We start from the raw sequence: 70,654 nt of genomic DNA, 5'->3' as shown, positions 1-70,654 counted from the left end.
TAAAAAAATTTATAGATAATAAATATTTAATCATGGTTAAACAGTACTGGTAGCAAATGACTTTTGTGCTTATGATAAAATATATTATAATAAATACTCTCTATCAATAAATTACAATAAGCCAATCCGTTGGTAGATATAAATAACCAAATTATAATTAAAATTTTAATATGGAAATAAGTTATTGACAGCTATGAATAAAAAATAAATAAAATAGTTGCATGAATCAATAAAGTTGTCGACAACTAAGCCAACAGTAGTTATAACGAGTTAAATAACATTTTATTTTTTTAAAAAGTTAGACAATTACTAAAAGCTTCGAAGAGATTTTTTCAATGGCTTAAAACCACTATATAATATAGATGGAATAAGTCATCAATAATACAGTGGTTAAATGCCATTGTATTACCGACAAAATTAATGAGTTAAACTCACTATGTTATTGGTGATTTTTTCTGACGTCATCGGTAATTATTTGCAAACAAAGGAATTAACAAGAAGTTTGAGTTTGTCAATAATTTTGAATTACAATTTATTTTTCAATTACCGTGAGATTTAAGCCATTGATAATGGGTATTTTTCTTGTAGCATAGTTTATTTTATGGGTATAAGTAAGTACGGGTAAACTATAAATTCAAACTTATCCAAATCAACTCAATGAGTTCAAATCAGATTTTTTAGTATTTGGGTTAGACCCAATTCAACTCGATTAAAATATGATATTGTATGAGTCAGATAATAAATTTTATATTTTCAACCTGTTACTTAATCTGACTCAATCATATAATAATAATAATAATAATAATAATAATAATAATAATAATAATAATAGTAATAATAATAATAATAATAGTAATAATAATAGTAATAATAATAGTAATAATAATAATAATAATAATAATAATAATAGTAATAATAATAATAATAATAGTAATAATAATAATAATAATAGTAATAATAATAATAATAATAATAATAATAACAATAATAATCATAATAATAATAATAATAGTAATAATAATAATAATAATAATAATAATAATCATAATAATAATAATAATCATAATAATAATAATAATAATAATCATAATAATAATAATAATAATAATAATAATAATAATAATCATAATAATCATAATAATCATAATAATCATAATAATAATAATAATAATAATAATAATAATAATAATCATAATAATCATAATAATAATAATAATAATAATAATCATAATAATAATCATAATAATAATAATCATAATCATAATAATAATAATAATAATAATAATAATAATAATAATCATAATAATAATAATAATAATAATAATAATATTTAAATAGTCATTTATTTAGGATAATATTCACTTTCACTCTTAGTAATAAGTTTTACATTTTAAGTTAATAACAATTTAACAATATAATATATTTATTTTAAATTTTATTTTATATTAATAAATATTAATTTTTTGAGTTAATAATAATGAAAAAATTAATAAATTTATTTTAGAATTTAATTTATATCATTATTTTCTTTATATGTTGATAACATTATATCAAATGATTTACATATATTTTAAAATATTTAAATTTTTACAAAAAAAAAAATAATTTTAATTATGTTCATCCGATTAATCCAATTCAATTCAAATTATGTGTGATTTGGTTGGGTTGGATTTAAAAAAAAAATTTGCACAAATTCAATACAATCTAACCCATTAAATTTTAATTGAGTAAGATAATATACCTAATATAATTTAACCCACTTATACCCTATGTAGCCAAAGTGGAAAGTGATTTAGTAAGAAATGGCGCGAGCTTCAAAAAATATCACTCATAGAGTCATAGCGGTAAGTGGAGGTGCCTTGAGGTGAATTTTTTGTGATTTATGATTTTGTTATTAATGAATTGAGTTCATGAGCCATGACCATATTTTGCATATGTTCCAGTTCTTGGTAAATAGGATAAAGTTTCTTAAGTTGTGAGAGAAATTGGACTTTGGTTAGAGAATTGGGCTCAAAATTATTAGGCCCACAATTATTTATGTGTGTGAAATCATATTTGCACCTCCCTTATCAATAAATAAACCGTTTTTTTTTTTATAGAAAAAATAACGAAATATTTGAATTTATTTTTAAAATATTTTTCCAGAAAAGTTTTTTTTAATGCTCATCCCTCTTTCATCCTATATTTTCTTTGCTACTTTATCTATTATTGAATTCTCAATCTGATTTTTCCCCTTAAATTTTTTTTAGTAATCAAGAAACTTGCATCTCATCTCCATTATTCTTTAATTCTTATATTCACAATTCTATCTTCATTATTGTTTAAATCCTAACTTTACACTTCATCTTCATTATTATTTAAATTCTTTACATTTATTTTCTTCCCCTTTGATAAAAATAATATAATTATAACAGAAATTCACAATTGTATTCCCAACATTGCATGCAACACATAGATTACTATATTGAATCATGTTTTTGATTGATAATTTTTGTAATTTATTTAATACAATTTATATGTAACAAAAGGTTGACATATTTGGTGATTAACTAAGTTTATGCAATTTCTTTCATACATTATTGTCTTTTTAATGTATGAGAGTTCATGTGCTTAATTTTTTTTTAAAATAATCATGATATTGATACAAAGTATCTATTATAAAAAATAATGATTAATCTTCGCTAGAGATCGTGACAACATACAAGGTGAATACTCTTTCCAATATAGTATATTTCATATTTAAACATATACTTAGAATTTAGCCATTTTTTTAATATTATCATAAATAGTATTAAAAAGTGTTTTTTAGAACTATATATTTTAAAAAAGAAAAGTTTTGAAAATTACTTTTCAAAATAAGCATATGTTAGTTTAGAAAATAATGTTCGGAACTATGTTATTTTATTAAATATAACTGAAAATTATTTTTCGAAATAGTATTTGTTCTGAAAATTATTTTTCTTAACATTATTTAAGTGATAAATTTTGAATGGTGAAAGAGGAGTGTCTATTGAAGAGTCATGAATTAGTAATAAGCAGTGTTTTAAAACCCGGACCGACCCGGCTGGTCGGACCGGTTGAACCGGGAACCGGTGGTCCAGCCGGTCCGAATATGAAGTTGGATGCAGTCGACCCGTTTCAAACCGGATTGAACCGGTCAATTTTCCGGTTCAACCGGTGAATCGGTGGATCAAACCGGTTCAACCACTTTTTTTTTTTTTTTAATTTTTTAAGGGACCATAAATCACAAAAATAATAATGAAAATTGAATCTCTTAATGAAAAAGCAAGGAGTCTTATTAAATATAACAATGACTACTTGTTCTAATATATTTGTTTGCAATATATACAACTTAAATAACTTTTATAGTATATTATTAATTTTAAATTATATATTTAATAATTCAATATCTATGTAAATATTACATATATTATTTTGTGATATTAATTGCAAGCATATTATATATGTACATATTATTTATATTTTTAATTTGTATTAATATACCGTTTAACATGTAATTTTTTAATGTATTTTTTTACAAAATAAAAATAAAAATAATTTTAAATAAGATAGAAAAATTTAAATTTAAAATAAGATATGAATTTATTAAAATTTATAAGTATAAATATATTTAATATGAATATTTTTTAATAAAAATAAATAAAAATCGAGTCATGCGGTTCAACCAGTGACCTACCGGTTCAACCTTTGACCCACTGACCCAATATCTTAACCGGTTCGATGACCGGTCCAGTTTTTAAAACTATGGTAATAAGCATTGCCCTAGGCCTGGTGGAAGCAAAAGCAAGTCAAGATTGCTCCCATAAATAATTTCCCCTTATGATGAAATGAATCAAGTACAAGTTTGACGTTTTCGTTATCAGTGGCAACCGAATTAAAAAGGGTGTGTGTACGGTTTGACAATAATTCCAACAAGATGTACATTAGTAAACAACAAAAAAGAAACTTGTTGAGTCCTCAAAATTCAAACATTCTGCAACATTATTTTCTCAAGTGGGCCAGGGTTCAGGATCAGAGTTTTGCCGTCCGTTACTGTATTGAAACACAAGTAACATGACATGCAGTGCAGTGAACAACTTTTTCAAATGTCGACGCGTAATGCCTTTTTTTTATAAAAATATTCTTTAGCAACTGATTTTTTCATAATTACCACACAGCCAGGTGATTCTTTCCAACCAAACTTCTTCAATGATTGTTGGCCCATCTCTTCAAATTGAACTTTTGCATCTTTCACAACATATTGCAAAATTTCCACATTTCATAGCCAGAACTGAGTTCATGTTCACAAGAAAGAATCCAAACAAATAGAATAGAGAACAAGCCTTTAGATATGTAATTAGTATGTTTGATGTAGAATTCGCACATGGCAACAAGGTGTTACAAAATAGACTAGGAAACCACACCACCCTAATATAGACAGAGAACAAAAATGATCTAACCAGAACTATCATACAAAACTACCTGCCTTTCCATCTAGTTTAATGATTGTTACAAGCACTTTGACAGAACTCAGAATACGTGAAATATTAATTGGAGGACTAGCAATCGCCAAGAGAGTAATTTGGCGCGGAATATATTAGGAGAAATATAATTGATATATGTACAGTGTAACAGCAAAACAGGTGCCTGAATTCATGGACGTGATCACCAGCAAAATATGCATGATTTTTCCCCAGGCCTAAACATAGCCACAGAACATTCAGTTTTGCTAAGTTTGAAGATTCTTACTGTATTTGCAATTTAAGTATAGAGAGGGGATGCAGAGGGCCGGGGATAAGCTATGGAAGTCTCCACACGGCTAATATCGTCAGCACTTCTTCTACGTAGTCGAGACACGTTACTAGAAGGATTTTGATTGCCTCCATTTATATCAGCACTTCTTCTACGAGCTCTAGGTCCATTACCAGAATCTCGATTGCCTCCATTTACAATTGGAACCTGCAGCTGCTCCAAAGATGTAACCACTTCATCCATGTTTGGCCTGAACTTGGATTCTGTTGATAGGCACCTCAAGGCAAGGGTGGCTACCTTACAGGCATCATCTGTTGAATATTGTCCTTCAAGCCGTGTGTCCAACACGCGAAACACCCTACGTTTGTTTGCCAGGTAAGGCTTAGCCCATTCCACCAAATTGTGTTGCCCAGATGGTCTATTCTTGTCAACTGCCCTCTTGCCAGATAACATTTCCAGCAGAACAACTCCAAAACTATATACATCACTCTTAGCAGTAAGATGACCTACAGTAGCAATGATTTTAGATATTAACCAAAAAGCTAAATCTAGAATAACTTAAACTCAGATAAGGGAAAAATGTAACCCAACAATACCTGTGGCAAGATATTCAGGAGCTGCATATCCATAGGTACCCATTACCCTTGTAGAGACATGACTTTTGTCACCTGTTGGTCCGTCCTTTGCCAGCCCAAAATCAGAAAGTTTTGCATTATAATTCTGTGATCACATCAACAACCATATTTCAGATCTGCTACCCAAATGATTTCTACATTTATCAGATCTCTCTTTCATTATATATTGAATGAAAATGATTGAAAGTCCACATACTGAATCCAGCAAGATATTTGAACTCTTAAAATCTCTATATATCACTTTTGTTTTAGCACTGTGCAGAAATGCAAGCCCTTTGGCAGCATCAAGAGCAACCTTCAAACGGAGGCTCCAAGAAAGTGGTTGAAAATATGAGCCTCCTGTTACAATACGTATTGCCAGTGTTAAACAGACTTCTCAAGTTAAAACAATGTGAAAGATGGGAGTCATGGGACAGGAAGAAAACTCACTCCTGAACAAATGGTTTTCCAAGCTTCCACGAGGCATAAATTCATAGACGAGAAGGCGGTGTTCATCTTCAAGGCAAAAGCCAATCAATCTCACTAGATGAGGATGAGAAAGCTGTCCTAAATAGTTGACTTCAGCCTAGCAGTGAAAACAGAAACACAATAAGACAAGCATAGCTAAACCACCAAAAATAAACTCCTATTACCAACCATAAGTAATGCTACGTAATTAAGTGATGGTAACAGGTTTAAATTGTATTGATGGAAACTACACCATCAGTGTAGGTTAGAAGAACATGGACCACACTAGGCAACTTGAGACTTGCTTGCATTGCACGTTGCACCTACGATGCTGTAACACAGCCAGCACTTGTTTATTAATTAGGGTGAAGTGAAAACAAAGGATTAAATTAACCATACCAACCACTCTCTGTGACCCTGGATGCCATCTTGATTAAGTCTTTTAACAGCAATAACAATGCCAATGCCAGGTCTGGTAGCAGTCAATGAATTCTCATCAATCCACCCCTTAAAAACCGATCCAAAACCACCTTCTCCCAACACACTGTCTGGACGGAAATTTCTAGTAGCTGTCCTAAGTTCTGAGAAGGTAAAGCTCTTTAAATTGGCGGACTGCAAGATCTCACCCTCACTCCGAGGTGTCTGGGGCACTGAGATAGCTGAATTATTATTGGCGCTGCCAAGATCATTTCCATCCGTACTCACATACTTGGAATTGAACCCTGCCAAACCAAACCACATCCATTAAGGTTAAATTTTCATCAACACCAAATCAAACGTAACATCACCGAGATGCTAAATTGGATCTTCAATCATGTTTACACAATGCAAGCAATGGATATATATGAGGAGAAAAATTCAGTTTGTTAAGGTTAGACCTTAACACTAACAGGGGATGAAAGCAGCAAATATTGAAATTGAGAAAGCAGAATTACCCAAATTCATATCATATCATATAAGTATAACTCTGGTTTCTCAATTAAAAAATTGGAAGAGAGAATGAGGGAAGGGAAGCTCTTAACTCAAACTTAATAAATAAAAAATTGTTCCTTAAAAATAAAGAGGGGGAAAGGAAAGGAGTGAACTTGGAGGAAAGTGAAGATACCCATTACCCAGAAAGAGAAAAGATGGAAGCGCGAGTCAAGTGAATGGAAAAACAACGTACCGGTGTTATATGGGCTGGTTTCAGCTTTAATTTGGGCGCTCAAACAAACTCCCATGTTGGCAACAGAGAAGGCGAGATCCTGCGGAAAGCATGAAGGTTGAATTGAATAGAGAGAAAAGAAAAAGAAAAAGGAAGGAATTGGTGAAGGAAAAGGGTAAGAAGTAAGAACCTGTATGTATGGAAAAGAGAGAGAGAGAGTTTATATTGGTTGTTGAGAGGTAACATACATTCATTGGATTTGGATGGACATGTTTGATGTTGTAGCCTTCTTTCTTTCTAAGTCTCAAGTTTATGTAAGTCAAGTTCCACACTACAGTCCATTTTCATACGCTGCTCATTCTTATCGCAACCATCTTATTTTCATACTTCCATTATTTTTTTCTTTACACAACTTTATATTAATATAACTCACGATTTCATGTAATCTGAGACTTAATTATCAAGACTCCAAGTTTATTCATTAGATGGAAATAGACTTCCTCACATGCGCTCTACACGTATATCACTTTTTGTTATCACAATTTTCTTACTTTTAAACTTGTATGATCGTTTTTTTTTTTATATATATAATTAAAGTTTAGATTATGACAAAATACGATTCTATATAAGAATAAAATTAACTATTAATTTCTTTAAAAAAAATTTAGTGAAATTACATATCGTTCACTTTATTTCTAATACAGGTTCTTATGAAAGACTAATATGATAGTTTGTTTCAAATTTTATATTTTTTTAAATTTTTGGAAATAGCATTCTTAAAAATAGAATGACAAGAATGATATTCATAAATATTTTTAAAAAATATGTTTGATTAGTGTTGAAAATGTTTTTATGAAAGTAGGTGAAAATAAAGTAAAAATAACAAATTTAGTTGTCATATCATAAAAATTCACATACTCACATTTTCTCTAAAAATAAAAACATGAGAATGTAGAAGTTATTTTATTCCTAAAAATATTATATACTAAGAATACAATTTATTAAATTGAAACATAACACAAACTTAGGTAACTTTAATTGCATTTTGTGTTTAAAACTTTCATTTTGTTGAAAATTTTGCTTTAATTTTTTCTTTTTTTGAATTTTTTCTCCATAAATTTTATAATATTGTGAATTATAATCCGTTTGTGTAACTAACTTTACATGATTGCAAGCAACTATTTTTAATTTATTTTATTTAAATAAAATAACGTGTAGATATTAGATAATATAATATATCAATACAAATATTACATATATTAACATATATATATATAAACAATGATCTACTTATTTCAATAGATTTATTTTATTCGATTACTCATATTTTATATAAAATTTTAATGATCTAATTATTCAATTAAAAGTTCTTAATATATAAATTATAAATTCTTAAAAATTTTAAAAATTATTTAAACTTTATCTCATTATTTCAAATCGACATATAAAATATTTTTATGATTATTTGTTGATTTGAATTAACGAAATATATTATTAAATAATTTTTAATTTTTTTGATAATTTGTAAAATTGATTTTTATATTAAATTTTTTTTATTCAATAATTAAATCGTTAAAATTTAATTTAGAATGTAAGTTATTGGGTAAAATAAGTCAAAATAAATTTATTTTTAAAATAAATAAATCTCTTTATATATATATATATAAGAAAAAATCAATACACCAATATAATATCACATATTTTAATATAATTATAAAATATTAATACATGTATATTTGATATACTTATAATTTAATACATTAATATTCTTTAGGTGAATTTCTACTTGCAGTTTTGGCATATTATTGACACCCTATTTAATAGTCACTAGCAATAGAAATATCTCTTCATTATACTATTTTATTATATAAAAATACATTAATATAACTGATATAATATGATACGAATATATTAATTAAACTAACGCCTGAGTTCAAAGCATGTCATTAATGCATGAGTGAGGGGGAAAAACTCGTTACAATACAAAGTAAGCCACACATGTTTGTATTTCACCAAATTTTATATTACTGTTGAAAATAACATTAATATAGTCAGGTCATTTAAAAGTATTATGTTTGTCTTTATTTTAAAATTAAAGATCTTATACATGATAGTCATAGGTTTATGGATTTCAAAAATCTCAAAATTTGATGAAAAAATAATCATGATAGAGAATATAGTGTCTTATCTTTAATATTAACTAATATATTTTAACCTATGCTTTATTATATATAACATAATTAAAATTTATGATAAATTATATATAAAAAATACTATATATGTATATATAAATTATATTTAAAATATATATATATATATATAATTTTAAACATATAAATTTTATTGTAAATTTATGATAAATGATTTGTATTGTAAAAAATATTTTTTATTTATTGATAACTTTTTTTTAAAATATTAAAAATTAATTAATAAATAATTATAATAAATAAAAATTAAATTAGATAAAAGGTTCAAAAAATTCTTACAAACTCCCTCGTTAAAAAAAAACTCTTCCTAAAAATACTCTTATGTAAGATAGATTTATGTTTAATATATAAGGATTGATGAAAATTTTTTTCACTAAAAAAGGAGTTTATATTAAAAATAAAACAATTTCTTTCTTGACAAAAGATCTACCTCAAATCAATATATGATCATTGTTCGTTTATTTGACCTATTTGTGTCATACATACAATCTTTTCGTTGAAACTCGAAACGATCCACTTACTCCTCAATTTCAAGTAGATAAGAACAAAGGAACTATTATATGATTTCTCAATTAAATATCAATAAAAGAAAAAAAAAACACCCAAGTACATTTTCAAAAATTAAAATAATTTATGTAAAATATATAATGCGTGTATAATATATTAAACTATATATATATATATATATATATATATATATATATATATATATATATATATGTGTGTGTGTGTGAGTTATATTCAATAAATATTAATTCAAACTTAAAATGTTGTTTATACTTATGTGAGTATAGTTTTACAATTAATTTCCATTCGCAACATTATCAAGATTTAGAAATAGAGTTTGCAAAATAAGTTATGTGCGACCAAAATTCACAATAAATTAAAAATTTGGAGACATAAATTACAATCAAACTTAACATTAATGATAACATTCTATTTATATTTTTGATGGACAGCTGAGAAATGAAATGATACAGTTTACAAAATTTGAGAATAAAATTGGCAAAAAATAAAAATTTAGGGCAGAAAATACATTAATTTAAGCTATTAATTAAGGCATTGAGTAGATTCCAGTTTGTGATGTCATTTGCGTTTTGTTGATGAGCAGCCTCTTGCAGTCTTCCTTGTTCTTTTATTTTTATTTGGCCTCATACCTTCTTCTTATTGACTACACCTTCTATGTATATTGACTTCAACTGTTGACCGTACCATACTTGCACGAGGGAATATTTTTTCTTCCCAGATCAAACTCACCTTGTTTCTTGCAACAAAATCCTTAATTAATATAATAACCCACATCCCCTATCGTTTTCTAATCAAGGGAATAATCACTCTTCACTTAATTTGATTTTTCATTTTATTCACTACTTCTACCATTGTTTAATATAAATATGACTTTGTCTACGATTCACATAACTCATCCAATCATCCACAAACTTCAAATTGGATGGAAACTACACTTTTAGTATCTTTATGAAAACTCCATCATTAATTGAGACACAGAATAATTTAGCATAGTTAGTAATTGTTTTATAGAAAATATAAAATTTACAAAATTGCAACCTAAAATTCAAATTGTTCATGCAATTATATACCTTCATCTTTACTTTATTTCTTATATTCTCTCTCTCTCTCCCCTATCACAACACTTAACTTTTTCTCCCTCTCTCTCTCTTTTTATCTTGCAAAAACACCGAAAAATGGGGTTCATGTTTGCTATCTCTATTGATTAATAAGTGTAGACGATGGGTAAGCATGATCACGTGCACATTCACGAAAATGGTCCAACGAGATTGCAAGTTGGATATCATGGTGCTCGCCCTTTGGATGCAACCCTCTCTCAAAATTCAAAGGCCAGATCCACATTTTCCGTTTACCTCCCTACGATAGATAGAATTCAGAGTAGCTGTCTAAATTTTATTATGCAAATACTTAATTAATTACCAACATTCACGCGCATGGACTTAAATGCTCAGAGGCAAAACACCACGTTTCTCCCAAAATGGAAATTCGAAAATAAACATTCTATTCAATTGTATGCTCCAGATTTTTCAAGTAAATTAATTAGAAGGCAAAACCTGCTACATCGCCTAGCCAGTTCATATTGGTTGTTCAAATATTCTGCATTCTCTTTAGCAATTTGACCTGCTATCTGAGCATGCTCCAATGCAAGTTTCTTATAAGTAATGAGAGTTTAAACTTAAGCATCATTTTTATTTTATATTATTTTCCTTGAATGTTTTTTTTAATCTTTTATTAATTTACCACATTTGGAGATGTTATTTTCCACTTTGTGCAACCTGTTACTCTTATCGTTTCTTTTATTTTCTTATGCATTCACATTGCTTCAAAAGTATTTTTACTCATTTGTTATGTATTTCAAATATCAATTTTATGTTGCGTTTTATTATAAAAAATATTTTTTTTTTCTGAAAATAGATATCTAATATTTTCCAGTTCAACAACTTCTATTTTTTCATGAGTAAGATAATAGACAAGAGATAACACACCATGACTATAGGGTAGGCAACCAATAACATGTTGGAATTTAGACCAAGTACCATTTTTTATTTAGTGGTTAGTCAAAGTTAAATAATATCCAATTTAATTCAGAATTTTATTTGTTAAACCGAGGATCAGTAAGAAATTTTTACCTATTGTGCCAAGAAATCTCTTTGGGTAAATATGTCACTAAAGTAAGATTTTATAATCATAAAAAGTGTCAAACTTGTGTAAAAAATTTAGACCTCTTCATAATAAATTTGATTGTTTTTTTTTTTTTCTACACAATGACAACAATTATGCTTGAATTTAAACTTTATGCAAATTATTTCAACTTTTTTTTTTCTATTGGATTGATTCTAGCAGTTGTAATTATTTTTATTTTTGACTAGGCTAAAAGTATCATATCCTTAATTAGAAGTAATATTGTTCAAGTTGTATAGAATAATTGTAGAAATAAATTTCTCTCTCTATGACAAAGTTTTCCTACTACCACAAAGTTTTCCTATTAAATTTCGAGTATTTAATAGCATAACTGCATACTTATATATTGAACTCAAGATCATTGATTTAATTAATTAGAATAATTCTATATATATCAGTTGATTTACATGGTCGTATGTAATTAATTATATAAAAAGAAATCTGATTCAGTTAGTTAAATAATATAAGTAATTAATTGCAATTATTTTTAGTGTGGTGTGAATAAAAAATAAGTAGACATGTTAGTGTTATGATACCTACTTATCTAACAGAAGAAAACGGAGGCCACATATTGTGTGCGTTAATGGAGAAAGGAATTGATATGAATATCCACATATGGAGTGTACGTGGTACATGATGATGAATGGACAAATGCAGCAACAAACTAAACTCGAAGAATTAGATTGTTGCCCTTTTGTGTTTCAATTCAGTCAACTTCAATATAGTATGTGGTTCATATCAGCACAAACAAAGCTTCCAGCCCTGTAAAAGTACAAAAACAATGCCCAAAACCTTTACAGATTATAAAACAAAAATCTCCATACAGTGCTCTAGCTTATTAAATATTTTCAAATATTATAATGTATAATTAAATGTACCTAAATATTTATTATTTTTAATTGATTATTATGGTATTAAAATAATTTGTAGTGATATTTTTGTCTTTTATTCAAATAACATTCCTCGTGTTTCTCTTTCTGATTTTTAATACTCCCGTATGTTACAGAATAAAAAAAATTGAAAATTTTATCTATAATTTTTTTTTTTGTGTGTAAAAATTTGCAAGTAGCATTATTATTTTATAAAAAATAAAATTTTAGGAAAATATGAAGAAAACGAATTTTCTACGATTTTTTCAATGAATTGAAGAAAATAACTGTAAGTTTAATACATCATTGTTCTTGAATTTTTTAGAAAGTTTTTAATTAGGTTCTTAAACTTTTTTTTTTTTAATTAAATCCTTCATCTTTCTATTTGCAATTTAGTCTTTAAAATTAAGAGTTCATTTATAATCCATGAAATTTGATAAAATATTATATATATGAACAAACACATTAAATTATTATATATATATATATATATATATATATATTAATTTTTAATTCATATTTGTAAAAGTTCTCATAATCTTTCTACCATAAGAATTTTGAATTATTAAAAGATTTTAACAGGCCTAAAATCAAATTTAAAATCATATATATATATATATAATGCATTTTACATGCTAAAATATTAGTTATATTTTTAATACAAATTAAGTTATAATTTATTACAATAAAATAATTATATATATAAAGATTGAGAGAGAAATAAACAAAAGAGGAAAAAATATATTAAATAACGTAAAGTGATAGTAAAAAGAGAAGAAAAAAACAACGCAATATATAAAAATGTAAAAGAATTAGAATTTAATTTCAATACTATACTAAGTATGGTAGAGTATATGAGTTTGACCGATTATCAATTTTAAATATTTTTAATATTATTTTATAGTACCTTTTGACAAATACAAATTGTATACATTAACATCTTTCATGGTACATTAATATTTATATATTTTTTTATGTAACAAGTTTAAGATATTGAGTTTTTTTTTTATGTTTTACTTCATGTTTGACCATGTACATAAATTTTCTTTTAGATTTTATTATGTAATTAATTGACGCACATATATATATATATATATATATATATATATTGTTAATACGATGTTAGATTTTTTTTTAATATTTTTTATTATCAGGTTCATAAACCCGTCCATTAGTATGTGAATTAGATGAAAATTTGTTAAAATGCAGTTCATTTTACCGATTTTTTTATATATATTATTAACTAATGTAATTATTTTAAATATAGTTTTTAAGTAATTATTATAAAATTGAACAATTTGATGATACATAATAATTAACTACTATTTGACAATAGTCTATAAAATTAATATATTAGAATAAAATAAAAAAATATTATATTTATTGATGAAGATGAAAGAAGCCCGTGACATGGAAGTGAAAGTAGAAAGTGATGAGAGAGCAGATGCCATGCCTGAATCTGATGCGTCACCAAACTTCTTTACTCACCACACAGATTCGCCATCATATGTTAAAAGAAAAACAAATATAATACTAATGTGATAAGTTAATGTGTAAAAACAAAACTAAAATTAATGATGGAATTTTTATTTCCATTCGGTCAAAACTTGTTTATTAATGTTTATATACCACATTACTTGTTAAAACTCGAATATTGGCAACCAAAACATTTTGTATATTTAAAATTGAATTCAAAATTATTAATCAAGTTAAAATGAATCTACACTAATTCATTTATGCCTTTATGTAATGTTTAATTTTCTATTGTAATTATAAAGATAAAATTAACTCTATATAATTATGAATTATCACATGTTAAATATAATTAACATAAAAGTTTTTTAAAATTTAATGTAATTAATAAAATAGTATTTCATTAGTAATTTATAAATGTTTCATTAAATTAAAGAAATAGAAGCATTAAATATTTTTAAGAAAGAAAAAGGTCAAAGAAAAAAGCTTATTGGAATGAATAATTGGTGAGGTGGACTAGGGGTTGGACTTTGGGTTGTGGAATGTGAACAAGTGGTAACTGCAATTGACTTTATCACATGAAAAGTGGCCTCCATTTCATGAGTGAGACCAATAATGAGAAGTTGTGAACCGTGAAATAAGGGGAAGTTTGTTTCGGAATTTCATATTGCATTTCACGAAATATTTCAACTGGAATGATATTCAAAATGTATTTGATTACATTTTAATATATTTTTAAATATTTTCAGATTTAAAATAATTTAATTAAAAAAATTATAACTATGTTAAGATGTAACTTCCAATATTCTCATAGAAATACCACATTACATGAATAAAGAAAAGTAAGAAACATAATAAGAAGACATTCTTAGAAATGAATAAGACCAGAGAATAAATTTTCATTTTTCAAAACTCGTAACAAACATGACTCGACCCGTTTGGCTACAAATTTTGAAGACTTAATATATGTATATGTAAGGGCACCTTCAAGAACGTTGCTAAAAAAGCATATATGAATGGAGATGGAGTGGAAACTGAAGAATTTTTTACGTAAATATTATTTTTTTTAAAAAAAAATACCCAAATAATCACTGTGCAGGTTTATTTACACAGATAAAACTATTCACTGTTCAAGCTCAGAATTCGGTTCCCGGGGAACCGAATTCTGAGCACCAAAATGTATTTTTTTTTGTTTTTTCAACTCAGAATTCGGTTCCCGGGAAACCGAATTCTGAGTTGCTTTTATATATATATTTTTTTTTTTCGTGTTTGCAGGGGAGATGTGGGCTGACGTTGGAAGCGGAACGGCCCGTTCCGAAATCAGAACGGGCCGTTCTGCTTAAAGAAACAGAGTGGCATTTGTTAACGTGAAACGGGACAAGAACGGGCCGTTCCGACGTTAAGAATTAACGTTGAAATAGATGTTGGAAGCGGCCCGTTTTAAACAAATTGTTGTGGTAATTTTTTTAACGTGGAACGAGCCGTTTTTGTTTTAGAACAGCCCGTTCCAAGATAGATATTTACACTTTTTTTTTACTCCTGGAACGGCTTCGGAACGGCCCGTTCCAGGAGCTGTTTTTACAAAGTTTTTTTGATTTGGAACGGGTCGTTCTGGTTTTGGAACGGCCCGTTCTAGGTAAACAGTAAAAACTTGCGTTTTTCTATAAATAGACCCTCTCCCCTTCATTTTTTTCACACGATTTCAGATTAGCTTATCTCCTTTATTCCTTCCGTGTACCCCTTTTGAATCAGTTTCTTAGAATCACGTTAATTTCCTTTAAACCTTTCATAAAATGGCTTCTTCAATCTACGTTATTGTTCATTCTGATGGTTCCATTAACCAATGTCCGAATGAAGGAATCACCTTCTCTTCTCCATCTGCAAAATTAGTTCGTATCAACAGAGGAATTACTCTAGAAAGGCTTCAAAGAGTCATCCACAGAAAGCTACATCGACAAGATTCTGAGAGGGTGGCTAGCATACATTTTCGGTACCCTATTAGAGTTGGCCCAGGGGTTAGTAACTATACCTGTGTTGAGTTGACGGATGATGAAGACGTTGAGGCAGTTTTCAATGTTCACGATTCTAATCAACTTCAATCAGGTATTGAATTATATGCTACATTTACTACAGTTGAATCACATGCACCACAAGTTTCACCTTCACGTTCACCTTACGAAGTTTATCAAAGTTACCAGTACACTAACCCATCTGGCCCTTCTTATGATATCCCCTCCAACTACAACATTGAGTCATACACACAGCTTTTAAGTGGTCCAATCATGGACCTTAATCAAATACCTTCTCAGCCATTTGAGCAAGCTAGACCTTCTGCTTCTCAACCCAATGTTGAAACCAACATTGAAGATGATGTTGTTGTTGGTCTCCCAACAGAAAATGTCTTTGATCCTTTTAGCGAGGACGAAGACGAAATTCTCTCTGCACATGAACATGATGATGAAGAAACCCTCCCAATTCCAAATAATCCACCACTACAACCACAACCAGTAGCCATATACAACCCACCTCCACACTTTTTAGAGTTTCCCAATGAAATCCAACAAGACAGTGAGTATAGCCATTTGTTGGAGCGTGATATGGTTGTGTATCCACCTGGAACACTATTTGTTGGCCAACGCTTCCAAACAAAAGAACAAATGCAGGATGCCATAAATAGATTTCACATTGTCAACCATTGCAGTTACAAGGTTAAAAATTCAAGCAGTAGTAGGCTTGTTATGGAATGCGTTCACCACGACTGTGCCTGGAGATGTCGTGGTATATTGCGAACCAGGGAACAACATTGGGAAATCATGATCCTTGAGGGCCCCCACACATGTGTTTCCCCACTTATCTCCCAAGATCATAATAAATTGGGATCACAAATGATTGCTCAAAGCATTGGTGAAATTATTGAGGTTGATCCATCGGCATCCATTTCAACCATCATAGCCCACATCAAGTCCACCATGGGTTATACAATTAGTTACAGAAAGGGATGGTTAGCCAAGCAACATGCCATTGAGAATATCTTTGGAAACTGGGAGGAGTCGTACAACAAATTACCAGGTATGTTGCAAGCAATGCAAATGTATGTTCCAGGTTTTATTTGGAAATTAAATACGCAACCGGCTTACCAAGGTGAATTATTGGACAAGGGGAGTGTTATCTTCAAAAGGTTATTTTGGACCTTTAAACCATGCATTGATGGTTTTGCCTTCTGCAAACCAATTGTACAAGTGGATGGTACATTTTTATATGGGAGATATAAAGGTACACTATTGGTCGCAGTTGCGCAAAATGGTCGCAACAACATAATTCCTATTGCATTTGCTGTTGTTGAAGGTGAAACTAGTGATGCATGGTTTTTTTTCTGAAGAACTTGAGGCTGTATGTAACACCGCAAGATGGGTTGTGCCTTATTTCTGATCGTCATGAAGCTATTCGAAGTGCATACTCAAGAAATGGAAGTGGCTGGACGGAAAACAATTCTGTTCATGTCTATTGTATTCGACATATTGCACAAAATTTCATGCAACGGTTCAAAAATGCAGCACTAAAGAAGGATGTCGTCAATATGGGTAAGTTTATCATTACTTTTTTTAAAGCATTTGATTATTACTTTTAATTATTTAATAATTTTATTATTTTGCAGCCTACGGGATGACTGAACCTAGATTCTTTTACTATTACAACATAGTAAGAGATACTAATGTTGAAGCAGCTCAATGGTTAGACAACATTCCTAGGGAAAAATGGACACTAGCATGGGACAATGGACGACGTTGGGGACACATGACAACAAACCTAGCTGAGTCAATTAATTCCGTATTGAAGAAAACACGAAATTTGCCAATTTGTTCCATGGTAATGGCCACATACACTCGTTGCAACAAGTTTTTCGTTCAAAGAGGTACGGAAGTGGGCGCAATGATTAATGCAGGACATGTCTACTCGGAAATTGCAAATAAAACTATTCAAGATGCACAGTCTAAGGCAAATACTCATAGAGTTATCAGCTTTGACAGATCAAGCAGTAGATTTCTAGTGGAAGAAACGCAACATTCGAGAGAAGTTCGACCAGTTGGGAGATTTGCGGTAAGGCTTGATGAATTGTGGTGTGATTGTGGCAAGTTCCAAAAAGTTCATATCCCTTGCTCACATGTGCTTGCTTCATGCTTACATGCACATCATGACTATGAAAGGTACATATCTCCCATATATACCTTACAACAAGTTGCAAAGGTATACGAAGCACAGTTTGGAGAGCTTCGACATGAAGATTATTGGCCTACTTACACTGGTCCAACTTTGTGGCCAAATCCAGAACTGAAGAGAACTTCGAAGGGTCGACCAAAGTCCACCAGGATTAGAACAAAGATGGATATTAGAGAACAACATACTCATGTCAAAAATTGTTCTTATTGTCACACTCCTGGTCACACTAGGAAGACATGTCCGAATATTAGTCATGGATGTAGTTCCCGCCACCAATGATCATTATTGTTGTAATCAGTTGTAATAAATTTATTTAGTTATGTAATATTAAAGTTAATTACTTTGTGTTAGTATCGGATAGTACGTTGTGTTTGTGTTAAAATCGTATATTGTGTTGAAATCGTATATTGTGTTGAAATCGTATATTGTGTTGAAATCGTATATTGTGTTGAAATCGTATATTATGTTCGCAACAATACTTATAATTATAATAGTTTATAACCTTCTTAGTCTAGATCGCATGTAAAAATGCATAATATTAAAATTCATATTACATTGATAAAGACACATAGTACATTAGAATAAAAAAACAATAACATTAACATAGAGTGATTTATATACATTTTTCAATCTCCGTAATGGTGTCCAGTTCCACAACGAGGGCGACGTCTATTACGGCCTGGATTACGCCGTGGAGGTTGTTGCTCAGAAGGATTTGCTTCATCATCAACCACCGGATGTTGAAATGGTGCTGAAGAACTTCCAGGTTCATTACCGAATTGTGGACGGTAAAGAGATTGCATGTATGATTGTGCTGAAGATGGAGTTCTAAAATCTACTCCAAATAAATTTGTAAAAAAATCCTCTGAAGTTGTTGCAAATGAATGTCGTCTGTCAATTATGTTTTGTTCAGGAGTGACGTACTGAGGATTTGATACATGTTGACCAGTCTCTTCATGCGATCGCATGGAAGTTCGACCAGTCTCAAATGTTGTGGAAGTCCTTCGTTGTTGATGGGTCCTTGGATCTTGTAGTAGTCGTGGCATAGATAAAAAATAGATGGAATTGGCCATGTACCATTCCATGTATTCTCGTGTGTGAAACAGTGGGCCTTGCATTGGATGACCCATCAATGTGTGCTCACGTCTATTGTTCCATATGTCGATCCACTGAGCATGTCTTGTAACCCAATTTTCATCTTGTCTTCCCCTCATGTCAATGTTGTGCAGGTTATCCAAATTATTCGGTGGAGAAGGGACATCCTGGAAGAGACGAAATTGCAATTTCACTCTATCAGATTGGTGCCATTCAACAATTGCAAAACAAATAATGGAGGTGCATGATGTCCATAGCAGAGCATCTCTATATGCTTGCATCGGTATTGCTGTTTGCAATACTCCATATGGCGCCCATAAAAACTACAAAAAAAATTAAACTTCTTTAGTTAACATATTATGCTAAACAAAAGAAAAAAAAATAAAACTTTGATTTTAAAGAGTTACCTGATCATTCTGAATGTGATCAAACCTTGATCTATATCCAACAACATCATTATGAGGTACATTTTGAAAGTTTAAAACTCTGCCCCCGCTCCATTTACAGACTAGAGGGAATGATGCTGGTAACCTGGAAATAGGCGCAATATATGGCATGCGATGCCATGCCCAAGATTGTAACAGAGATGCACAACCACCCATTGTTTTGCTACTAACATTTGTAGCTCTACACATTTTCCTATATAACATAGCTAAACAAGCCGACCCCCAACTATATCGTCTTGTTCTTCTAAGATTTATTAATAAAGATAAATACATAAGATGTACCTTATTGCCTGTTTTGTCAGGCATCAAAACACCTCCTATTAACCCTAATATATATGATCTACAATGTGCATCAAGTTGTTCTTGAGATGACTCCTCTGGTAATTCTAACATATTATCTCTTAACCACTTTAACTTAATCATAGAGCCAATTAGTGACTCACCTTTAACTGGCATGATTCCGAGATAGGTGGAGCACATTTCCTCCCAGTCATATAATGTTGGGCCAATGACTGGTAAACCATCAACTCTTAAGCCAAGTTGAAGTTCAACATCCTCCAGTGTTATGGTGCACTCTCCAGTTGGAAAATGGAATGTATGAGTCTCAGGTCTCCATCTTTCAACCAAAGCTGTGATTAATGCGTGATCCACTTTTAGATGTCTGAGCTTTGCAATCCCAGAAAAACCCACTTCCTCTAGTATAGGAACAATTAGAGGGTGAGGTTCTGGCATTGAATGACAGTAAGAACAAATAATATTCTCAGTCTCCTGCAATAATAATTACCAAAATTAGTACTAATTTGTTATAAGTTAATTGAAATTTAAAGTATATAACGAAAGTGCTGAACTTACAGTTCTACCAATGAAAGCAGACCTATGCTCATTTTGCTTCCACAACAACATTTTTGATATAGTTAATAAAAATTGAAGAAAAAAAAATTTCTTACTATCAAGGTGAATCAGAAGCAGTACAAATCGCATAAAAAATGAAGGGGAGGGGGACTATTTATAGAAAAAACGCAACTTTTACTGTTTACCCAGAACGGGCCGTTCCAAAACCAGAACGGCCCGTTCTAAATCAAAAAAACTTTGTAAAAACAGCTCCTGGAACGGGCCGTTCCGAAGCCGTTCCAGGAGTAAAAAAAATGTGTAAATATCTATCTTGGAACGGGCTGTTCTAAAACAAAAACGGCCCGTTCCACGTTAAAAAAATTGCCACAACAATTTGTTTAAAACGGGCCGCTTCCAACATCTATTTCAACGTTAATTCTTAACGTCGGAACGGCCCGTTCTTGTCCCGTTTCACGTTAACAAATGCCACTCTGTTTCTTTAAGCAGAACGGCCCGTTCTGATTTCGGAACGGGCCGTTCCGCTTCCAACGTCAGCCCACGTCTCCCCTGCAAACACGAAAAAAAAAATATATATATATAAAAGCAACTCAGAATTCGGTTCCCCGGGAACCGAATTCTGAGTTGAAAAAACAAAAAAAAATACATTTTGGTGCTCAGAATTCGGTTCCCCGGGAACCGAATTCTGAGCTTGAACAGTGAATGGTTCTATCTGTGTAAATAAACCTGCACAGTGGTTATTTGGGTATTTTTTTAAAAAAAAAATAATATTTACGTAAAAAATTCGGAAACTGAAAGCCTTTTTTTTTTTTTTTTTTGCTTTAGGGGCCTATCGCTTTTAAGCATAATGATGTGTGGCCACGGTGAGCTCGTAATTGCTGAATGAATAAAAGAAACTTCCCTTGTCTTCTGAAAGCATTCATTGCTTTTGTAGCTACAAAAAACACAGTTTTTCTACGCAGTGCTGACGGAGGAGTGTGTTCTGTGTACAAACGCTTTAGCTATTTTAGATGGTACTTCTTTTTTTTATCAGAAGAAGCTACACTATTAAAAAGATGTTTTTTAAACATGAAGACTCTAAACATAAAAATATGTTTTTCAACTTAACATCCAAAATAAAGTTCAACCTAAACAAAATTAGAAAGTTTGTATAACATCTTATTTAAAAGAAATTCACCCACTCAACCTGTGTAATTTGCAAACCAATACAAAGGAGATTATGAAACAATAAACCTGTGAAGAATTTTTTTGAGGCCCAAGACTTATAAGATTTATAAAACAATAAATCGGTGAACATAAGATGGAATTGTTTTTTACTCACTTCAATTAATAGTAATACCCCCTTTCTTTTCTTTCTCAAGGCAAGAATTTTAAGATAAAAATATACAATAGGCTAATTCCATTCCGTTTTATATTATTAAATTATGTTTAATTTCACTCCATCCAAATTTTTTTTAATATAATTGTGTGTATGCAAACATTGGTAACAGCCCTGTTACAATTGCATTTTAGGCTTTTGCGTAAACTACCCGCTAAACTTGAAATATTTATTAAATCTTGGGTGGCTGATATCAAAGTTAAACTTCGTATTATTAGCATTGCTCGACCCAGGGTCAAGTCCTTTACCTTCATGAGAATAAAACATACAAAAGCTACACACGATACGATCTAATTAGTAGAGAAACTGGTGATTAAATAACAGTTCTACTTGGCGTTCAACATTATTTATCCACCAAATGTTATGGTAGTTACACTATTTATGCATTTAGAAATTTATCCAAAATCCAATTGATCGCCTACGGATGTGATCAAAGTAAATCATGTTTATTCAGTACTAAACAGTAAAACACAGTTCAAAGCGTTGGCCACAAAGCACAGAACCAAAACTCAAACACGCCAATTTCCGAAGCAGCTTGAAAGGTAGCAGCAGCAGCATATCAGTTCCTAACTACGAATTTCAATTCTTCTTCACAGTGGCAGAGTTTATGATATCCACGAACTCCGGCTAATACAGAGAAAAACAAAAATGTCAACAGCTGCTTAAATGCAATACAAGAAACCAACCACAACGAAAATAGTGGGGGAAAATCACCTTCAAGGAGGCACCACCAACCAAAAATCCATCAACATCGGGCTGTCCTGCCAATTCTTTGCAGTTTCCTCCATTTACAGAACCTACATTGAATAAATGTTCATTAGATATGAAATTACCAATATGTAAACCATCCAAATCTCGAATCTAGATATATCAAATGAAAACCTCCAAGGACCAAGACAATTAAATTAAACCTATGAATATTGTAATAGGAAATTAAAACTATCATTAAAAAAATTCTGACAATCTCTTATGGACCAAAATCAAGTAAATAACAAGCATGGTGTGTGCTCTCCTTATTAGCTCTCATTCTCAAGAGTCATAAAACTGACCATGTTAATAATAAAAGATTAGAACAATATCTTATGAAACAATCTTTGACATACATCTACAAGTAACTGCCTATGTAATTCATTTCCTCGATACAGGATAATGTGCATCCAAGTTTACCTCCATAGATAATTCTTACAGATGCAGCAACTTCAGCACTCACATTGCTGTGAATCCATTTCCTCAAATCAGCATGGACCTATGCCAGACACCCAACATTGTCATGAGAACAGAAGAACACAATCTACAAGTAACTATTATACACAAATACTATATTAGGGGTACTTAGATAAGGAAATAATGAGGGACATCAACCATCTAAATAAACAAACGTGCAACAACAATAAAATAAAAAATAAAAATACAATAGTGGCAAACAAGCTTTCACTAAAACAATAGTATTCTTAACAAAATACAGGCAAACCTACCTCTTGAGCCTGAGCAGGAGTTGCAACCTTTCCTGTTCCAATGGCCCAAACTGGCTCATAGGCCAAAACAACATTGTCCCAGTTTGATATTTTATCTGTAAATAGTACCAAGGTCAGTGAAAATGCAGTTTGCCAACAAAATAGCAAGTGACGAGATAATGATAATCTGTTGAACCAGTTTCTTAACAATAACATCAAAGACTTCCATACAATATGTGTGAGAAAATCTAAGAAACAAAACATGACTTAGTGTACCTGCGATTGCTTTTGTTTGCTCAGCAACAACAGTTATTGTTGTTCCAGCTTCACGCTGTTCAAGAGTCTCCCCAATGCAGGCAATAACTTTCAGACCTTGTGAAAGTGCATATGCAACTTTATCTCCCACAAACTGTTGGTAAAACATTTGTTAAATGTTATGCTTTTAGCTATTACAAACAACTTCACAAAGTATAATGTATAGCAAAAGAATATATAACCAGAGAAAATCAAACACTGCGTACCTCATTTGATTCTTGTAAAAGCTGCCTCCGCTCAGAGTGACCAATGATAACCCAGGGAATTCCCAAATTAACAAGCATTTCGGCACTGTTAATACAAAAGACAAAATGTCAGCTATTAAAAGACTATGGGGTAAAAGCTTTGAGAATATGTGCCTTAGTGTTTATAAAGAATTGACATGAAGAGGGGAGGGGCGGAGTGCTAAACAGTCTTATATGGTTCCACTGAAAATGGGATTAGGAAGATCAAAACCCTTCAGCAGCCATTAGCAAAAAATAACTAAACGCAGAGAACATGACCAAATAAAAAAATTGAAGAAAAAAAAACAGGTAACATACCTAACCTCTCCGGTATAAGCACCACCTTTGCGAACCCAACAGTTTTGTGCTGCGACATGGAAATCAGGGCGCAGTAAACCTTTTACAACGGGAAGGAACACATAGGGAGGGCTCACAACAACTTCTGTAAAAGGGAAACACATTTATTAGCCTATGTCAACGTCCTTAACACAATCATCAACAACGATAAAAATAGGATGCACTTATTTGCAAAAGAAATAATTGAGGAGAGATACCAAAAATGGATATATGATACCAGTAAAGAAACTGCAATTAGTTCAACGGGTGCCAGAAACTTGATAGTAGATTTATTTTTAAGCCAAAGGCAAAATACTAATTGCACACAGGGGTACATAGGAAATACCATCGATGCCATATAAGGAATATAACAACTAAAGAGTGGCTCTGAATTAAAAAAGACAGAATTAGAACCTCTCAAGTACTCTGTACTTTTGTGATTATACTAACTGTTTCGCACAAAAAGAGACAAGCCCATCAAATCAAAAGCTTGCTAAGACTCACCCACAACATCCTCTCCCGGAACTTTAGCTTCATTCAAAGTCGTAACAATCTTCTTCACCTCCTCAGTGGTCCCATTCTGCAACAAAATCAATTCGAAGCGTCAGATACACTGATGAATCACCTTGAGACTTCAGAACACGAGTCGATTCAATAATTAGTTGCTTGCTTCCACAACAACACGGCCAAATCAGATCCATTCACACAAGCACAAATACATTCAAGGTCATGAAAAAAAAATGTTAAAGTGAGTGTTTCCTTTGCATAAATCGCTAACGAGGACAAGGATCTTAGTCCAAAGAGTGTCATTTCTACCATGTACATGCTAGATCGGGAATAAAAGGTATCACACATCAAATCAAATGATTCACAAACAGAAATGAAACACTTCGATCTGATAGTTACAAGCATTCTACGCTCTTAAGATAGCTTTAGAGCTCAGCCTAAACCATGATCGAGTTTGATCACGTGCGAGATCTCATTGAAACAAAATCAGACATGCAAAAACATAAAGGTAAGTGGTGAAGAGAAGATTGAAACATACGCATTTCCAGTTGCCGCCGATGAAGAATTTTCTGCCCATGATTTTGTTTCGATAGGAACGATAAAGAGAAACCCTTGTTGTACGATGCAAGTGACTGAAGGAACAAGCCTTATCACCGTTTTATAATGCGGATAAACCGAATATGCTTCAAGACTTTTCCTTTGCCTTTCCTTTTTCTAAAAAACATTAAAGCCTAGTTTAGTCCTTAAATTAATAAATAATCATTTAATTATTACTAATATTTTAAATATTTATTATATATAATTAAATATTATAATAAATTATATATATATAAATATTATATTTAGATTTACGATAAATAATTTATATGACAGAATAATATTATTTATTTATTGATAATTTAATTAAAAATTAATTTATAAATAATTATGATAAATAAAAATTAAATTAAATAAGAAATTAAAAAATTAAAAATTCTGTTGTTCAAAAAAAAATTCACTTTCTCACGAGTTAGGACTTTATATTTAATATATAGATGTTAATTTTCATATAAAATATACAGAAAATTTAATTCTTCTAAAGTGATAAAGTGTATTTTAGGAGATAAAGTATACTCATAATTATTATTTATGGAATCAATAATTAAGAATTGTTTCAAAATTATTTTTTGTAGAATAAAATCTAAAATTAATTATAATATGAATTGTTGATTTTTTTAATAGGTGGTTATTATTGTACTTTATTATCTAAAGTGCAATTCTTGAATGAGATCCAAAATGTAATACAATTTGTCTCAAATATAAGATCATTTTCACATTTTTGTTTGTCATTTATTATAAGATTATTTTTTAATTTTCAGTTGTATTAATTATATTTTTTCAAAAATATTCTTATTTAATTAACAAAATTTTAAACAAAAAGTGATAAATGTTTGAAATTAAGTGAATAGAATTTTCCCTCTCTTATTATAATCAAAGAAGAAAAATAGACACATAACTATATTTCTTCTAACCAATAATTAATTGGGTAAAAAAATTATGTGAAAAGAGAGAATATTAATTTAAAAAAAATAATTTAAATTTTTGACAGATTTAATATTCTTAACTAAATTAGCTTATTTTCTTAAAATACAATTTAATTTAAAAAATTTATAATTAGGGAAAGAGATAGTCATTTAATTTTATACATCAAAATATAAAAAGACAAAAAAAAACTGAAAAGAGATTATGCAATTTAAGGGGGATTATATATATATATATATATATATATATATATATATATGTGTGTGTGTGTGTGTGTGTGTTGGAAAATTAATTAAACTCCAAGTCGAGACTTGCAAAATTGAAAGCTCATAAATTAATTTATGGAGTGGTTGATAATGAAAATGGAAAAATGAGCAACAAGATTTCTGAATTAAAAAAAAGAAGGTAAAAGAGGATATCAAATAAATGAGGATAAAAAGGAAAGTAAAAAAAAATTAAGTTATAAATTATTTCAATAATTTATAAACTAATAAAGAGTTTATAAAATTTTCAATATTTTATTAAATACACTCATAATAATAAAAAAAATAATTAAATTATAAAATTTTATATGTTAAATATATATAATATATGAATTAATATAAAATATTATAGACATAATTTATTCCGTAAGATTTTTTAATTAAATAGAAACTTTATAAATCAATATTTAATAAAATACTAAATGACATAAAGAAAATCTTAACTTGTAGTAATATAATTTGTCAAAAAAAAAATGGTAATATAAGTTAATGCTTGTGGAAAAATACACGATGAATATAAATGATTAATGAAATTCTAGTTCTACGCACCGGTCAAAATAAAAGTTTTTTTAAAATGAATTATACTATTTTTTTTATTCGACTCCCTAGAGTGAGACAATGGTGTTGTCGAAAATAAAGTTTAATAATAATTATTCAATAAATAATTAATGATTATATTATAATTAATTTAATTTAATATATAAATTTGATTTTATTGCGATCATTAACGATTGTCATCTTACATCACTTTAAATGAATCAATTTTATTTTTATTTTTACATGATAGTTACGTAGTACCATTATAATTTTGTGGTTGACTAATAGAAATGAACTATCTAATATCAAGGTAGATTGTAACAACAAAAAGAAAATAGGTTACCAATCATTTTGAACTTGTTTTGTCTTCAATTTTTAATGTATTTACCTATATATCAAAACCAATAATCAATATTAAGGTCTGTATATTGGATTAAAGGTTTTTTTTGTCCTTTTAGAAAAAAATAATGTAAAAGGAGAGGTTGAGGAAAATTTGTATTATTGTGGCACGCATCTCTGTGCTTTTGATTTGAGATGCAAGAGATAAGCATTTAATAGAAGTCCACGATTCTTAGAATAACTTTGTGGGCGTTGTAACTACCCTTTTATGTGGCTCTTATAAGATTCAATTGCTTACAAAGTGTTCTTAGCTTCATGATGGCTTCTATGGTAAAATATGGTGGTCACCAAAAATTCAAAGACAAGTAGCCACTAGGTTTTATTTTGCCCAAGACATACCCAATATAATGGTTATGTTAGGGAAAAATTATTCATAAATTAGTCGAGAGATAAAAAGTTAGTTTATTAATCCCTCTAACCCTATATACAATGTAGATAGAATTGTTAGTCTTTTTTTATAAGGTGTGATACATTTTTATAAAATATTGATTTTTATTTTTATTTTATATTTTTAGTAAAAGTGAGAATATAAGTTTCTTTTCTCTCACCTCTTAAATTGTTCTATTGTCATTTATCAATTTTTTATTAATATTTATAATTTTTATAATTCTCTCATGAAAATTTAATAATAACTAAGGAAGATAAAAGTAATAAATCATAATTTTATAAAAATTACTAACAACTATTTTTATTAATTTGTGCAATTACAAATATGTTATAATAAAAATCGGATGGAGTAAATTATAAATAAGGTGATATATATATGTGTGGACAATAATTCATGCAAATTATATTTATTGCATCATTTATTTATTATAGAAAAATGATACTTTTACAACAAAGTAAACAATAATTTATACATAACATCATTTTATCACATCATTTATCGGAGAAGATAAAAAAAATATTTTAAACTTACCTCTCTTTTTCTCTTAATTGTATGATTTGTGTTTTTTTTAAGAAATTGTACGATGTGTGGTTCAAATTCATTACTTGTATAATATTTTTATATAAAATTTTATATTATGGATCAAATATTTTCAGGAAAGAAATGAAATAAATTTTTATTAATTAATGCATCATTAATAATTTTATATTAAAATGTAAATTTTATTGATCTAATCGTTAAATTATAATTTTATATTACTTTAAACAATAATAAAAAATAATCAAATTATTTATATTTTAATATATTTTTAAAAAACATATATTACATTACATTGACTTTAATTTATATAAATGAGATATCTAATAATTCTGAATTAATATAAAAATCTGTAAAATAAAAATAAATCAAAAAAGTCTTAACATATAAAAATTTACATATTTAAACTAAAATATTAAAATATTAACGTATCAAAATTGCTCATTTAATGTAAAACATATTAAGCTATAAAAAGTGCAATATATTTTAATAAAAATATACTAAATTTAATACTTAATATTTATACTCATTTACTAAATAATACTAAAATTACTCATATTTTAAAATGAAGCTAACAAAATATTTTTTTTTATAAATGGACTATCCTACAAAATTTGTCGATTAAACTGATAAAACTCATGTTAATTTCTCTCATTATTATACAAATTTTAACAAAATATGTCTGTTAACCATACAAGTTGGTCTATCGACCTATGTATCCACCCCTAAACATACATATGTTATAAACTCAAACTTACTATATATTAGAATAATAAAATGTATCCACAAAATAATGTAACTTAGAGAAAATAATCATAAAAATGTTAAAATACATAAATTTAGTTTCAAATTCAAACTTTACATATTAAACAAGTTTTGTAGTAAGGGAGTGTTTGTCAGAAAAAAATATTTTTTTTAAGCTCAATAATCATCATTCTACAAAATTATGTATTTTAGAAATCATGATTTATATTAGTGATTGAAATATATTTAGTTGATTATAAATTATATATATATATATATATTATTTGAAAGCTATTAATTTTTATTGTGCTAATTAGACAAATAAAAGTAACATGATGTTTTATTGGATTAAAATTTACTTACTTGTTTCTAATTAAGTGTTAGCTTAAATTGAAGTGAACAACGAAATTATTATTTTCCAAAATTTAACCGACTTTATTAATACATATTCTATTTTATTCAATAAAATTATTATTTTCTTAATTTTAAAGGATTTTATTAATATATTTATTATTAATAAAAAGGCAAAAATACCCACTCAAGAACTAAACAACAAAGCATCTAGAATGCAAGGAATTATGTGCTAGAAGAGCAGCAACACTACTAGGAGGCCTTAACCAAACTAACACGTTGTCTTGAGAAAAAGCTCCCATTGTGGACATTTGATCATGAGATATGGACATGTTCCAATCTCTCAAAAGGATCTTATTGATCTAGAAGATTAGCTCAACATGAATGTGAAAAGTGTAGTCCATATATTGTGAGAACTGAGAAGAGTTAGACCACTTCCAAGCAATCACTTTCATAGAGAAGATAAGTTAATCCTCTATTCCAAGCCAACATAAGACCTTATTTTAAAGCCAGTAGCTCCGCGCACAAAAGGTCATTGCCTGTTGACCATGCTGAAAAACCAAAAATCCAATCTCCTTCATGATCCTATAGGCTTCCGCCATAGCCCATTTGGGGAGGATTCTTTGACTAGCTACTGCTACTGTCCATGTTTAGCTTTGAGACACCTAGAGGGGGTGGGCTCCAGGAGGAAATGATTGGGTCGTTCAGAGGAAAAAATGATTCCCAGATTGCTATTAGCTAGCTCCTTCAACCAAAAATCTAAACTGTTCAAATGGAAGGAAGGGTGAGAGCAAATATTCAAACACAGCCAAATCTCCTTCGCCAAGGTGCAGTCATAGAGACAATGGAAGATATTTTCCAAAGGATAAGAACATCGATTGCAAGAGGTAGAGGTAGTCAGATAGCAATGCAGTTTCATATTATTGTTAGGAAGGGCTTCATGCATAATTTGCCAAAATAGAAGTCTCACCTTCTCAGGACGTTCATTTTCCAAATCCAATGCCAATTTCTTTCTCCTATTATGGTTCGACTATTCAAGAGAAGCTAATTTGTAAGTGAATTTAGATTTACCATTATTATCCTGACTCCATCTCCAAGCATCAAAAGAGTTAGGACTTAAGCCTGGATCAAGCTGGAGAATTAAATCTTTGATATTATTAGGAAGGCTAGTAGCAAGAGTAGAAAGGTTCCAATAACCATCCTCAGACATATCCTTGATCGCAAGCTAAGTATCACTTATGTGGACATAAGGAACATGATCACAGAGCTTGCCTAAAGGCAATCACACCTCATACCAAAAAGACGAGGTGCCTTCACTAATACGAAAAGAAAATACATTCTTAAGGATAGTAAAGGTTCACAAAAGTCCTCTCCAGAAATACTAGTGATTATTTACTTTTTACTAAAAGTAGTACTAACAAATTAAAGGACACTATTTACTAAAATAGTAGGGATACTAATAAATTATGTTGATTTAGATTTCAGTCTTTTGTCTAATCCAAATTGAACAAACTCATCAATATTGAGTTGGTTTGATTTGGATCATTAGATATTGAATGATTTAAAAAAATAATAATAATATTTTTTTAAAGTAAACAAAAATCTCTACATAAACTAAATTGATAAATTCTCAAAATTAAACTAAATTAACAAATTTGTAATATAGTATCTTTTGATTTTTTTTTCCTTATCTTAAAGATTTTAAATATTTTTTTGTGAAGATGATATTTAATATATTAATTCACTTTTGTTTTTTCAAGTCTTTGAAAAAAGAAATGAGAAACTCTACATATTGTAGCTAAAAAAATATTATTAAAATAATTAAAATGTTACATGCATGTTAATTGTTAACTAAATAAAAATAAAAATTAAATATAAAAATATTTTTAAGTCCTTATAAAATAAAAATATTTTAATTTTGATACCCAAATTAATTGATATAATGAAAAAAAATTGATAATTTAGTTGGTGTCGATCCCAAAAAAAAAGAAACAAATCTAAATGACTTTAATTTGTTCGGTTAGAATTTTGGGATAAATCCACTGTATGCGATTGCGAATTAAATGACGGAACTCTGATATATGAAAGACTGAAAGAAAGAAAGAGAGAAGAGAATGCCTTGGGCAAGGCTTTCAGGGTCTCCCAGAGTGGATGTTGCCATTGACATGGGCAATCCATTCCTCAATCTCACCGTTGATGGTTTCCTCAAGATTGGAACTGTAATTTCCCTTTCCCTTTCCCTTTCCCTTTCTCCGCTCTTTTCTCTCTCTTTTTCTTCATTTCCTATATATCTCATCCAGGTCGCAGCCACTCGCGCAGCTGCTGAAGATACTTATCATATTATCCAAAAGAGTAAGCTTTCCAGTCTTCACCACCCCATTTATCCAAATCCTACTTTCCTTTCTTTACCCACCTTAAAGACCTAACAAACCAACGTGCAACTGTATGCCATTGTTTTCTCTCATGTGGAAATTGGAATCGCTTCAGTGTTCCTCTTTTTTAATTGTTAATATTATTTTCATATATGTGAAGGCCTTTATCAGACTAACTCAACATGTCTGTTCCAGGGAATATCTCAAGTCATGATTTTGAGAAAACGGTAAGTTCACCATTTAACGTTCTAATTCGTCCTCAGTGTGTAGACATCTAGTCCAATTTCACTCTCTAGTATATTCTTATCAATTTTTAACCATTTTAAACATAACGTACAATTGGTTTCTCTTCTCCTTAAACTTTCAATCGTGCTATCAATATTCAATACCATGCATCTTCTTTTAAAATATAGTTTTGGGAGGATTAGTCCTAGCGGAAAATGATGACTAGGGTGACCCCCCAAAGGGCACGTTAGAATCCTATTCAATAGACACTTTATTGAGTATGCTATTCTTCATTTCTTGCTTTGTCTCTGTTGCAGTTGAAGAAGATGTGTAAAGAAGGTGTATATTGGGGTAATACTTGGGTTGCTTGATCCATGTAAGATGGTACATCATTTAGTAACGCAGTAGCTCTATTTAATTTACTGTTTTTTTATTGCTTACAGGAACTGTAGCTGGCGTTTATGTTGGAATGGAATATGGGGTAGAGAGGATCCGGGGCACCAGAGACTGGGTAATTCTCTTCACAGGGTGGTTGGACTCACTCTTTGTCCAAATTACCAGCATCATATTTGGCTTTTGAGTGAGTCTAATAGTGAACTGGATATTGTTGGTAATCAGAGAGCATACTCAGAATGTTACATGTTGAATTGATAAAAGATGTAGAAAATGTATTTGGTGATATTATATTTATACGAACTGTTGAGTGCTAAAAGAATTTTACTCTCCTAATAATTGCATTAGAATTTAGAAAAATACCCTTTTCAATATAGCTTGAGTGTAAATGGAAATTTAAATTGTAGAGTCAAGTTTCGGGAACTATAATATCATACTCATATCATAATTTAAAACAAATGATTTGTGAAAATTGGAAGTCAAACGTTATTTTAACTTTTTGATTTAAATGTGCACCATGTTTTTTATTGGTCAATTGTAGCTTGATTTTTTTTTACTTGAATTCTGACTTGAATCTTCTTTTCATTCCTTGGATTGGATGTACTACAGAAGAATGCCATGATTGGGGGTGCATTAACCGGGGCCCTGGTCTCTGCTGTCAGCAACAACAAGAAAGACAAAGTTGCCATAGATGCAATTACGGGGGCAGCAATAGCTACTGCTGCAGAATTCATAAATTACCTCACCTGAATGAATGAAAATGGATGTATTACTGGTTTTCTTGCATGTTTTGGAAAAGGGATTGCACAATAAGTCTCATTTGTCATCGTGTGCACTGGTTCCATCTTGATATTGGTGCAATTACTTCTAAGATATGTTATTTATTTAGTTTTCTGTTAAACCTATGTTTTGATCAATTATATTGGCCCGTTGGTTGTTTGCATATAAGTAGCTTTCCTTTGCAATATTGTGCCTGTTTGAAATCTCGTTGCATCTCATCGGACTCGCAGACGCGCATCAAATAGTCATGTCCTAAGCAAAGCTATTCCAAGTAGTTTCCGATTTTCGCAATCAATAGTCAATGCATGTTCAGTTCTATTTAGTCTTTGGGTTTTGGCATAATGAAGATTCTGGATGAACATGTTTTAAAAGCAAATATTTCGGAGTGTATTACAATTTCGAAATTATAATGAAGATTTAACATGTAAGCATAAAACACACAGGACTTGCCTTTCTCAAGTGTTATTACATCACCTCTAAAGTTTAGCCAAAATGTTTTGGTGATCTGTCTAACTAAGTTTTATCAGAACACTTCCAAACCAAATTGTGGAAGAAGGAAAATTGAGAGATTTTGAGAAAAATGTGAAATTGGAAGCTGGGAATAATATAAATAAACAGGCATTTAGAGGGTTTTTCACTTTTCTGTAGAGAAAAAGCGATGAGTGAAAAAACCTTTAAAACTTGATTAAAAGCGAAAGCTGAGGGAACGAAAATTTTGAAAATTTATTTTCAGAAGCTATTTTTTTTTCTCTTTCTCCAACAAGGCAGAAGAAAATTTGTTATTCGTGTTATTTAATTTATTTCCTTCTTTTCTGTCATCCACATAATGTAAAAGAATATGCAATGTTTTAAAAAAGACTTCTTAAATTATGTCCCGTGCTTCAAGTCACGTCAAAGACAAGCTACTTAACCATTGTGTGTATTTTCTACTAAAAATTTACAAAATTATGTTCAACATAAAAGATAAAAAAAATACTTCAGTATTTTGAGATGTGTTCGTGACGAAACTCAATGATAAAACAAACATTTCATTAATATTCAATTTGCTATAGATACATATTTGGTAAGACATCCTCAGCCTCTTTTCTTACCTTACGTGCATGGGCAGATTCAAACAAATTGACCAGTAAGACAGAATATAACTTGTATTGGGAGAGAGGTCACGAAATTAAGAAATTAACTCCAGTATAGACTCAATCAAGATCCACCATTAGTTACTGATTTAGAAACAGAAATGATTCAGCTTATGTGATAGAAATTTCAAAACTACGTTTTTAAACAAAATAGTGTGAACTTACAGAAACATTCAAAGTATTGCCTCTTAAACAATTTTGACCTGAAAATGTTTAGTTTCGAAAAATTATGTACAGAAATCTGGGTATCGTCTTAAACACCTTATGGTAAATACTCTCAACAGATTATACTCTCAGCACCCTGTACATTATCAATTGTAAAAGGCAAACAAAAGGAGCTTCAATGAGAAATGGTATATGTTCTTAAAAATCTCTCGCATCTAATCGACTTTTGTCCCGTAATTGATACATATTTAGTAAATGGAAAGACAACAGGATACACATAACTTGTTGAAAATTATCAACCAAAATCAGGTCTGAAACTGTTCAGCAATTTTTAAAAGACTGTAGGTTTCAGCATCTGGTCTAGCTCCCCCAAGAATCATCCTTTTCAAAAGATTTGGATCATAAATTTTAGCTTTTACATAAGCCTTAATCAAGGTATTATATACAAAAGTATATCTACAATACTTAGCTTTATGAAATTCTTCAAACAATCTTTCAACATTTCCCACATCACCCTTTTCAGCAAAAATCTCAACAATTGAAAAAGTGGTCTCCAACCATGGGGTTGAATTTCTAACCCTCTTGCTAATTGTCAAACGCAAGCCCAAGTCTAATGTCTTTACCGCTTGCTCTGCCATACCAGATTTCAAGCATCCCAGAGCAAGCTGGCGATAAGTTATGGCATTCGGTTTGCACCCATTTGTCTTCATATTTTTGTACAGTCTAGCTGCTTTGTCAATGAATCCATGTTTGCAATATACAGACATCATCGAATTGAATTGCTCTACAGATTTCAATCCTTTTGTTGACTTCATTTCTAACCAAAGTTCTTCAGCTCGGTCTAGCTGTCCAATTCTACCAAACGCTTCAATGGCTAACAAGTAACTTTTAGATCTAACAAATGGGAGTTCTCGAATAATGGTCCAAATTTTTTCCAGCTCCTTTTGGTTTCCCAAATACCCATATAACATAAGCAGGACATCCAATGTTGACCAGTTAACCCTTGTAATAGATTTCTCCACAGCTTCAACATACGCTTCAGTTGCAGTAAATAACCTGGCCACTGCATGAGCTGTAGCTAAAATGCAGTAAGATATTTCATTCGGTTCAACCAGCGCTTCTTTCATTCGACCAAAGACCTTCACCAAATTCTCAAGATTATGTTCACTGGCCTCTATTTTCATCAAAATATTGTAGGTGGACACATGTGGAGTGACTTTACAAGCCTTCATTTGGGTGAGGAACTTGGGAATCATCTTCCTGCGGCTCGGTGAGGAATGCAGAATTATGAGGCGGTTGAAAACCAAGTGCGAGATGGGAAACCCCAATTCCCTCATTTTCTTCATGTACTCAAGTGAAAGCCTTATGACACCCTTATCCAAGCATGCAATCACTAGGTTGTTGTAGAGCAACTCATTCTGAAACTCAATAGGAATCCGGGAGAAGAGCTTCTCACCATGTGAAATCCCATGAAGCTTAGTTGTAAATTCCACAAGATAAGAGTAATCCAGTTCCCTAGGCCTGTAGGGTCTCTCCCTTATCACCCATTCCATTACCTATCAATCAACACAAAACAATAAAGCTTCCATTTTCTCTATCAACAACCAATACCCTTTTCATTCTACATCATTTTCAACAAACCTAAGATGGCTTTAACATTAATATTCCCATTCAGTATTGAGGGGTCAAAACAGAAACATGTTATAAGACTAACCTGAAGGGCACGTTTGTTCATGTTTAGCTTCCTGAGACGGTTAATGGCGTGAAAGACGTCGCCGCCGTGAACGGGGAATCCGTCCCTCATCCAACTGCGGAAAGCGGAGCCAACGGATTCTCCTTTGGGGAGCTTCTCGATTCTCCGAGACAGGGAATCCTGGTTTTGTGTCGCTTGGGTGCACAACAATTTCAGACTAAGAATGCCACGAGGTGTTCGACGTATTTCCTGAACCAACCTGAGTTGTGCGATTATGACTCTCACACTTCGCATGCTTGTGCTTTTACTGACCAAGGGTACGCCAGTTTGGTGCCACTATTCGAACTTGTAAGCCACCTAAAGTTTCACCAAGGCAAGAACACAATGTATGTTGATGAAGTTATCAAGAAAAAACAAGGATACAAATATAAATTGTCATAATCTTTTATGCATTTTTTTCTTTCTTTTATGTGCTTGATTTTTATATGTAATGTATGTATATATTTATTAAATTTGAGTCATTTTTAAAAAGTACATAAAAAATAATGGTATTTTAGTATGGATTGAAATTTTTTATATTAAATCTTAAATCCAGATATTTCGTTATACCATGTCATTTATTTTAAATTGCTCCCATAATAAAAAATACAAGAACTGATTCTTATGTTTAAGAATGCAGTTAAAAATTCTTATAAGAAATGAACTTAAATTCCGTTATTATTGAAAGTATTAATAATTTTTAATTTCTTTCATATATATGTTTACTTGTTTAGTATTTTAATATAGTTTAAAAATATATTTTCAAGAATATTTGTTGATAAGATAAAAATATCGCTATAAATAAACAAAATTTTGTTTTTCTCTCTCACTACTCATTGTTTCCATTTATGACCCTAATTTTTAAAATTTAAATCATTGCTATAAGAATGAAATATTTTCACATTTAACTCTTTTAATTGGTAGGAATTATGAAATGTCGAGAGCACTAGAGAATAAATTTTGTTTGGAAATAATATTTTAAAACTTAAAATAAATACATAGCAACATTTTGTAAAATTACCTTTTTTATCAATCATTTTGTAATTACCTTAACATTCTCTAGAGAAAAATAAACCGTAAAACAAAGAGTTATAATTATTAGACAAGTTATCAACGTACTAGAAATTTTATTTGATATATAACTTTAAATGTAGTGACTATAAAAATGAATGAATGAATTTATTATATATGATATTTTATAATTAAATAATAATATTTTTTTCATGGAGGCGCCACTAATTTTTTATTCAAAACATTAAAAAAAAAATTTAAAAGTTAAATAATAATCTTTATCCAGAATTGGGTTTGGGATCGATTATGTGTAAGAAGGTATTAAGCATCCCTACAACGTTCTTAATCGGTACCTTATGAATTTAGGGTTATAAACAATAATAATATAAATATTAAATATCCTTTTATTAATAACTATTTATATGCTTGAAATTAAATTATATAATTGATCCTAAAATGTCTACATAATTGCTTTTATAACAATGTTTATCAAAGATAAGAAATAAAAGAGAGAGAAAAAGATTGACTGAAATACCTCTTGAACGAGCTATATTGGATCTTTAAATATGGAAATTTAGGTGTTTTGTGACAACTTTTTACACTATAATAAGCCTCACAAAACTCGAGAAATATAAGAGGAGAGAGAATAAAAAATTTCGAGTTCTAAGGAGTCCTGGACGAAATTTTGGAACCCGGAGAAGTGCTTGAGCCGTCCACTTATAGGGATCAAAAAGTTTCCAGAACGGCCGTTCCAAAATCGGAATGGCCCGTTCTGGATCTGTACGTTATGTGTTAATTTTGCTTACTAGAACGGCCCGTTCTGAAACCAGAACGGCCCGTTCCAAAGTTGAGTTAAACACATAAACTCCTATTCTCGAACGGCCCGTTCCAAACAAAGGTTTTAGGCCTTTTTTACAATTTGGAACGGCCCGTTTCAAACTTAGATTTTTTTTTTTGGTTCTCCACGTATAGTTTGACATGATGTGAGCATTTTTGAAGCACGAACTAGAACATTTTGGGGGAATTAACTCCTTTCATTAGATCAACTCCTATTGATTTCTTGATTGGTTTGTAGTTAAAACACCATTTTTATGAAAATGATATTCATATAAATAAAATATCCTTGCATCCAATAAGGATTGACTCGTGAGAATATTATAATTTGTGTTTGAATCTAATGTTCTTCCATTAGTCAATAATTAGCGATAGCGATATCAGACACCAATATACATGCATAAAATTTCTAGCGCAGAAGAAACATGATGTTAGTTTGTAGAAATTAATTTGTCATCAATTACTCTACCAGTATAGGGAAATAAAGTCTCAAGCAAAAACACGTTCACTCATATATGTTATTTACATTAAAAATCAATCACGCCGTGCACCAAAACTCCTCGAGCAACTTTACATGACATATTTTTTGAACAATATACATATGAATTGTCGTATTCCGCAGGAAAGAGTCGACATGGAGTTGAAACACACTGGAATCCACATTCTAGCATTCTACACTACAGCATGTTATTGTTATTGCTAACGTTCTGTAGCATTGAATGGCTATTGGTTTTGATAGTGCTGTATGACATGTGTGCTTCTAGTTCTTGCTGTGCCCGAACAAAATAGGAGCCAAGCTTGTTTTCTCCTCTTAAGAATTTCCAAAAAAAAAATCTATGGAATAACTAATCAAGCAAACTTCATGAGAAGATAAATTCATCTAACAAATCTTCCATGATCATCTCCTCTAGTTCAAGCGCTACATACTCCTCTTCCTCTTGACGGATCATCCAGTCACTTTTTGCCAAATCACGACCCACAACATCCTCTAATGTTTGGTCTAGCTCAGGTCTCAAGATCAGGTATGAATTAACACTATTCCATACTTCATTCATAAGGTAGTGCCCTTTAGGCATTGGATGGAGGCGAGGGTTGAAAGAGAATGGTCTTGGGAAGTAAGTTGGTGATCTGCCATATATTTCAAGCAGCACCTCGTTAACCAAGTTAAAGAGGAGCTGGTGATCATAAGGGTTGATTGTCTCTTCTTCAGATGGTTCAATTTCATGGACCAAAGTTGCATCCAAATCTTTGAATAAGGAGGGCTTTAGTGGCTGGTCTACTGTGTATCTCATAATGTCCTCGTTTCCCAAGTAGCCGGAAAATTCAAGAACATTTTTCACATATTTGAAATTGGAAGAGTTGTCTGTGACTTCAGCTGTTACACTAGCACTTCCTTTATATGACAAACCAGTCTCCACTTCGTCCAACGTAGAGCCTAAGGTTTTCAATTGTGTACCTGAAAATGATAGTGGCCAAACTAATCACCAATTATTACCACAGTTGTAGTTCATAGCACAAATGTTAAGATGGGAAAAAATTGACTGCAATATTTTATCTATGAAAGTTTTTTCATTTTGAATAAAAATTATTTTCATGTATCTTGATAAGAAATACTTAGTCCTATGTACATTAACATAAATTTATTACCTTCTGCATGGCTGGTTATATTGTCCTCATAGCTAGTTTCAAGAGAGGCCATTACCTCCTTGTCAAGATAGGTAGTCATATTACTCATTTCCTCTTTTTCTTGGGGAAAACTTTCATCTCCCGCTGCTGGCTCATGCATGTCCTCCTTTTGGTCACTGGTAACTACTTCATCAATTTTCTCCATAATCTTATCAGATAAAATACTGGGATATGCATCTCTGCCACTCCCTTCTACTGTTTCCACAATTTCAGCCTCTTTGAAACGATCAAATGACTTGTCTATCTTCAAAGGAAGACTCACTGATTTTCTATGAGCTTGTTTATGAGTTTCCACTGTTATATCATTTGTATCAAAAAGTGCGTCTTGAAGAATGAAGCCTAGAGTCTCGAGACTAGGCATAGATAAATTGCTTCTAGAAAACTTAGGAACATTGCCACTCTTGTGGATCTTATCCTCGTTTCTCAATTTCAAGCTTTTAGACTTTGAGTTTTGCCACTTGGGGTCTCTGCTGAAGCTTTTCTCAAACAACTCAGTATATCTATCCAACGATAAATTTAGAGAGGATGTTCTTCGTATAAGGCGAGCATCATGCTTGTTGGAATCATGATCAGAAGCTTTAGTTTCATTTGAGATTTTATTCATTTTGTATTTTTGAACCACGCCATGATCTAAGCTTTGTGAGATCTCTTCCTCGTTATTGATGATGCTATATTCAGGCGAAGCTCTGCGGCGGATTGCTTCGGCAGAAGTTTGGTAACTACTTTTTCTGAATTCCACAAGAGCATGCTTTATCTTCTGTTTTATAACTTTGAATTGATGAAGAACCAACTGATTCCACCCTTTGTGATTTGATCCTTGAGAAGACCTTGAGGAAATTATTGGTTTTTGTTTCGTGCCACTATCCGCACCAATATCACTCACTAAAGGCATTGGCTTCTCATAAGAAATATCTTTCACAAAATTGGACACTAACATGTTTGATGCTTGAGTACCAGCGGCCAACTTTTCTCCCTTCGGAAAGGCCCAAATTTCGTTTTGCTTGTGTTTTAAGGACCTAGAGCTAATGTTTTTCATCTGTGAAGTTGAGGCTAAAGGAAATGACCCAGATTTTGTCAATCTTGCTTTGTTGTGATGGAGTTTTTTCCCACCAAAGTCTATGTCTCGTAGAAATTTGAGTAATAAATCCTTCTCCACTCTAAATAACTCCAAAACATCAGCATGTTTCTCAAATTTGTTGGAAATGTCTTTGTTATGCTTGTTTGTTTCCATAGGCTTATGGTTAAGGGAAGCTTGTCTTGTCTTGCAATCTTTCTCCACATGAAGTGCATACTCACTAATGGCCTTGTTTTTCCTTGAGTAGTCCATGGTACCACTGCCTTCATAATTTTCGTTGTTAAACTTTTTCTGAGTGTGTGATTCCTTTTTGCGATTTTTGGAAGAACTTTTGCCAGCAAAACGCAATTTTTCGCTATGTTGTCCGAGCTGGTATTTAAAGTAGACATAATTACAATATAATATACACATATATCTCATGTTAAATAGAAGACGAGTCTATTATTGTTTTAAACTTACCAGGAGGTGTTCTGTTTCTGTTACTCCATGTTGTTGGTCTACATGTTGGTTATACAAAATGGCTTTTCTCTTATCTGCAGTAAGGTTAAAGAGCATGCTAAGCATGTAAAGTCTTTGACAGAAGCAAAATGTGATCATAGTGATTCAAGAGAGAAAAATGTCAGTGGTCTTCAAAGCCAGAATTTCTAGTGTTTTTTCTTAAACAAAATCTCCATATGTCTTTCTTGTTATTTGCACTCGTTCCCTTCATTTAATCAGGACTAACAATAAGACAGGGTGAATGATATACACCTAATGACATAGTAGTTTAAAATGTTTCAAAGTATAAAAAGAATCACTTTTGCAGTTGTAGATGCACACAGAAGGTCCTTGTGTTCCAATTTAAGTAGTCTATCTAATTTTGTTCCCGCTTGACTTTTATGTATCAACTCTAATTAATTATGCTGAGACTAAATCACCCCCTTGTACTTTTTGCTTTGGATAAATTATACTTTATCACCTTTCACACTTTATCATGTAAGTGCCTAAGTTTTTTTTTTTTTTGGGGGGTACTACTGTACTTAATTAAGTTTGGATTGAAGCATAAAATGTTATATTCCGTTAATTTTGCTTAAGTTTCGGTTTTAGGCTCATTAACTATAATTTTAGTTATAGCTATAATGTTTTTAACTTCAACCCAAATTTTAAAGAGTACAGTGACACTGACACGAAAGAAAACAAGGTTTTGAAGAATTAATTGAAAAGATGTAAAATTACAAGGGAGTAATATGTAACTTCCCCTTATGTTATTATGCCCACCTTTTGTTGATTCCTTTTAAGGTAAATATACAAACTCAGAGTTGTCCGTTCCATATAATAAAGCCAATTGCAATGTTTCATGTATAAGTAGAAAATAACCAAAATTTAAGCAATAATGATTAATGAGTGAGAGAAACATGATTTGGTATAAAATTTCTTACATGTGGCATGTCTTCTCCTTTTGTTAGGAAACACCTTTTTTACGCGCCAACGATGATAATCAAGAATTTGAAGCATGCCCCACATGCATCCTGGATTATTGTCCTGAATTTGAACAGTTTGGTCGGAAGAAATCAAGTCCTTTCCCATTACTACTAATACGAGTAATCTTGTTCTCTAGTTTTTGAATCCACTCGAGTGTTAATCAATCTCTCTCCACTAGGCCCTGTCTTGCGGAACCTTTATTAAAAATACAAAGAAGAAAAAAATATATTATGTTTACAGAAAAGAGAGCATCATTGAACACGAATCTCAATCTCAACTTGACATCATGTTTTGGATTCTTTTCTACTTTTCTTAATAACCACAGAAGAAGTTCTCTAACCTTGTTCTTCAATCTTCGCTTGAATCAAGTGCGTGTGGATGAATATGAACAATAGATAGCCGCAGTGATGGTTTCAAACTGTGTTGCAACAATAAACAAAGAAACGGAGAGTAAGAAACTGAAAATCCTTCTAACTATTTAAGCAAAAATAATTAATTTGGCCATCAAAATTCATTAGCAAATATTCACACGAACACGATTCTTTTGCAGCTACTGGCACATAATTATCCCCAAATTCATATATACGAATACCACTCACTAGGACAGAGTTACATAACTTACATGCACCAAGCAAAGGAGAAAACATGAAATTATGAACAAATAAAAGTGAAAACAATAAAAAGACTCGAAGAAGATATCGCTAATGGTCTTGTACAGTTTGCACAGGCCGTAACCTTCAGTTTCATCAAATGAAACCAAAACTGGCATCCATATTTTTTGACAACGATCAAATAATTTAACAGAAACATGTAGCTGACCATGAATATCTAGAAAAAACAGAGATAAAAGTTGTAACGTGAGAAATAGAGTTAATTAAACAAGAAAAAACTCTCTTCGTGATAGTAGCATAACATAAAGTTGTTTACTCTTGAAAGTTTATTGAAACTCTAACTAACCTATAACGGATGAAGAAGAAGGAGAGTTAGCAGAGTTTGAGAAACGAGGGCGCAAGGTGCGAAACAGTTGATGAGAATACGGTATAAAGGAGGGAAGGTTTGCGTCAACACATGAATATGTTATTATATATTGTGGCTGCGAAACTTACGAGAAAAGGTGGTTATGTAAATATAAGTCCTCTTTCTTTGTGGTGTGTTTCCAGATACTGCATCACGACGCCAAACCTACGCAAACCTGGTCTTCTCTTTTCCTCTGACTATGACCAAACAACAATGTCTGCTAACTAAGGTGCTACAAAGCAAAGGCTATTTGTATGCTTACGCACCAAATCATTTCACCATTTTCATTTAGTTTTTTAATAATAAAAGAAAAAGTTGTGTCCAATCATTAAAAAGATATATAATAAAAGTTGTATTCTTTCACAAATGTAAGTTATCTCATGAAAATGTATGTTACTTTATGAAAGGATATGTCTATTCATAAAATGATGTAAATATGAAATGTTATATTTGATTAATTAATGATTATTAAAATATATCTCTCTTCACCAAAAGTCGTGGTAAGGTGTGACTTTGTGAAATCGATCATAATTTGAAAGTTTTAACTATTAACCAAAAGATATAAGATAATATATAAATAGAACTAATTTGTTTGAAAAAAAAAAATTATACACTATTCAACCAGGAAGACATAAAAAGTGTACATACACACACATGTATATCCCTATAATATTTCACATACTGATATTAAATTATTAATCATATTAGGAGTCATTAAAACTTAAACTCTGTCAACAAGCTAATGATGGGTAAAGGAGACCTTTTTAGGAGCAGTTACGTGTTTTTATCATCTAACTTAATATTGGGGGAGAATAAATATTTAAAATGGGTTGGAAGAAGGAAAATGTAGTGTGCATGATGTCAGCTGAAACAGTGTTGTCTTCCTTAGCCTATCATATGACAAGTTGTTAATAAAATATAAATGAATTATCAGTACGTGTCTTTTTAAGGCAACTTTATCACCAAACAGTCTCAATTGTTTGTGACTTGTTCAACGATGCTGCATAGACCCAAAAATTTTGTCATGAATTCAATTCATCGAGTCAAGATCCTCTCTAACTTACCGGCAAAATGGTGAATGAGTATATAATACGCTGTATACATATTTGTTGTGCAAAAGAGAATAATGAAAACGATGCGGATATATAAGTCAGAAAACATGGTGTCCAAATTAATATAATCACTGGAGCAAACTGAGCCTTTTAGAAGTTGGAATTGGTTAGGCAAAAGATTACATTCATGTTGTCCAAAAGTAAAAAAACAAGGGCCAAAATTAAGAAGACCGTAAAGAGAAGACCAGGAATCCTTAAATAAGAATTCAAGTATTATGTTGTCTTACATAATTCTAGATTGAAAACAACCCCCAGATGAAGGTCAAAATTCACATGCTCCTAACCCTTAACCGATTGACTCACTCAATGTCTCATATTTCAGGTTTTTTTTTATAAAAAAAGAATAAGACTACATTTAAAAAAAAAAAATATAAACCTCATTAAAAATAATAATAACAAAGTCTTTATCAAAATTTGTTTTAGGTCTTATTCAATTTCGTGCCAATGACATTCCATGATAATGACTTGTCCTGGTTACATAAAATGTCCTTCTTTTATAATATAGTTTTATTTTCAAAAGTCTGGTGGAAAAAAATTGTTAAATGATCTTGTACTATTAAGCGTCTAGAATCTCAATTAATCATTGTGTAACATGTATTTAAAATTTTAATTTTAAAAAAATTAATAATACTTATTAAATATCCTATAAATACTAGTAAGATATTATGTGATTCTGAAGTATTTAATAATTTCTTTTAAGCATAGAAAATCAACGTTCAACACTATATTGCTCCGTGTAGACTACGACATAATCTGAACTTGTCAACCCATTTTAAGCTTTGAATTCAGAGCTGATAATGGGCCTCGTTCTTTTAATTGTTGTCTCTTTCGATGTTATTCTTGGACCCAAAAGAAAAGGGATGCCCAACTTGAAAGGTTTGAAAGACAGTCCTTTCCTTTAGGGTTGGATTATGTCATTGACTCATTGCCTATTTCTTGAGAAGTTAGTCATCTTATTAGGCCTCGCCATATATTTAAGGTGAAAAAAATAAAATGTAATTAAAAAAATAAAGAAAAAATGTTCCTGTAAATTTATGAGAAATGTTAAGAACACTCCTTTAACCTAATATTAGGTCTAATTGTGGAATTTAGATAATAAATATGGGATGATAGATTGTAACATTAACGTGATGATGTTAAAAAAAAAAGTTTCATAAGTTAAACCGAATGATGTTTTGCTTAAAAATCAATGATAAATAGAAATTTGAAGTCTCGGATTTGTTGCAAAGCAATAAAATTGAAAGTGGTAATAGTGATAGAAGAAGAGAGATATTTGTTCTTACTTGTGGCAGAGAATCGTCCATGCTGAAGTGGGGATGCCACTTTTGATTCGATCTTGAAGAGAAACGATGAGAGAATCCCAAGTGCAAGTATAAAGGGGTAGCAATCGATTACGCAGATGTGTTGGAAGCTCTTGCTACGACTTTGATAAAATATGTGTCTTATTTGGATATTGAAAATAGACGGTGGCAGAAAATCATGTGTTGGCGTTGATGAATTATCGTAGCATTATAGCATATGTTTATGTTGAATGCATGTGATAGTAGAGTTGTGGTGGCTAGCTTAAAAAGCGAAATCGATTAATGGAGAGGATCGAAAAATGAAGAAACAAGGAATAATATTCCAACATATATATATGAATGGTAAATGGTGAAGGACCAACTTGATTCCACTGTGTTTGAGCTGGCCAAGGATCACAGTATCGACATGGAAGAGGAAAGTTGTTTAAGTTAACAGAATATATAAAAAGGATAGAAAGAAATTAAACAGAATGAATCTCATATTTTCTTTCAATTAAATTGAGAGGAATATATATTTTTAATGTTTTATAACAAACAAACAACCTTTGTCTGATAATTTTTTTTTTTGGTATAGAAAATTTTAGGGGAATGGGACTTGACTGATATCAATGTTATTAATTAAAGGTTATATTTTTCATTTTCTAATTAGTTAAAATAATAAAACTTGTAAACTCAGATCTAATCTTGATTTTCTGAAATCCGAAAATTTACCAACTAGTTAGATCTAATCCTGACCTTTTTTTTTAAAAAAAAAAAAAATCTAATATATGTTATTCATCAAATAGGATAAGTAAAAAAAATAAAAAATTATAAGAAGATAAAATACAACTAGTATTTTAATTTACACAATGTACATGCATGTTATATAATTAAAATTTATAATAAATTATATATATATATATATATATATATATATGAATAAATAATTGTTTGAATACATAAATTATATTTAAATTTTGTATAAATAAATATTTTTAAATATATAAATTATATTTTAAATTTATAAAAAGTAATTTATATTATAGCAAATAATTTATTTTTATTTATTGATAATTTATTTTAAATAGTAATATTTAATTTATAAAAAATTATAATAACTAAAAACTGAATTAAGTAAGAAATTAAAATAATTTTTACAAACTCTTATTAAAGAAAAACTCTTAAAAATATTTTCGCACAAAACTATGGTTTATATTTAATATATAAAAATTAATTTACCTAATATTTTATTATTGGGTAAAAATTTAGAATAATATTTTTATCGGAAAATAAAATTAATTTTGAGAAAGAGTGAAAACCATTAATCATTCTTATGAATAGAATTAATTTTAAATGCTAATTTTTTATTTATTAAAGTATACATATATTTATGTTATAACTTTTTTTATTAAATAAAATCAATTTCATTTCATTTTTTTGAAATATCATTTAAAATGTGAAATAATTCGTTCAACATTAATTTAATGAAAAATTAACATGCCTAAACGAACCTTTGTTAAAAATAATAGCTCTTATAAACACTTATTTAAAACACTCTTAAAAGAATATCTCTTAAAGAATATCTCTTAAAGCCATTTTTCCCAAAGGAATACAAAAGTAAAAATCAGAAAGGATATAGTCATATAGAAAACGCATAAAGTGAGATGGAAAAAATTTACCCAATTTTATAATTGGTCAAATTGATAGAATATATATTAATAATACCAATCATCCCATATGAGGTGGGAAAATCCTTCGTTGGTGCACATTGGAAAAATTGAAGGGCAAAGCCAAAGTTATAGGACAATAGTCATGTAGTTAAATTTGAGGAGATTGTGAAATATCATAAATAAGTTAGTTATAGGAATTAAATTTCTTATATTATTATATTTTGCATAAACAGCAAATTTAATTCAAATATAATTATTTAAAATTTAAGAGAAAAAAAATAGTAAAAGTTATGACTATTATTCAAAGAGGATAAGTAGTGATAAGATTTGGTGCGAAGACCATGTGAAAACTTGATCTGTAAAAGATCAATTGGAAAATTTAATTAATTATTTTAATATTAAATTTAATCTTACTTTTCAAATATAGCATGGATGGTGTAATATTGTAGCATCATAAGGCAATGCACCAGAAGAAGACACCGTATCATAACTTTCTCCAAGTGTTATCTATACAATACATAGAATAATTATTTATTTTATTTGACTAAATTTATAATAATTAAATATTTTTATTATAACTAAAATCTGTAATAAATAAATAGTTTTTTTTAACATTGTATGTTTTATATGTTTTTATAATTTAATTATATGATATGTGATATTGAAATGTTGATGTATTGTGTTTGTTTTCTTGTTTTAAAACTTTAAGGATCAAGGGATCTTTGAAAGTTAGATTGTTTTTAGTTATTTCAAAACTTTAAGAATTAAGGGATTCCTGCAAGCTTACTAAGTTTAGGAGAATGTATTTAAAATTTTCTTAAGACGTGAACTTCATAAGTTCACATTCTCATAAAAGTTAAAGAGAAGTTAGAGAGAGACTCTATAATAAGAGAGATCCTTTTCTCCTTTTGATTTTGCAAGAGCTTTCCAAATCTTTCCCTTAGTTGAGTAGTGGTGGTAGATTGATGAATTCAAGTTTGTGAGCCGAGAACCAAGCTCGTGATTGGTCATATAGTGAGTTTCTAGGAAAGTTTTAATTCTTCCCCGTTCTCCCTTCAATCTTCTCACTTTTGAGTGATAAGGTAAGGGAAGTTTGTTGATTGATGTTGAATTGTACGTAGTGGTTGATTTGTGTTTCTTGCAAGATGCAATTGTTTTGAGCAAATTAAGGAGTGGAGCTCTTTGTAGAACATTTTCATAAGTTGATATACATGACAACGCATTAGTTGTTTAGTTGTGATTAAAGTTGATTATGGTGAGAATGTTGTGCATGTTATAAGTTGTGATTGATGATGAAGTTGTGGTTATGTTTTAAGTTGAAAACTAACATGTTGCTTTAATTTAATTTTAATTGTTGAAGTTGTTACTTCTCTATTATGTTATTATGTTATTTTCTTTTACAAGTTTATCCTTACTTTTTCAAGTTGTTGGACTATAATGATCATATTTGGTATGAAAACAGATCAAGCTTAGATGGTAGACTTATTGAGAGTTTGGTCATGTAGGAGATCTCTTTATTTTGTTGTATTGTTCTAATGTAGTATCTTGTATAAAGACACTTGACCAACGATAGGGTTTTATACTTTCAATATTTTGTACTTTTGATGTATATTATATGAGGAGTGATTCGTTTACTCTAGGAGTAAATCTACCTAGACTTACTCTATTTAATAACTCATGTTCTACATCAAATTTCAATGACCCAACCGTTGAATTTAAAGTTCTTAATGTATATATAAATCAAAATTGTAAATTTTTAAAAAATTTAAAAACCATTTGATACTGCATTTTATTAACTCAAATCAATGTATAAAATATTTTATGATTATATGTCAATTTGAATTAATGAAATGAAGTATCAAATGATTTTTGAATTTTCTAAAAATTTGTAAACTTGATCTATGCATTAAGAACTTTAAATTCAACGGTTGTATCGTTGAAATTTGATGTAGAACATAAGATATTGAACGAGGTAAGTCTGCTTTTAGGTAAACTTACTCCTAGGGATGACAAATATACTCGTAGCCGTGGGTAATATCCGAACTCGTCCCGACTTTGACGGGAAATACCCGGTTTGACCGGGTACGGGTAAAACTCGATATATTAAATCGGGTACGGGTACGGGGCGCGTACCCGTACCCGTCCTCGTTCTCATTTTTAATTTAATACTCACTTTTAATTTAATTATATTAAATAATTTTAATATTTTTTTTATGTGTAATTATTTATTATAATATGAGATAGAGAAATAACCTAATTATAATTATAATATAATAAAAAAATAATTTAAAAATACCATATTTTTTTACAAAAAATAAAAAATAAAAAAATGACGGATACGGGTACGGGTACGGGTATACCCGATACCTAACGGGGATGGGGATGTAGATGAAAATCATATACCCAACGAGTACGGGTACGGGGACGGGGACGGGGAAGAGTTTGACTCGCGGGGACGGAGACGAGTATCATGAAACTCGTATCCGACCCGTCCCATTGTCATCCTTACTTACTTCTAGAATAATTAGATCCTTCCTCATATTATATATATGTATATGATTTATAACCACATAAGAAGTTTTATGCTTTAAAGTTATATTAGCAAGAACTCTTTTATGTTTTTTTACACCTTATACATATTTTTGTAGTATAAGAATTCTAGTGTAGTTGAATTCTTTATATTCTCTACTACATAGTGTTGTACTATCTAGTGACTTGCGGAATCCTAATGCTTTTAAACATAAATTATATTTTAATTAAATTATAGATAAAAATAAAAGAAAAATAACTGGAAATGATCTAGAAAGAAATCTTTGACTAGTTAGTAAATTAAATTGAACTCGAAACTAAAATTTTAAAAAAAAAATTAAAAAGTTTAAATAAGATATTTAATATAGGAAATTAGGATAAAGTATATAGTTTAAAGAAAATAACAAAAACTTATAAAAATAATTGAGTTTAATAATAAGTCTTAAAAATAATTATTAAAAACAGTAGAGTAAATTAATAATTCTATAGTCAGAAACATGACTGCGCAAATAACACATGGTGGCCTAAGATGGATTCTGGACTTTGCTTCCCTTCGTCTTCATCTTAAACTTGATGGATCGATCAACAATAAACAATTTCTAAATTCAATGTTCAACATGTTGACTTCTCAATACCATGCTTTTATATTAAAAACCTTTACACTGTTCGTGCCCACAGAAAATGAAATAATAAAGACGTTTACACTTTCAAACGAGAAATTAATCTATTCTATATTAGTATAACTTTAAATTTTTATTCACGATAACATATTTTAGAACTAACTTTTCGATGAATGTGTCTTTTAGAATTATTTTTAAGTCCATTTAATTAAGAAAATGATTCTTATATAATAAAATTATGTAATAATTTGTACAACATTATTTGTTATGTCAATCTCTATCATCATTTCATTTATTATATTTAATTAATAATAAAAATATTATATAAAATTATTATACGTTATCATTATTCATTTAATTAATATTTATCTCAAATATAAATATATATATATATATATATATATATATATATATATCAATAAGGTTTTAATAGCTTGTAAAAAAAATATTTTAATAGAGTTGGTCGTAATTAAGTTTTTTAAATATATTGTCAAGTTCAATCTTTAAATTATGTATGAAAAAAATTGTTAGAGTTAAATTCTTTAAGACAAATTAATATTAATAATTAAATTAACTAATTTTTAATAAAAAATAATTAACTGAATTTTATACAATGATATATGTAGTAATGTGTACAAACCTTTATCTCCATTGTAACTTAAGCGGATAAAAAAAACGTAGTAATAGATAGATTCCAAAACATCCTTTGCAAATTTCATTTCTCTGCAACAAACAGAATGCGACTTGCATTTAAAATTCTGAATTCAGCTTAGAATCCATTGAATTCTTCTCATCACATAGACTAACAACCTTAGCAAGCCGATTCGAAGAAAGTGAATGAGTTTAGATATCAGGTATGTGATGTCACTCCTGTTGAGTTGATTGAAGAAAGACAAGAGCTGCAAAATGGGGACGCCTTTGTTCCATGAATTTAAAAGACAAGCTTCTTTCTTCCTCAAGGAAAAATTCAACTCTGCTAGATTAGCTCTCACCGATGTTACCCCTGCACAACTGTAAGTTTCTCTCTTTAGTTTTATGATTCCATCATAAGATTTTAGATTTTTAATTAATCTTAAGTGTGTTTCACAGCCAAACCACCTCTACCATGTATAATATTTAGTTATTTTTTGGTTTTTTACTATCTGCAGGATGACAGAAGAAGCTACAAAAGGAAATCCATGGGCCCCAGATTCCCCAACACTTGGATCAATTTCAAGGGCTGCTTTTGAGCTTGATGATTATTGGAGGATTGTAGAGATTCTACACAAAAGGTGTTTGTTTCTGCATCTTTTTTCTTCTTTAGAATGCATGTCACCTTGTTTGGTAGCAAAAGACTTTTGTTGTTGTTGTTCTTATTGATGCTTGCCACCTATATGTTAATCATCTGATCAAAGATGAATGGATGGAATAATTCTAAAGCAGACTCCTTAAATTCGACAACAAGAATTGGAGGGCCTCCTACAATTCTCTGATTGTGCTGGAGCACCTACTGACTCATGGACCGGAAAGTGTTGCAGAGGAATTTAAGAGCGACAAAGATGTAATCAGCCAAATGAAATGCTTTCAGCATATTGATGGCAGTGGGTAAGTTTTCACTTTTCATTAATTTTTTCTTCTTGAAACTGGTGCCTGTCAAATTCTAGATGAATTTCGTTAGATCGGAGATACAATGTAGAAGTTTTCTATAGCATGATCCATAATAATAGATTGACAATAATTATTTTAAAATTTATATAGGGAGTGATGATACAAGACATATAAAAGCATGTTTGATTACAAATTTAGAAGGATTTTTTAAAATTTCTCTGAAGAAAAAAATTCTTTATTTTTGATAAAAAAAATTCCAAAAAGTCATTCTAAATTTTGTATCTAAATAGGTTCTAAATCTCATTCTAGCCGGTGATTAATGAGGTATTTGTGATGCAGGTTCAACTGGGGTCTAACTGTTAGAAAGAAATCAGAACGGATATTGAAACTGCTTGAAGAAGGAACTCTCCTCAGGGAAGAAAGAAACCGTGCTCGGAGGTTGTCCAGAGGAATTCAAGGTTTTGGAAGTTTCAGCCAGCGGTCAACTCATGCACAAGGCGTTCTGAGGGAAAAATCATTGCCAACCACATTTGACAGATGCAACTCTGACTTCAACAACAATGAAAGTCAGGAAAACGAGTCCTTTTGTTCAAACCATTATTTGGGCACAGCAGCAGTTAAATCTCCTAGTTCTAGCCATCAGGGTGAAATTTTCAAGTCACAAGATGATATTGTAGAAACTGAGAGCAACAGGGATGATCAGGGAAACAATCAAATGCATCAGAAATCTGAAACAAGCTCTAAAGAAAATAAGACACCTAGAAAGGAGGAATTCCATCTATGGAACTTGAAAGGGGAATCCAATCCACTTTTGGATGGTAGCCAAGAGGATGATTCTAAAATTGGGATATTCGTAGCCGAAGATGATCACCCCTTTAACTCCACAGAAATGCATACCACTTTTTCCCTTCTTTCTTCCAGATGAAGTTAAAGACTTAAAGGCAACAGAGTGTATTGGACTTCTTGTGCAGAAAATTATTCCAATCAAGGTTTTATGCTATATGCATTTATGTATACGGGTTACCTTTGTTTCCTCCTACAATTTTCCTCCAGAGGACAAATCTTTTGTAGTGGAAGTGTGGAACTAGAACCAAGTATATTGGAATGCATCCATCTGTATACTTATAAAGCACATATATTCTACCCCATGCAACCGCTGTGTAGCTTATTACAAAGCTTCTTTGCATTTTGATCCTGATTATGCGAAGTTAAGTCAGACGCCCTACAAAAGATATCCTATCTTTTTAAGTTTGACTTTGCCTAGCTAACCTTGCTTATTTTGCACAATGACAGCTTATTTGTTATTATGTGCCAAGGATTTACATAACTTGTAAGTGCACGATTCCAAAAAACTTACTCAGATTTCTAATGTGTTATAAGATTAAAAGCATCTAGAGTCAACACTAATTTCCGAAGAAATTTTTATAAGCTTCAATGATTTTCCGATGGCAATTCTGAATATACAATCAGTCAATTTGATAGAATCGGAAGTGATCCAGAAAACCACAACGAACAGCAAAACAACTAGCATTGTATCATTTAACGCTTAACAATGGTGAAGCTGCAGGACATTAAAAAAATGCAGTGCAAAAAATAGAATATACAAATATTTGTTTACATAAATAAAAGGCTAATTGTTCCTTTTGCCCCCTCAAATATGAGACCAGAGTCAGTTTAATCCCATCACATTTAGAACCATAATCATGACTGTCCATTACTTTCTTGGCTGGAATTTTTTGCCAAGTTACAATCTTCGTATTTCTCTGTCTACTTGAATGGCGTAGGCTGGGATCAAACAATGTTTCGTGGGATACAAAATAAATTTACAACCATACGCTCACGCACAAAAGAAAAGGATAGAAAAAATCATGGGACTTAAACGAAATTGGCCCCAAAATAATGAGGACAAAAAAGAGCACTTTAGCCCAAATGAATAAAAGAAGCTTTTAAGATTTGCAAAGCCAATCTTGGATGGCAAGTCGAAGTGCGTGATTGGGAGTAAGAAACAGGTGACTCAATTTCAAATTAGTCATTGGAGAAGTAACATGTCCATTTTCCAACCATTCACGTATGGCATCCCCTTCATAGGTAAATCCGTCTGCCGCAACTTGGGGATCGTGCATTATTTCCTGAAGAAGAAATCCAAAATAAACATGAGCAAAATGGAATACATAACTATCTTTGCAAAAAGAAAAAATGGGTCAAAAAGAAATTTTTGGTGATTCGTTGGGTCTGTTAGGGCCTACAAAACCAAGTTATGTACATGATTTATTATTTATAAAAAATCAGTTACCTGAAGGATTGGACATAAGAAAAAAGATGGAACTGGTCGCTCTTCTGAAGCATGCAACTGCTCCAATTCTTTCACTAGTGTAGGGGTTAACTCGGGTCTGTCTCTCCGATTTTGTTGACAGCATTGCAATCCCAGTTCAACCAATCGCATTGCCACAGCTGAGGGCCATTCTCCAGCTGAAGAATCCAGAATTGAAGACAATTTTCCACATGAAGCTGCATTACGTACTAAAATTGCTAATCCAATTGGATTCCTACCAGTGAGCAATTGTAAAATGATGAGACCGAAGGAGTAGATGTCAGACTTGGTTGTTAGTATTCCAGTTCTCTGAAACTCTGGATCCATATATGTGAAAGCACCCTTTGGTTCAGTGCTCAAGCGGAAACTAGGACGGAGGAGAGATTCCTCACTCACCAGCCTGCAGAACCCAAATCCACACATCTTGCAACCAAGTGAAGAATCAAGTAGCACAGTCTCTGGCTTCAGATCACCATGGACAATAGCTTCAGGTTTACAAGAATGTAGGAAACAGAGTGCACTAGCAATTTCAGCAACCATTCGTGCTCGGGTATTCCATGTCAACGGGGAATTGTTGCTTTTTCGGAATAGGTAGTCTTGAAGTGTTCCATTGGGGAGGTACTCATATACAATTGACCAGGCTTCAGGGCAAAAACCAAGCAAAGTGATCAAATGAGGGTGCTGGAGACTACCGAGAACTTGAACCTGTACACCAAAAGATAACATCAGAGGAATCTAACAAACACAGAAAAAACAAGTGAGGATAACAGAATATATTTCCATTATTAATGTGGTAAAAGCAAAATATACATACATACACACACACATATATATGCCTCAAAATCACGTTTCCACCTCCAATCCTCTCAAGCCATGCCCATCCTAAATTTTAAGACAACAATTTCAAAGGCAGAAAGAGCCTTATGGGGCGGGGGGGGGGGGGAACTGACCTCTTGATGAAACTCCAGTGGTCCTTGCATGTTATGTTGATGGAACTTTTTTATAGCAACAGTCCTACCCAACATTTCCCCCTTATATATACAACCATATCCACCTTGACCAATTTTAAAGCTATTGGAAAAATTACACGTGGCATTTTGAAGATCTGATAATGAAAATTCTGCTAACTCAGGTAATTCTTCAGCAAACCCAATGACCCCATTGCAATGAGCTGCTCCAACTTGTCCACGACTTTTCCACCGCTCAAGCCAGCGGAGGGCTTCCATTTTCTGTCTCCTGATCTGCTGCCTTTCTTGCCATAGGGCTGAGATGGATTCTTGAATTAGTGATAGTTCATCTGAAGCTTCATCGCGCCTACGGTTTGCTTCCTGAGCACGACTATCTAGCAAGGCAATATTTCTCATGGTCATTTGTAGCTCAGCAGCAATTTCTTCACTCGCATGCAAGAGCTTTTGATGTTCTTGCACTGTAGCTCTAAGCACATCCTCAGCTTCTTTTCTGAGCTTCACTTCACATGCATGGGCAGATTCAAACAAATTGACCTATAAGACAAAATATAACTTATGTTGTGAGAGAGAAGTCATGAAGTTAAGAATTCAACTAAACTATAGACTCAATATCCACACCATTAGTCACTGATTTAGAGATAGAAAGGATACAGCTAATGTGATTGAAATTTCCAAACATCGTTTTTAAACAAAATTAGTGTGAACTTAAATATACATTCAAAATGTTGCTACTTCTACAATTCTGACCTGAAAATGTTTAGTTTCAAAATTTTGTATACAGAATCCCAGTATTTTCCAGAGGGATTCTGTCTTGTTTTAATGCTTAGTCAAAATTTATGAAATATGTAAAAATACACAATATTTAACTCCTCATGTACGGCTAGTGCAAGAGCAATAAGGGCAAAGGCCAGAAGCTTATTGACTTTAGAAGTGATTTACAATCACTAGATTTTACTTACCTTCCTTATGGCTTCCATGGCTTCAACTTCCAACCTCTTGCACTTTAATAGCCCTGCAAAGGCTTCATCTGTTACTGCCTCAGCTTCTTTTTTGGTTTCCCTAAGTTGTTTGTCAATCATTTCTTCCATGTCCTCTAAATATGTATGTAAATAATCACCAGAGGAATTTTGGGGGGAGCAATGACAATGACTGCTACAACTGGATGGTTTGGATGAAAAAGTGGCTTCGGTTTCAATGATTTCCCCCTGAACCAAACTTCTAAAACCAGAACCAATAGTAGTTCTTACCGAACTTGGTTGAAGATACTCTGAGTTGAATAATTCATTCTTACCATATTGAAAAGATCTACATCTCAAGCTTTCTGTGGTGGTAATCTCAGGTTGAGTAAATGAAGGTGAAGAACATGGTGCTTCAGAAGCCTCTCTTGTCCAAATGTGTTTACCTTTATAGATAAACCATACTTCACAGAACGGAGGAGCATTTTTGGCAGTGTAATTTGCTTTACCAGAATTCCTTTTCACTTTTATGCAACTGCAATTTTCCCCAATGATTTTGTAAGTGGAAAGATTTATTACCTCTCTTCCGTTAAAGAAAAGGGACAAAAACAAAGATAGCTGAAGCAGATTTTAGCCATGAAGTTATCAAATGAAAATAAAACTAGTTGTGCCATTATCTTCACTCTACAGAAAAAAAAACAGACATAGGGATATGAATTACATGAGTCAAAAGAATAAAATCAAATCTATATAATCCCACATTGTCTAGACAGAAAACTAACAAAGAAACAAGCTTCCCCCAATCCTATAAAGGAAAGAAAAAAATCTTAAGAATGTGAGATTGAGCCTTACTCAACTCTACAAATCCATCTTAAAATGTGATGATCATTTTCCACTTATATGCACAATTTTGGTCATATCATTGGTCAATATGTGCTTATAAGATAAAGATTGTTCTCTACTTATATACACTATTTTGGTTATATAACTAGTCAATGTGGGATCTTGAAAGAACAAAGAACACTGATTAAGTAGACAATGAATGCATTACTTACTTTTCTGGTACCGCTCCAATGACAAGCTTCTGAATATTATGCTTAACAACCAAATCAACAATTCCTTTTTGGACTTGGTCAGCTTCGGTTACAATAATGCATGCCTTAACCTGACAAAAATTTATATAAACAACACAATTAACAAATGGGTTTCTTACCCAAAGCTGCATATACAATCTATAATATTTACGACATAAATAAAACAAGTGATTTACATGAATTAAAGGGAAAGAACACGCTTACCCTAGCTGCTTGGCAAATGGTCAAGTACTTGTCCAAAAGCTTCATAATCTGTTCTCTTTCCACTTTTCGAAAAGCGGACACCACTTCAGGACTAGCCTGTGATGCTGGCAATTTCCCCACTGCTCAACACACCAAAAACCAATTCTCAACAAAATTAAAGACACCCAAAAACCGAATCTTGGCAAAAAGGGGCAAAGTGGAGACCATCAAATTGAAAATTGAATGAAATGAGCTTACATAAAGTGGGGATGGTGAGAGAAGGTTGAAAAGCATGAAGAATGACGATTTCGGCGTTCGGAAAGTGGTTTAAAGTCCAGCGAAGTAAAGGGAGGGTTTTGTGGAGCGATTTGCCAGCAGCAACATGAACCTTAGGAAGCATGGGGAGGGGAAGCTGTTGAGAAGAAGAGGGGAGGGCGTGAAAGGGAAGGTGCAAAATGGGTGCATGGTGAGGGTGCAGAGGCTTCAAAAGCTCCATTGGTGCAGTGCAGAGATTGAATTATTGGAGGCTGGGAGGAATGGAAATAGAAACATTGGTTTGGTTGGGTTGGAATGCGAATCCAAACCCATTGAAAACTTGACTTTCTATTTGACTCGATGCCTATGGCGTGTGGAAATTGAAGTCACTGCAGTGAAAACTGAAACCCATCACAAGCTAATTTCTAATTGCGGTAACGTTTTCGAGAAGCCATCGTCTACTTGCCTTACTTGTTTTGTTTGTCGTATGTGTAAGTAACTAAGTTGGCACAAGACCGCTTCAATTCAACCACATTCTTTTTCTTCAAATACTTCATTGTCTTTTTATATTTAAATTTTGATTTATAAATAATTATAATAAATATAAATTGAATTTAACATAAAGTTTAAATAATTTTTTTTTAAAAAGTAATTCTTACAGAGATGGTATAAAACAAAATTTGACTTATAGATCAAAGGCACCTCTTCCTCTTTTTGCGACTAGTGAACAGGTATTAATATTTTAAAAATCAAAAGCTAATAACGAATATGTTAGAGGAGACCAAACAATATGCCTTTCTAACCTAACCCGAGAAAATCCCAACTTTAATTGTTCATTAGGTGAGAAATGCGACTAATTACATATATATATTATCGGGAGTTCGGGACTAGTTACATTTTTAGATAGTCATCGCTAACGTAACATGTAAATACACGTTTAACATGCTAAAAGTAGTTCAAAATTTGTGTTTGTGTATTTGATAATTTTTTTAAAAAATTAATTTTGTAAAAAAAAGCATAATCTATTGACTAACAAATTATTGATTTGAAATTATATTAAGTTTATTCACTTAAAAAAAATATCTTGAGTTCAATTATTGTGGATGAAAAAATGTGATTGACTAACAAATTATTAATTTGAAAAATATCTTGATTTCAATTCATGCTAATGTTAGTCATTCTAGTGAATAATCAAAGAAAATATATAATCTATTATTAAATTAATAAGTAATATTTTATCACTTATGTGATGAACAAAAATCAAGTTAAATATAATGCTAAATTACACTTTTGGTCTCCATATAAAATCAAATAAACAATTTTAATCCCTTTATTTTATAAAATTTGCAATTTAACCTCCTTGTTATATGTACATTCATTAATTGCTAAAATTATAATGTTTGTCGTGACCATAGATGAGATTATAGTTAATATTTAATAATATTTAGACTAAATTGTATTTTTAATTCTTATTTTGATACTTTTTTTTATCTTATTTGACTACTTTTATATGATAAAATAAGAAATAAAAAAGAATTTTAATTTAAATATTATTAAATATTAATTATGTCATCTATTTAATATCAAATTATGATTAATTTTAATGATTAAAGAATGTATTTAATAAAATAACTAAATTTGTAAATTTTATAAAATTAGGAAACTAAAATTACATAAATAATAAAAGAACTAAAATTGAAAATTTGATATTACAGGGGAACTAAAAGTATAATTTAGCCTATATATAAATTAGAGAAGTATTGTTCATAATTTAAGTTATGTTATTACTTAATACTTTTTACAAATTTATTAATTTTTATATAAGATCTACGTGATGCTTTAAAATTGATAATCAAAGATTAATCTATATTTATAAGAGTGACTTTCACTTATCAAACATTTGAATATATTTTTATTAATATAAACTATATTTATTATATCATATCTATCTTTCACGTTAATAGTTTTAAATATATATTAATTTAATTAAACACACTTCTAATTAAAATTAATTTTATAAAGTCAAATTCATTTAAAATTAGTTTTACGAACTCTAATAAAAATATGTCCTAACTAATTAAATCACTGAAATTCCCTTTTGGGTGCTTTCTTGAAGTTACACAGCCAAGCTTAGAATTCAATATGTAGAAATCTAAAAGACAACCTGAATGCAGAGTTCGTTAAAGGCTGAAAACGATAGCTAAATAGTGAAACTCGTGTGTCACGTGTCAAGTATTTTTGTATGTTCAATTTTCTGGTGTAGGTTGGACGTGCAATCTTTATACATTTAATATATATATATATATATATATATATATATATATATATATATATATATATATATATATATATATGTGTGTGTGTGTGTTTATAAAACTACACACAATTAAAATAGTATTTGACAGTCAATTTTTTTTATACTAAGTGGAAAACAGATTCTATTACATACTATTTAAGGAAAATACACTCTTAAATACTTGTAAAAGCAATGGTTGGATGTATAATAATAAATTTATTTTTTTTTTATTTTTTTTTATTTTTAGTTTCATATTAGGCACTTTGTGCATTAGACAAAAAAAAATCTATATACCAAAAAAAGCATGTTAATTTTTTTAAGGTTTAAATATATATTTGATTCATAATTCATAAATTATCTTTTAAATTTATAATAAAAAAGATTTCATTTTAATTCCTATACATATAATTTGTGTCTTTTTAATTTTGTCATCTATTTGCTATAAAGGCTAAAAAATAAATTTATAAAACTAAAAATAAAAATGATATGTATAACAACTAAAATAAATTATTTTTAATTATAAAGACTAAAATGTAAATTTGACAATATTATAAGCACCAAATAAATATTTAAACTTTTTTTTTAAAACTTCCGAAGATATATTCATTATTTATTTAGTTATTTGTTTTTTTGTTCACACTATTTAGTTATTTGTCAGAAAGATAGACATTGGACACGCAAATTATTATTAGGAGAAGAAAACAGAAATACGGAATCGAAGCAAAAGCTAGGGCTCTTTCCTTGTGAACAAAGTGCCCAAGGTCTACGAGGAGCTTTGGCAAAAAGCCAAGGGTACGTGTGTATCACTTAAGAAGCTCAAGTTTTTGTCAATCTATTTGTTCTTTGCTGTGTAATGACATCCAACTTTTCAGTATTTAGATTTTTTATACATTTTCAATATTTGCATATAAAATATATTCAAAATGTTGCCTCAGCTACCAAACAATAAAACATATTTAGCAAGTGGTTGGTTTTGTGCTGTGGTGTGGTGTGATGAATGAGAAATTGAGAATCGATTATTATTTCACAGCACCACAACTCTATAATTTCCATATTTTTACATAAGAAAACATGGTTTTTGTTTATCTACCGTGCAAACAAACATAGTATTATTTCTGCATTATGTCTTTCCCAACTCCATTTTCTTGTAGTGAAAATGAAAATAAATCTTTGGCACCTCACAGAATTTCTACAATGAGATAGATACATACAAACACATTTACATCTATAAACAAAAAGACATTCAAAAAACTCATTATGTACCAATTGCAAATTTACAGATCTCAACTCAGAAGCCTATTTACTATTACAAGTCATATAACGTAATCAATCCAAGGTCCAGTTTGATTAGAAAGTCCGAATTAACTTGAAGCATATATGCTCTATTAATTGGAAGAATATGAATATGAGGAAGCAAGAAGTAATAAATTGAAATGGTTTTGACTTATCATTAAAGATCAACTGTTCAACAATTACCAATGGTAAAAACAAAACAAATGAAAGAATTAATTCTGCCATCAAACTCCACTTTATGTCACTTCACTGTTCTAACAACACAAACATTTCTTAGGAAAAAATCTTCAAGAATTGCAAGGTGCTACTGTATTGCCAAAGGAGGACACCGTACCTACACCAAGTCATTCTGCAGCATTTAAAAGCATTTCCTGTGTACAATTGAAGGACCAGACTCATCATACTCTGCCTTTGCAATCCACATCTGCATTTCCAGAAAAAAGTGCCTTATCATTAATATCCCTAATTAATTGACCATATAAAAACAACATTCTAGGGTGACAAATGCTCGAGGACGCCGCTGGCTATTCATGGTCAGTTACACAAATCCCAAGTGGGTTATGAACCTCAAATGCTGTGAGAAGGAGACAAAATTTTCAAGCAAACCAGCTGTAATTTGTTTGGATAAACATTTCTATAAGTATTTAGGAAGAATAAATTGAACTTCTCTCATAAGTTAAAATCAATTTGTTCACCTCATCTTTTAGAAAAGTTAGATGAGTGAGCTTCCATAAGAGTTAAGTGCATAAGGTGGTTTTAACTAACAAGAGAAGCTCTATTAATTTTACATCCTTATTTTCTTATTTTACAAATGTTTATAGAAAGATTTATCCAAACAACATTAATTTATCAAATCGAGAGATTTAGATCAAGTAATCAGACCAAGAACTAAATAAATACAATCAGAGAAGTGATGTCTTAGCCATGCAGTTGTAATAAAGTGCATGAGGCACCACCATTTTGGATTATCATTTTCATAACACAAATTACTGCAGTCATTAGAATCAGTGAATCATCTGAGAGAATGTTTACCTGTTGAAAAGTGCTGAGAGAAGCCAAGATAGAGCCACCAATCCAGACACTGTACTTCCTCTCGGGTGGAGCAACCACCTTGATCTTCATGCTGCTTGGGGCCAAGGCAGTGATTTCCTTGCTCATTCTGTCAGCAATACCAGGGAACATGGTAGAGCCACCACTGAGGACTATGTTTCCATACAAGTCCTTCCTGATGTCCACATCACACTTCATAATAGAGTTGTATGTGGTCTCATGAATGCCAACAGCTTCCATTCCAATCATGGATGGCTGGAAGAGGACTTCAGGACAGCGGAATCGCTCAGCACCAATGGTGATGACCTGTCCATCAGGCAGCTCATAGCTCTTCTCAACAGCAGAGCTAGTTTTTGAAGTCTCAAGTTCTTGCTCATAATCAAGGGCAATATAAGCCAGCTTTTCCTTCATATCTCTCACAATTTCTCGCTCAGCTGTGGTAGTGAAGGAATAACCACGCTCAGTGAGGATTTTCATCAGGGCATCAGTGAGGTCACGCCCTGCCAAGTCAAGACGGAGGATGGCATGGGGGAGGGCATACCCTTCATAAATGGGCACAGTGTGGCTCACACCGTCTCCAGAGTCCAGAACAATACCTGCACAAATTAACGTAACAAATAAATACCCTCTTTATAAGAAATTATTAGGGTGTTCAGGACTACCTAGTGACCATAGTCTCAGTCAATTACTATACGATGTGTATTTAAGTTTTTTTATCTGTGAGAAAAATTTAACATCACTCAATTAATATCACTTAGAGACTAGTTAAGGAGCATGTGGTTTGAGACATGAACCTTGAATATCTGGTCCATATTTTGCTTCCATTAGAAAATTGGAGCTTGTAAAGCATTGATTGTTTATATTAGGCAGCATAAGAATGACTAACCAGTTGTACGGCCACTGGCATAGAGAGAAAGGACAGCCTGGATGGCAACATACATAGCAGGAGTGTTGAAGGTCTCAAACATGATTTGGGTCATTTTCTCACGATTAGCCTTTGGGTTGAGAGGGGCTTCAGTGAGCAGAACAGGGTGCTCCTCTGGGGCCACACGGAGTTCATTGTAGAAGGTGTGATGCCAGATCTTCTCCATGTCATCCCAGTTACTCACAATACCATGTTCAATGGGGTATTTCAGTGTTAGAATACCACGCTTGGACTGAGCTTCGTCCCCAACATATGCATCCTTTTGCCCCATCCCAACCATCACACCAGTGTGACGTGGTCGACCAACAATGCTAGGAAACACTGCCCTTGGAGCATCATCTCCAGCAAATCCAGCCTACACTTGCAAATACCAATGCAATGCGGTGCAAAAAACTCACAGTAAATTAATTAGTAGAAACCAAAACCATTCACATGAATGTGACAAACGACAAACAGCAAGCAAGCACAATATAACATACACACTATCCAATGACTTCTGTTCTGCAACCAAATAATAAAATCATCCTCGTATTTTTTTTCTACTTTTATTTTTACCTTAACCATTCCTGTCCCATTATCGCAGACGAGTGGCTGAATATCCTCAGTGTCTGCCATTATCTTTCAAAATCTGCACAATGACCAAGTGCAAAGATGATTACCAAACAACTTCAATTTTCAAAAAGTAATGTACAACAACCGATCACAAATTGATCATAATCACGAACTATATGGATACAACCAAAGAGACGTATGCAGTTACATTAAATACATTCAGTTGTGAAAGAAAAAGGCGTTATATCTCAAATTTTGAATAAACAGCGATCTTACAATACAAAATCGATAAAGCCTAGGTGTTTACAACGTTAACATTGTCGAAAAACGAAAGACATGCATGCGATTGGTAAACAAAAAGAAGGAAAGAAGAAAGCGTAAGAGAGTCACAACCTGAAAGTAAAAAGTGAGATAGAGGAGAGGACGCCCAAATGGCAAAATCAAACTCAACTTTCAATGTGTTTGGGTCTTTAAATGAATGAATGTCCACACGACATTACCTCAACAACGTCCGGTTCTATGAACGAACGACATTCATGTTGTTGGTCACGCGTGTCCTTTCTATCTGTGGCTCCCCATAACTTCAAATCTGCTCCGTTGCTTTTATTAGCTTGGCCCATTTTTAGCACTACCACTACTACTTCTTCCATGCTTTCTACATTTTGGGCCTAAATTTGGCCCACTGGACCATGTCATTACATTCCACTTTCGCAACCAAAACAACACACTAAAGCAGGTACAGCTATAGCCCGACATTTGCTTAATGATAGAAGAGAGAATATGTTGATGATTCGAATAAAATAAAATGGCATTGGACATTGCTATTTGGATTGTAAGTTCTGTCTGTGGCTACCAAAACTGCACGTTATTCTGCTCTACATCGTTGTTTGGTAACTATCTAGTGGATGAGAATGGTTTTACTGTAACTGATCTTTATCAGAGAATCTAATTAATTATATTTAATAAAAAAATTCAGTTATGTTATTTTTAAATGAAATTTTATTTAAAAAAATCAGTCTAATACTACTTAAATCAATAACTTATTAAATACTCTAGTTCTGATGTTGGTTGTGTGCATAAGTAATATTCTTACCAGAGATCGGTCGTGAGGGACGATTTACTGGGCAAGATTGGTGAGCCTTCCGAGTACGTTGGCTGTTCTGAAGTGGGGGTAGTACCTGCAAAAGAAACTATGATGCTCAAGTTAGTCTTTGTGGGTGTATAGGTCTCGTATATGTAGTGCACATACTTTAGTGTGAATTAGGATTTATGAACCTGAGATTGGTTGTGGCCCGTTCAGATAGTGAACATTTGTTTTGGTCGATGTCTTGTAGCGCTCATCTAATGTCGTGCGGGGCTCAGCGCCGAGTTCAAGCTCGGTGCTTGGCGCGGATAGTACAAGTAACATTGAATTATCTATCCCGTTGTGCTATGGACGAAGGACAAGACGTTGGTGCATGTGTTGTTTAATGGTGAAGAAAATGTAGGAACAATTAACGATAATGTTGCCGATAAGGGACAAAGGAACTTCGTCCACAAATCATGAGGCCATGCAAAACGACATGCATTGCAGCTACTGCATCTTACTATGTAAATATCACTCACTCGTAGGGTATTATTGCATAGGATTCATCTCGTAACCTAATCATTAAAAACAATTTGGTTTATATTGCTTCTGTTAATATTATTTTATGTTATTTTTTTACTTTGAATTTGAACCGATTGTAATTAGTTCGATTCTGTTATTTATATTTTTGACGTCGAACTAGCTTGATGTCACGATAACTTTTTGTTAAATTTTAGATTAGTACATTTAAATTTTAGAACTTTTTTAATCTTTTATTTTTTTTCATTCGTTTTGATCTTTTTGTGATTCTATAGGTTATTACCAAGTGTTTTGATTTGCTCATGTCTATGTTATAATTTTCTTATTATATTATGGGTAAAAAAGTAAATGTAACATATGTAAAGTGAATGGCATGTAAAAAAAGTAAATACTAAGTCAAATAAATAATTGGAAATTAAAAAATAAAAATATTTTCACTTTTTTATTTATAAAAACTATAATGACAACAACAAACGTAAAATCTTATAAATAATATCTTAACTTTCACTACTAAATCGACTACATACGTATATTACTTTAAATTAATATAACATTAAATATTTATATAAAACATATAATATGCATAAATAGAAAAATTGAAAATGAATATAATTTTATTTTTTGAAAAAGGGTACTTACTTCCCCGCCCTTTAAACTTTACATCTTTTTGTAAATAGATACTTTAAATATTTTTAATCCTAATTAATCATTAAATTTTATCTCATTGTCATTTACAAATAGATACATAAACTTTAATTCTTGTTTCAATTAAATCTTAAAATTTTCCATCGTTACAAATAGAGACCTTGATCTTTAATTGTATTATAATTTATTTAATTTTTTTTTACAAATAGTTATTTCTATCAAATTAGAATTAAATTATTTATCTTAAATATCAAATATTCACTAATATTTTTTCTCTTATATGTTAAAACTCAATTATATATATATATATATATATATATATATAAAATGAAAAATAAAATAATAAAAAAACATTTATTTGTTTTTTTAATTAATCGTTTTAATGTTTACAAAACTATTTATAAAAAAAAAATATAATGAATGTCTTGGATTTAGAATAAATAAATGTTTGGGATTTTTTTCAGCAGTTTAATCCGAATTTGATATGAAAAGACTATAAATATAAAAAGGTAAATTTAAAGAATATAATTAAGATGAAATTGATATTAAGGTTTTTATTTGAAAAATTGATTAAAAAAAATTTAAGGGTCAATGTAACAAAATTTAAGTTTATGGTGTTTTTTTTTTGGTAAAAAAATAAAATTTAAGAATTAATTAAGATAAAATTAAAATTTAAAATCTCAACCTAATATTAATTATAAAAGATGATAATTTTAGGTGGTTAAATATTTTTTTTCTATTTTTTTATTATAATTTGATAATCTAAACCAAATCAACACCTGATAATAATAAAATTGATTTATTTATAAATATTTTTTTTTTAAAATTTGAATCAAATCAATTTTTTAATATATATATAGAGAGGGGGAGAGAGATACTTTCTTTAACTAATTTCTATTGGAAAATCTAATTGATTATTTTAATAAGATATCTCATCATAATAATTATGTTTTTTCATTTACAAAACTTCACTCATGACTAATTTCTTCTCCTTTTATTTTTTGTTATTAACAACAAAAAACATATATAGCCACTTTTACCTATACTCTCTTTAAAATGCCTCTCTCCTTTAATATATGACATTTTAGTTGTATAATTTTTTTATTTATTTATAACAAGGACAATTTAAAAAGAATATTATTTAATTAGTAAAATTTAATATACACAATTAATTTTGTTAATATATGTAAAATCATTTTTTTTATAATAAAAAATAATAAAAAAAACCAAAAGTTACACAAATAGTTGAACATTTATGTTTCTTAATTAAGGATCGAAATTTGAATCCGTCTTAAAAATAGAATCGCTATTAGAATATTATTGGAATGTTACTCACACGTAAATCAACAATATGATTTTTTAAAGCTCATAATAAATATGAAAAACCACATTCTCAAGTTTACATTCTTGAAAATAATTTTGTAAATATAATAGAACATATGAATTCTTTTAGTTTTAGTTTATATTTAATTTCTATGTTTTAAACATATGTAATTTAAAAAGGAATAAAAATCCTTTTAAAGCTAAAATATATTTACCCTAAATTTATTTAGGCTATAATAATTTCATAAACTATATACGACAAACTATATTCCACTCTAAATTTATTTATATACGACAAGAGCGAAGAATCCGATGCTCTAGAGACGTGTCCTATGCAATAGGATCCCACGGGAACATCTGATCTCTAATAGACTAATCAGTTAACAGCTTATAATTATCTAAACAATTATTTTTATAGCAATACTTTTGTTAATAAAATTAAACTAGTTAATTACATATAAGAATGAAAAAAATACTCGCACCCGTAGGTATCTGCGGATAAAATCCGCTACGGATAATAAATGAATAGGCTAATTGGGTACCCGCGAATAATGAAAACGGATAAATTTTCACCCGTTTATAAACGGGACGGGGGCGAGTATGATGATATTCATACCCGTGGGTACCCGTTTAATAATACTTCTTAAATATCATAATTATCCTTGTACCACATAGCCCTAAAACTACACTCTCTCATCTTATTTTCCTACAAAAGTGAGGTTGATGAGTTAACAACATGTGTTAAGTATGTTATAGAATTATGTTAGATGTAATTTGATTAATTTTCTAGTTTTGATTATACCAATAAAATTTATGTATTTTAAGTTGTTTATTTTCGTTTGGAATTATGAGATTGAATTATTGTAGTTTTGTGATGAGACTTTAACTTACTTGTGAAATTGATGTATTTTAAGTTATTGATTATCTTGCATTTTTATTATTATTTCAACAAAATTAACATTAAATACAAGTTCAAAATTAACATTGAATTTTTATTTTTAATATTTCAATAACATTAAATATAAATTTAAAATTATTTGTAATATAACTTTTTAATTTCTTAAAAATTTATAAATATCCATGAGATATCCGTGGGTATTCAAGAAATTTATGGATACCCGCGCAGATATGAGTTGGATATGAGACCAATTTTCATTCAGTGGGACGGGAACAGATTTACTATTACCTCCTCCATGGGTCCCATTGCCATCCCTAATTACATAGATGAGGAAATTAAGGAAAGGGAGAGGTCGAAATTTGGTTCATGATTGTTAGGGATGGGGACATGATTGAGATGGGAAGCAAAATCATTAAGCATGAGCATGGGCTGCAATTATGCCCCATGAGAGTGTGTGTTATGCTCCCTTTACTTTTTACACTTCTCCCTGTTCCTACCCCACATTATTATGCCTTTCCATTTCTTAATTTCTATGCTTAGGTAGTACTAGTACATTACTACTCATATATTAATTAAAATCACACTATAATCTGGAGCATGTTTTGATCAATGGTTTTCCCGAATTAATTCATCGAGAAACCTAAAAATCGTACGAGACGTGAATTAACTAATTAACTAAATAGATACATACATTCCTTGGTGTTACTTTTTGAACACTATCACATGTTGCCTCTCATCTCTCATTATTATTTCCTTAACTACGGACTGATAGCTTTGGAGGTTTTGTGAAACACCAAACATCTGAAGTATCAAAGAAATTGCTTAAGAAAAATGGAAATGGTGCCAAAGAAGGAGTATTAAGAAAAAAACATCATCAGCTTGGCTTCATATATACTGTAGCAAGTACGCTTGACACCAATTGAAAAATAGGAGTTGTAGCACGGATATAATCATGGAGTATATATACAGTGCTACTTACAGTTGGAGCGAACAAAATCAAGTATAGAAATTACCATCATATATGGTACGTAGTCTAGTTGATAAATAATAAGTATGTTTTCTAAGCATGTTTTGATGCTTTAGGCAAGAACGAAAGTTCTGATCAAGGACATCCATCTTTGATGAGAAGTAGAATTTACAAACTCCTGCACAAATACTTTAACACACCCAAATTAGTAGTTTAGAAAATGTGTGTAGAAAATAAACATAATTTATTATATACCTATTTATATATGAAATGCATTACATAATAACATGGTCAAAGACTATCGATCACGTGACAAGTAAAAAAAAAATCTAGAATAACATGTGATTAGAAGTTTAATAATCGCGTTCTTGTGTATGTAAAAAATTTATTTAGCAATATTAGTCTATTAAATAGATTTCCATAAACTAGCTTTTAACTCTTGTTCTGAAACAAGAAAAGAAAAAGAAAAGTATAGAAACCGAGAAAGTGCCTAGATGTGGTCCTAAAGATACGTCACTTTTATCATGTTCGAAGATGTGGTGAAATTCAGGCAAATCTAATTGGGTCCTCTCTTTTCTGCATATTCCATTTGTCAATTTATTCTTCCTAGATGGATAATATATATCTTTTTATTTTTCTATCTTTATATATGTTTCATGTGTTTGCATTATTTTCTCTAAACTAGGACTAGGAGAAGATGAAGCATGCATTTTCCTAAAATACAAAGTATAGAAGAGGCTAGGTTCTGAAATGTTGTTCTCCCTGAGTCTGTTTGACGTTAGTTCATAGTATATATCCCCAAAAAACGAAACTCACATAAAATCCCCGTATGGCTGGTGGTAAAGTCTGGGA

At 30.7% G+C, this 70,654-nt stretch overlaps 9 protein-coding genes across 18 annotated transcripts; 2 read left to right on the top strand and 7 right to left on the bottom strand.

Annotated features, from left to right (window-relative positions):
* Window positions 1-4,326: 4,326 nt before the first annotated feature.
* On the bottom strand, window positions 4,327-7,326 carry LOC109805992 (putative serine/threonine-protein kinase PBL9). Its single transcript, XM_020368312.3, has 7 exons — window positions 7,169-7,326; window positions 7,000-7,078; window positions 6,234-6,556; window positions 5,817-5,952; window positions 5,584-5,726; window positions 5,349-5,472; window positions 4,327-5,258 (listed from the first exon to the last, which is right to left on the bottom strand). The coding sequence occupies exons 2-7, from the start codon at window positions 7,052-7,054 to the stop codon at window positions 4,762-4,764; spliced, it is 1,278 nt and encodes a 425-aa protein (XP_020223901.1). The 5' UTR covers window positions 7,055-7,078; window positions 7,169-7,326; the 3' UTR covers window positions 4,327-4,761.
* An 11,628-nt stretch (window positions 7,327-18,954) lies between these two features.
* Window positions 18,955-20,841, bottom strand: LOC145952584 (serine/threonine-protein phosphatase 7 long form homolog). Its single transcript, XM_083065218.1, has 2 exons — window positions 19,957-20,841; window positions 18,955-19,872 (listed from the first exon to the last, which is right to left on the bottom strand). The coding sequence occupies exons 1-2, from the start codon at window positions 20,725-20,727 to the stop codon at window positions 19,081-19,083; spliced, it is 1,563 nt and encodes a 520-aa protein (XP_082921344.1). The 5' UTR covers window positions 20,728-20,841; the 3' UTR covers window positions 18,955-19,080.
* A 1,911-nt stretch (window positions 20,842-22,752) lies between these two features.
* On the bottom strand, window positions 22,753-25,756 carry TPI (triosephosphate isomerase). Its single transcript, XM_020369160.3, has 9 exons — window positions 25,597-25,756; window positions 25,056-25,131; window positions 24,534-24,657; window positions 24,198-24,282; window positions 23,953-24,085; window positions 23,698-23,792; window positions 23,390-23,468; window positions 22,937-23,019; window positions 22,753-22,849 (listed from the first exon to the last, which is right to left on the bottom strand). Exons 1-9 carry the CDS (start codon window positions 25,633-25,635, stop codon window positions 22,802-22,804), a joined length of 762 nt encoding a protein of 253 aa, XP_020224749.1. The 5' UTR covers window positions 25,636-25,756; the 3' UTR covers window positions 22,753-22,801.
* A 6,083-nt stretch (window positions 25,757-31,839) lies between these two features.
* On the top strand, window positions 31,840-33,736 carry OEP16-1 (outer plastid envelope protein 16-1). Of its 6 annotated transcripts, none has more exons than XM_083065411.1 (6): window positions 31,844-32,017; window positions 32,099-32,150; window positions 32,366-32,397; window positions 32,713-32,746; window positions 32,839-33,005; window positions 33,398-33,607. In XM_083065411.1, the coding sequence occupies exons 1-5, from the start codon at window positions 31,913-31,915 to the stop codon at window positions 32,973-32,975; spliced, it is 360 nt and encodes a 119-aa protein (XP_082921537.1). In that variant the 5' UTR covers window positions 31,844-31,912; the 3' UTR covers window positions 32,976-33,005; window positions 33,398-33,607. The 6 variants fall into 6 exon arrangements, with proteins under 6 accessions (XP_082921535.1, XP_029128880.1, XP_082921537.1 ...); XM_020368438.3 differs by having other exon boundaries at window positions 31,845-32,017; window positions 32,839-32,975; XM_020368437.3 differs by having other exon boundaries at window positions 31,852-32,017; window positions 32,839-32,906; window positions 33,398-33,736.
* A 1,323-nt stretch (window positions 33,737-35,059) lies between these two features.
* On the bottom strand, window positions 35,060-36,970 carry LOC109806436 (Tetratricopeptide repeat (TPR)-like superfamily protein). The gene is made up of 2 exons (XM_020368837.3): window positions 36,581-36,970; window positions 35,060-36,422 (listed from the first exon to the last, which is right to left on the bottom strand). The coding sequence occupies exons 1-2, from the start codon at window positions 36,851-36,853 to the stop codon at window positions 35,172-35,174; spliced, it is 1,524 nt and encodes a 507-aa protein (XP_020224426.1). The 5' UTR covers window positions 36,854-36,970; the 3' UTR covers window positions 35,060-35,171.
* Window positions 36,971-38,925: 1,955 nt separating this feature from the next.
* LOC109805446 (protein TRM32) lies at window positions 38,926-46,101 on the bottom strand. Of its 4 annotated transcripts, none has more exons than XM_083065454.1 (6): window positions 46,078-46,101; window positions 43,006-43,083; window positions 42,623-42,860; window positions 41,664-41,737; window positions 40,091-41,573; window positions 38,926-39,920 (listed from the first exon to the last, which is right to left on the bottom strand). In XM_083065454.1, exons 3-6 carry the CDS (start codon window positions 42,768-42,770, stop codon window positions 39,304-39,306), a joined length of 2,322 nt encoding a protein of 773 aa, XP_082921580.1. In that variant the 5' UTR covers window positions 42,771-42,860; window positions 43,006-43,083; window positions 46,078-46,101; the 3' UTR covers window positions 38,926-39,303. The 4 variants fall into 4 exon arrangements, with proteins under 4 accessions (XP_082921580.1, XP_082921579.1, XP_082921578.1 ...); XM_083065453.1 differs by lacking the exon at window positions 46,078-46,101 and adding an exon at window positions 43,772-43,911; XM_083065452.1 differs by lacking the exon at window positions 46,078-46,101 and adding an exon at window positions 43,623-43,765.
* Window positions 46,102-51,552: 5,451 nt separating this feature from the next.
* On the top strand, window positions 51,553-53,867 carry LOC109805691 (epsin-3). The gene is made up of 4 exons (XM_020367864.3): window positions 51,553-51,906; window positions 52,042-52,164; window positions 52,316-52,477; window positions 52,820-53,867. Exons 1-4 carry the CDS (start codon window positions 51,800-51,802, stop codon window positions 53,403-53,405), a joined length of 978 nt encoding a protein of 325 aa, XP_020223453.1. The 5' UTR covers window positions 51,553-51,799; the 3' UTR covers window positions 53,406-53,867.
* A 184-nt stretch (window positions 53,868-54,051) lies between these two features.
* On the bottom strand, window positions 54,052-58,665 carry LOC109805690 (U-box domain-containing protein 33). Its single transcript, XM_020367863.3, has 7 exons — window positions 58,251-58,665; window positions 58,014-58,132; window positions 57,771-57,880; window positions 56,719-57,250; window positions 55,742-56,293; window positions 54,774-55,496; window positions 54,052-54,609 (listed from the first exon to the last, which is right to left on the bottom strand). The coding sequence occupies exons 1-7, from the start codon at window positions 58,486-58,488 to the stop codon at window positions 54,427-54,429; spliced, it is 2,457 nt and encodes an 818-aa protein (XP_020223452.1). The 5' UTR covers window positions 58,489-58,665; the 3' UTR covers window positions 54,052-54,426.
* Window positions 58,666-61,964: 3,299 nt separating this feature from the next.
* On the bottom strand, window positions 61,965-64,983 carry LOC109805557 (actin). Of its 2 annotated transcripts, none has more exons than XM_020367686.3 (5): window positions 64,864-64,983; window positions 64,367-64,439; window positions 63,773-64,166; window positions 62,869-63,482; window positions 61,965-62,260 (listed from the first exon to the last, which is right to left on the bottom strand). In XM_020367686.3, exons 2-5 carry the CDS (start codon window positions 64,424-64,426, stop codon window positions 62,195-62,197), a joined length of 1,134 nt encoding a protein of 377 aa, XP_020223275.1. In that variant the 5' UTR covers window positions 64,427-64,439; window positions 64,864-64,983; the 3' UTR covers window positions 61,965-62,194. The 2 variants fall into 2 exon arrangements, with proteins under 2 accessions (XP_020223275.1, XP_020223273.1); XM_020367684.3 differs by having other exon boundaries at window positions 64,757-64,907.
* Between the last annotated feature and the right edge of the window lie 5,671 nt (window positions 64,984-70,654).

Source organism: Cajanus cajan, chromosome 10, assembly GCF_000230855.2.
Source record: "Cajanus cajan strain Asha chromosome 10, NIPB_CcT2T_4, whole genome shotgun sequence".
Taxonomy (NCBI): domain Eukaryota; kingdom Viridiplantae; phylum Streptophyta; class Magnoliopsida; order Fabales; family Fabaceae; genus Cajanus; species Cajanus cajan.
This window is presented reverse-complemented; position numbering and strand designations above follow the sequence as displayed.

Bases quoted from the DNA above. Each gene is read 5' to 3' on its own strand.
- LOC109805690 (XM_020367863.3), bottom strand. From the start codon at position 58,488: ATGGAGCTTTTGAAGCCTCTGCACCCTCACCATGCACCCATTTTGCAC. The intron at 57,881-58,013 runs GTAAGCGTGTTC...AATTTTTGTCAG, and splicing joins CCATTTGCCAAGCAGCTAGG to GTTAAGGCATGCATTATTGT. The intron at 56,294-56,718 runs GTAAGTAAAATC...TTTGTCTTATAG, and splicing joins CCATGGAAGCCATAAGGAAG to GTCAATTTGTTTGAATCTGC.
- TPI (XM_020369160.3), bottom strand. From the start codon at position 25,635: ATGGGCAGAAAATTCTTCATCGGCGGCAACTGGAAATGC. The intron at 25,132-25,596 runs GTATGTTTCAAT...ATTTTGTTGCAG, and splicing joins TCGGCGGCAACTGGAAATGC to AATGGGACCACTGAGGAGGT. The intron at 24,658-25,055 runs GTGAGTCTTAGC...TCCCTTTTACAG, and splicing joins TCCGGGAGAGGATGTTGTGG to AAGTTGTTGTGAGCCCTCCC.
- LOC109805691 (XM_020367864.3), top strand. From the start codon at position 51,800: ATGGGGACGCCTTTGTTCCATGAATTTAAAAGACAAGCTTCTTTCTTC. The intron at 51,907-52,041 runs GTAAGTTTCTCT...TACTATCTGCAG, and splicing joins GATGTTACCCCTGCACAACT to GATGACAGAAGAAGCTACAA. The intron at 52,478-52,819 runs GTAAGTTTTCAC...TTTGTGATGCAG, and splicing joins CAGCATATTGATGGCAGTGG to GTTCAACTGGGGTCTAACTG.
- LOC109805992 (XM_020368312.3), bottom strand. From the start codon at position 7,054: ATGGGAGTTTGTTTGAGCGCCCAAATTAAAGCTGAAACCAGCCCATAT. The intron at 5,727-5,816 runs GTGAGTTTTCTT...GTATTGTAACAG, and splicing joins GGAAAACCATTTGTTCAGGA to GAGGCTCATATTTTCAACCA. The intron at 5,259-5,348 runs GTATTGTTGGGT...TTGCTACTGTAG, and splicing joins TCCTGAATATCTTGCCACAG to GTCATCTTACTGCTAAGAGT.
- OEP16-1 (XM_083065409.1), top strand. From the start codon at position 31,913: ATGCCTTGGGCAAGGCTTTCAGGGTCTCCCAGAGTGGATGTTGCCATT. The intron at 32,018-32,098 runs GTAATTTCCCTT...TATCTCATCCAG, and splicing joins GTTTCCTCAAGATTGGAACT to GTCGCAGCCACTCGCGCAGC. The intron at 33,006-33,397 runs GTAATCAGAGAG...GATGTACTACAG, and splicing joins TAGTGAACTGGATATTGTTG to AAGAATGCCATGATTGGGGG.
- LOC145952584 (XM_083065218.1), bottom strand. From the start codon at position 20,727: ATGCCAGAACCTCACCCTCTAATTGTTCCTATACTAGAGGAAGTGGGT. The intron at 19,873-19,956 runs GTAACTCTTTAA...TTTTTTTTGTAG, and splicing joins ATCACATTCAGAATGATCAG to TTTTTATGGGCGCCATATGG.
- LOC109806436 (XM_020368837.3), bottom strand. From the start codon at position 36,853: ATGCGAAGTGTGAGAGTCATAATCGCACAACTCAGGTTGGTTCAGGAA. The intron at 36,423-36,580 runs GTTAGTCTTATA...GTTGATTGATAG, and splicing joins TGAACAAACGTGCCCTTCAG to GTAATGGAATGGGTGATAAG.
- LOC109805446 (XM_083065454.1), bottom strand. From the start codon at position 42,770: ATGGGAAAGGACTTGATTTCTTCCGACCAAACTGTTCAAATTCAGGAC. The intron at 41,738-42,622 runs GTAAGAAATTTT...ACCTTACTGCAG, and splicing joins AAGGAGAAGACATGCCACAT to ATAAGAGAAAAGCCATTTTG. The intron at 39,921-40,090 runs GTAATAAATTTA...ATTGGTGATTAG, and splicing joins TATAACCAGCCATGCAGAAG to TTTGGCCACTATCATTTTCA.
- LOC109805557 (XM_020367686.3), bottom strand. From the start codon at position 64,426: ATGGCAGACACTGAGGATATTCAGCCACTCGTCTGCGATAATGGGACA. The intron at 63,483-63,772 runs GTTAGTCATTCT...TAATTTGTGCAG, and splicing joins TGCCAGTGGCCGTACAACTG to GTATTGTTCTGGACTCTGGA. The intron at 62,261-62,868 runs GTAAACATTCTC...CTGGAAATGCAG, and splicing joins CTCTCAGCACTTTTCAACAG to ATGTGGATTGCAAAGGCAGA.